The sequence below is a fragment of the Diplotaxodon limnothrissa genome, linkage group LG23 (assembly GCF_057381915.1).
Source record: "Diplotaxodon limnothrissa isolate DT_005_m linkage group LG23, D_limnothrissa_male_GT1.1, whole genome shotgun sequence".
NCBI lineage: Eukaryota > Metazoa > Chordata > Actinopteri > Cichliformes > Cichlidae > Diplotaxodon > Diplotaxodon limnothrissa.
The window spans coordinates 12,002,720-12,073,936 of NC_140617.1; the positions used below are offsets into that span (position 1 = coordinate 12,002,720).

A 71,217-nucleotide genomic window follows, 5' to 3' on the forward strand; every position below is an offset into this window, starting at 1 on the left:
CTCACAGTTACCCCATCTTATCTCCACCTTCGTTTGATCCATCTCCATTAGACTCTCCCCTATACGGCCCACCACCACCATCATTCTCACTCTTTCACTTCTTTTGTATCTCCCCCACCCAATCCTCTTCTTATCAGCACCTTGGCATTTCTGTCATTCCCACAAACACTATTTTCCTCATACAGCTCATATAATAACAGGCTAAAAATATGCCTTCTGTTTTTTCTTTCCAGTATTGATTTTGCCCGTAGCATTGTCTATGGAGAGAGAGAGCGAGAAAGGGAAAGAGAGAGAGGAGAAAGACAGAGGGCGGGGGAGAGAAATGAAGTAGAAACAACTGGGAAAAGAATTACTTTCTACGTATGTGGTAATGCTCTCACCTTTCCTATTTTACTTAAGTGGAAAACCATACTCTGCTTTACCACAGTGAAATATCTTTCAATTAAAAGGTAAACGCATTTACGGAGGTCCTTTCTCTGGCATTTTCACCACTCAACATCTCAGAGCACCAAAGCACTCATACGCTGTATGCATTTAATAATAAACCGCTGGAATTAGAGAAACCTTACCATTGCAAATGTGGCCCAGTTCAGCTTTTCAGGGAAAATGGTTGGCTCTTTTGGCACTGGTGTGTAATGGGAATGGAGAGAGTTGATCAATAGGCTATTGATCGTAGCTGGCCAGAGTCTGGGGAATTGAGAGTGAGAATAGAGGGGAGTTAGGGTGGGGGTTGGCTCCAGGTTGAATTTTTAAAATGCTCTATTTCAGAGATGACAAATAGTCTATTTGAAAAGGGAGAGACAAAGGCATAGAGAGAGAGAGATAGCGTCATAAAGAGCCGGAGAAAGAGTTTCTGCTTGTGTAGCTCTCTGTGCAGAGAACTGAGACCTCCCTGTTTCCCAGAAGTTACAGTATTTTGGACGGGAGATGCTGAACTACAAAGACAAAGGGAGCAAGGACTTCTCAGGCTACAGCAGCTTGTGTGTATTCTGGCGGCTAGAAGAAGAGGAGGAGGGGGCTTATTATAAAAAAAATCCTTCAGATCTAGAGACGGCGCTTTAAAAAGAGCATGCAGACAAATATTTCACACCAGAATCCTGCATCTGAAATCACGCTTAATCTCATGTTTCATTTACACAACTATGTACTTTGATTGCAGGAATTTTATTTGCCAGTATCTCGTTTGTAGGTCATCGCATAAATTTAGCTTTTAAAGCAAGTCACTTACGTAAAGCTCAGAATGCAATTGTTCATGTTTGCCTCCGTAATGACACAGTATACTACACTTGGTTTGTGCTACATGATTTCAAACATTGAGCATCAGGTCACCAGGTCATCAGCCCCCCCCCCCCCCCCCCCCCCCCCCCCCCACCCAAAAAAAAAGTTTAACATAGTCCAAAACTATACAACGATTCATCCTGAACCCCTCAACAGTCAGCCACCTGGATATATATATTTCCAAAACATTTTAAAAACATTTCACTTTCAGAAGCTCGATTAACACATTAATCTTAACTAAATGAGAAACTAAATCTACACTTTGATAGTAAACCCAAAGAATTATTATTCTAAAGAGGCTAGTTTTTGTTTAAATTTGCCTTTTGCTTGTTCGAGGCTTATTAATTTATATCTGGCACCAAAAAAAGTTGAGATTTTATCCCTCTCTTCCAAATTTTCTTCAGCTCGGGATCTACATTGGAATCACGTATGCATGTTACAAATACACACGCAGGCTTGTAAACACGGAGATACAAGCATTACTCGTAAACATTACCCAACTCAACTGCAGGCAATGGAGAGCAGTTAGAGCACCGGTCAGTAAACACCCTTGAGAGGAACCTATACCTCCGTAAAAATTCAGCTGTAAATAATGTATTGAATGCAAACTTAAGGTCCATGGGGAGATATGGATAGGCTCATTACTCTTTTAGTTTGCTGGCCTTTTACATGGTCCGCACAGCTCTCAACAATCGACTCCAGATGCTCCCTCTCTCTGTTTTGATTTAAAGATGCTTTTACCTGCGGATATTGTTGTGGATATAGGTATTGTTTTTTATTTCCTACACATCGCCCTGAGGTTTGAAGGCTGTTAACTCGTGGACCCACCCACAAGCTCTGTGCCCTGTTAAGGTGTGTGTGTGTTATCTGTAGTAGTTGAGGTGAATATGCGTCCTATGTCTGTGTGCCCTGTCCGGGATGCATTGATCTCGAAGCAGGATGTCAAACATTTTAACGCCGATCTTGTCCTTGTTATTGCCTCGCACATCACGGTTGTTAATGCATTAAAAATCGTTTGTCCCTATCTTTCCAAACTTATCTCACCCTACTGCCCTGAGCAACACAAGAATACCCCTCCGGTGTAACATGCTCACCACTCTCACCCCCCTCCCTCCACCCTTTGTTTCCAACCATGTCCCTCCATCCTTTGTCTCAATCAATCTTTACGACACCCGGTTGCATCTCTCTAATGTTTCCGGACTTGACCGTATCCCCGTTCAAAAATTCTTAATTAAGCCCGTTCTGTATGTTTACCGTCGGGTAAATTACAATCTGACAGGGCTAATAAAACAACATTGGCGAGAGAAGGCCAAGAGGAGCATGTGCTATGACCCTTACCTCTTTCACCTGTCTCTATCTCCGCCTCAGCTTATCTCCCTCCATCCCCACCTCTTCATATCTCCATATTTTCTACCTCACAGGGTTTGAGGCAGGAAGGGAGGGGATGGGAAGAGACACAGGGTTTTGTCAGCAGTTGGTCCATCGCTGTCAGCGTGACTATTTGTTTTAAATACTCACATGTCATTACGCTGACATATCTTGGTAATGCCATTCAAGCTGCTTGATTCTCGTCTTTGATTATTAAGATTCATGAACCTGCCTGCATGTCAACTCTTACAGATATGAGTCATATATCTGCAGTCACATCAGCATCTTTCTTCATTTAGGTATTGACGCATGCAGTGTTCTCACATTCTGCGATCTATAGCATTCACAAGTGTGTGTGTTATATCTCTATTTCTCTGCAGTTTTCTCTGATCACTCGAGAACTGCCATTTGCTTTCATGTTTAAGAGTGATGGAGCGAGGGCACGTCACGAGAACTGCTTGAACACTAAGGAGGACAAAAACAGCAGGGCTGAGCCCAGCAGCACCGAATACGCTGACCTTGTAACGTACACACAAATAATATGTACGACAACTCGCCTGATGAATGAAAATCAAATGGGACTTTTTATAGATTTGTTTAAAGCGTCTATGTCCTAAATAACTGCTACGCTTTATTTGCATGCAGGTTTTCAGTATGTGGTGTGACTGAAACAAGTGCTGTATACTCAGTAAAATAGGTGTCATTGTTATTATTGCTATCTTTTAATAATTTTTTAGTCATCATTTTTGTAATAATCATTTAATAATATTTTTTATCACTACATTGTTATTCTGGTCATCATTCTGGGTGACACACAATGTCTTTTAAATGTGCTATGCAAATAAATTTGACTTGACTATTTTTCTGTTGGTAGAAAAAAGGTTACGAGTGAGACTGAGCCTGTTTCTCAGAATGCAAAAACAAAAAACTGACTTCATGAACAGCAGAGAACGCTAACAGTGAGTAATTAATCTGTAGTAAATGCAATGCATGTACTAAAATAAATATTTTTACTCATCTTCAGAAGCACCAGCTGTGCATCGTGACGCACATTGTTTCACTGTGCAACGTGCATGGGTTATTTTATTTGTGTTATCACATTATGTTAGGTCTTGTGTAAAATTATGAATCCAAATCCAACCAATGTAAGCTGCTCTTTATAGAGAAATCTAGATATCTGATGGCGGCCTGGACCGGCATTTTTTCAGAATACATGTCAATGCTCACAAAGATCTGGTGGAAGAATTTAAATCTGGTGACTTCAAAAGCCATTGCAATATGATTCTTATAATTTTCATACTCATCAGCCGTGCAGCGACCCCTTGTGCCCTTTGAAATGTTTAATCATAGAAAAAAGCAATGACTCTGTATAGATTATCAGTGACCTCTGCCTCTAACTCAGGCAAACAAAATGCCCATCAGATCCTTTTACTTTAGGAGAGTTTAATCTTTGTATAAAAAGGTCTAATTTCTTTCGACTCGTCTCCCTTCACTGAGGCACTACACACTTGGATTTGATCTGCTCGTCAGAGAGATGTTCAAATACCAAGCTGCAGCAGTAGCCTAATTGTTTATAATGCATGCCTAAAGTTTCCAGCATAGCATTGTTTAACAAGGGCGTCATGATTGTGGAAAACATCAGAAGAAAGTTTCAGTCCTGTTATTCTCTGCAGTGGCAGTCCTTTTCAGCTTCCAGTGGTGACTCTCAAACTCCTTCTAGCATTCCTCAAGAAAGTCACTCTCCAGTCATTAGCAATAATAAAGAAATCAAGCTAAAATTTATTGGATCAAAGATGAGTATAAGAGCATCAACAAACTGTTGTTTATTTATTATCCTTTAAAAAAAATCATATTAATTAGATCAGATTTCAGTTTAAAGTTGTCCACACCGAGCATGCTGAAAATCGCTGCCTCGGTACCATAAAATAAATATATCAAGCACCGTCCACGAAGAAATCAAAAATAACTTAATCAAATTTACAGAATTTGCTAAATAAACAGATTTTGTGGTGGTCACTGAATAACTTCTCAGGAGGAGAAACAAAGCCAAAAAGATCTGGGTTTGCTAAAATATGATATGAGATAAGCAGAAGTGAGAATGACTTAAACAAAGACTAAAAAATGGTGGTGGGAATATTCAAGTCGGGGAATTCTTTTTTACCACAGAGTTGGACATGTTTTATTGGAAAATTGACTGCACTCAGTTCTTCCGAGACATGCTCCATCTTCAAAATATATGCGTCTCAGTGGAAAAGGATTAATACTGTAAAAAATGTCTCTCCTTTTCTGGGATTCAACTTTTCACTCAAATTGTTAAGCAGATATTATCAATTGCAATAAGATGCCGCCCCTCTCCGAGCCTGTTTCTGCCGGAGGTTTCTTCCTGTTAAAAGGGAGTTTTGCCTTCCCACTGTCGCCAAAGCACTTTTCTCATAGGGGGTCATATGATTGTTGGGTATTTCTCTGTATGTATTATTGCAAGGTCTACCTTACAATATAAAGCGTCTTGAGGCAACTGTTGTTGTGATTTGAATTGATCTGAATAGAACTGAATTGAATTGAATTGAATAAAGCTTTTTTTCATACAATTTAAAACAAAAACTGACGTATCTTCGTTAGCGCTCTCAGACTTTTGAACTCCACTGTGTGCATATTAAACAACTGGGTTATTCTGGAGAAGCAGCCCTGCAATGCTCCCAAACCAAACCCTCCTTTTAAACTCAGAACAACTAGCAGGACAGAGCTATAGTTTACTTTACTTCATCAAAATCTACATGAACACCAAACTGTATTCTTATAATATGGAGCCAAGTTCAGGAGATGAACCGATTTAAAATCTTCTAATAAAGTTCCCAAGAAACGGGTACTTAACAAAATGAAGATTATGTATTTTGTGCTTTCCGTTTTCTCGAGATGAGATGAGTGTAGCGCTTTTAAGGACAACACACTTGATCACGGGAGCTTTGTGACAATGTCACACAAACAGTCCGACTGAAGTGGGTGGTTCAGTGGACTCATATGTGATGGCAATGTATGCAACCGTGTGTGTGTTCTTGCAGTTTGTATATCGCACTAGACCACCTGACAGCTACCAAGCCCTGTGGGATGGCACTGTTGTGTCTTACACTTGGCTGAACATATACAGCACATCAGAGGTGTAACAAATCCATTCCTGGCTGCCAGAACCTTTCAGAGTTTCTGTGCCTGTGAACAACACATCTTCAGGTTTCCACACCTCAGAGCTGATGTGTGTCTGACACAGAGACACGGATGAGATTTAGCCTCACAGAGAAGTGTGTGACTTTGAGGAAAGACATTGGGGCTTGGAAAGTGTGTTTTCAAGAACTAGCACGATGTGTGTGTGTGTGTGTGTGTGTGTGTGTGTGTGTGTGTGTGTGTGTGTGTGTGTGTGTGTGTGTGTGTGTGTGTGTGTGTCTAAATGCTGTCTTTAGAGTGGGTTAATCAGAGTGGAGGTTGAGGAGAGTGTCAGTGTCTCCGGTGAAGAGTCCTTGAGCCCTCTCTCTTTCTGTGTTGACACCTCTTAACCTCAGTCTATCATCTCTCGCATTCGCACACTTCACTTCTATTGACACTTGCTACTGCAGCTCTCCAAAGAGCCGAGGAGAATCCACTACAGTGACTGTCCGTGTGAGGGACGCCTCGGAGAGAAGGAAGGATTATACGCTACATACGGAACCAGAACCGATGGGATTTGCTGCTTGTTTGGTTTCTTTACAAAGGAAAAAAAAATGACTGGGTTAGCCGTAGATCAGGAATTAGAAGCTGTCTCTCAGCCTCGGTCTAAAAGTGCTGAATCCTCATATGCATCCATGCATCCATTTGTGGATTAATCGCCCCCTCTTTGTTTTCCTAATGTTGGGTAGTGTATGTGTTCTTTGGTGTCACTGGCTAGTGTAAGTGGGGTCAGGAGCTCGAGGTCAACTAAGAAGAGGTCAAATGTCATAGAGCAGAGGGTCTTGTTAAAATACCTTTTAGCCTCCTTCAGGGATATTATTTAATGGCTCTGGGAATAGGTTAGGTTGCAGGTTTTGACGCTTTTGTTGTGGATGATATACAGTATGTGTTTACGCCAGATGTAAATTCAGGACCCTTTTTAAAAAATCAAAATGCAAAGGAAGTGCTGTGAGGTCAGCAGGCGTTATAAGAGGTCAAGTTTCTGTGTTTTTGTGCAGTATTTTGGCCTGGAGGTTGCATCTTAGGGGGAAACAATTACTCTGTGTAACACCTTCGAGGGTTGTCAGCTAGCTTACTGATGCAAAATGATTTTCTTCATGTTAAAAATTAAAATCTTCAAAAGCTCTTCTTGCAAAATCTTTTTTTTCTTCTATGACAGAAACACTGGCTCTTCCAAAGAGGTTAGAGTAAAACTGGGTTGTTCTGATCAATATATTGGAGGCATTTGAATATCAATACAATAAACTCGCTGTCTTCAATCTTAATTTTTAATATGGTGATAATAAGTGTATTAATTTTCATAACTTTAGCTCAATAACTTTGGAATATGAGTGATGGTGGCCCATTTTTGCACAGCAAATATGCACGGCTCCGCTCTGTGCTGCCATTGATCACTCCTGTGCCTTTTTCTCTGCCTCTTGCTTTGTCCTCCAGTCTCTCCCTCTTTCCTTCCCCTCACACCATTGCACTGTAAAATTCATCCTTATTCTCCGCTTCAGCAAGCTAACTGTGCGCACTACCTTTTATCAGTCCAGAACTGTTAAATTAATAAATTGATATTGACGAGCTATCAGCCGGAGGGATAAATTATTTGGGAGCAGAAGGCTAGGGTCACATGACTTTTAGTACACACGATTCTGTAATTATTCCCCACGAGAAGAACCGTGGTGTGGTGCATTGCCCTTCTCCCCCCAGAAATGAAGCACCATGCACACACACACGTGAGGACCTATAAATATCCTGACACACAGCAGATTGTGGAGGCTGTGGGAATACTGATGATCATTACTGCTATCATAACCATCATGATACAGGATGCCAGCCTACTGCAGATTATATGTTATCATTAAAATTTACACAAAATTGAGGTGTAAAATTAGAATGTGGGGCTCACACATGAATGCAAGATATACTATACCGTACCTTACATTGCTGGCGGCTGAAGTGCAATGTAAAACAAGGAATGAAGCACCTGCAGCTGACCGTCTTCATTCGGTAAGAAATGCAAATGAGAGGTGCAAACTGCGAGGGAGGTGAGCGCTGCAGATGAAGCCAGCAGCGCACATGTCAAGGGTGCCAATCATGGTAGTGCTCTTGTTGCCCTCCGGCCATCGCTGACCTTTTGACCCTGGCCGTGGCCTAAATGTCAGGGGTCACGCATCAGGGTCAAAGGGGACCACTGCAAGACCCTGGCCAGGGATGGATCACTATGGCAACGGTACTCACTATAGGAGGAGAGATGGGGGTGGCATGCATTCTGTTTGCTATGATCATGCAAAGGGAAACACACACAAGGATAAGCATCACATCTGTGCTTTCTTTTCCTAAAAGTCAAGTTAACCCCAAAAAGTTTCCAGTGTGCACCCACCCACCTACCTACCCCCCCCCCACACACACACACACACACATTCACAGCTGGACAAAACTCATGAAATCCTATGTGAACAAGAGGAAATCATGCTACTTAGCCACACCTACATTATGGTTTTGGCCAGCACACCAGGGCCTGGTTTTACTTTGTTTTTGTGTTTTTATGACTCATTGGGGATGCATGGCTAAATAATCGCATTGGGAATTAATTTCCATAATAAAAAATGAAAAAATGGCAATAAAAAGCAAACCTTTAGCCCAGTTAAATGTGCCTAAATATTATCTGCTACAAACATATCATGCATCACGTCTTCTTAACAGGAAAATCCGAAAAGGTTGGCGGGTTGAATAAATTCAAACTTTGCAACATCGACTTACATTAAATGGTCGAAAAGCTGCGGGAAATATTCGCTTGCACCTTGCGTCATCTAGTGGTCGGATCCGACCTCTCCCTCTGTCCTGCTGCTCGGCACCTCAGCACGGGGGAAAGAAGGGGGGAAAACCCCACTAGTCTGCTTTTGTCTCCGGGGAGCTCCGGTCGATGCCTCGTCCCACCATATGTCTGATCGCAGCTGCCAATCAACAGGTCAACGCGACCCCGGGGAGACAGACACTGGTGGGGAGAGATCAAACAGTGGACCTCGGGGATGGCAGATGCAGATGAAAAAAAAGGCAATAAAACATTGCTTCAAAGATGGCAACGGTGCACTGGGAGGCAAATTATTGTTAACAGTAATCTGCAGAATAGCGCCTCGCATTTTGATCGATTGACTATTATGGAGTCTTTGAAGCCGAAGTAACGCCGGGCTATTGTTCATAGTGGGACACAACCAGAGAAAAGTAGCTGGTTTTGGTTCAACTATAGCGCTTCCCAAGACTTAAATACTACTTACTTCTATGCAATCATGCTTTCTAATAGAGCTGCAATTTAGGCTCTCCAGCCTTTAGAGCCTATTGAGAGCTATTCAGCTGCAGTCCCACAGCCACAACTTACAGAGACAAATAATTAAGTGAATGAAGACAAAAAGCGAATACTAAATAAGCTGTTCTTAATATTGCAAGTTTGACATTTAATTGCATTTACTTGCATTTTTTTTAAATATACATTCATTTTCAGCCTTCACTGGATGAAACAGTATCATTATTTCTTGATTTACAACCTGCTGAACACCAGCTTTTATATATATATATGTGTGTGTGTGTGTGTGTGTGTGTGTGTGTGTGTGTGTGTGTGTGTGTGTGTGTGTGTGTGTGTGTGTGTGTGTGTGTGTGTGTGTGTGTGTGTGTCAGAGCTGTACGTGAGCCAAGGACCCCTGCTTAAATAAAAATACATAATCTTTAGGATTTAAAGTGTTAAGAAAGGGAACTTTTTATATCAACACATATTGAAATTTATAGATTTTTAATACACTGAATTAAGGCTGTTAAATCTATTTATGACTATTTATGATTATCAGTGTCCATCTGAATTTCTTTTGACATTTCGCTGAGCATTATCATTTCAAATAAGAGAAAGGCAGGGAGGACATGTCCTAGAGTGACACATTCCCTTAAATCAGTCACAATCGGTGGGTTGAATAACTGAGCTACAAATGTAGTCAGAGAAATGTGTTCACAGGACAGACAACAACAGCTATAAGGTGAAAACTATAAAATCCTGCACATGAAAAATCATTTTTTTCTAGCTGGCTGTATAGCTTCAGCCTCCCTCCTGTGTTGTGTGAACAATGATACACTCTGCCTATAGTCAAATCAGCGCGATACATACAAACTAAAGGGAAGCAGCTTTGGAATGCTGCTGTAAATGTCGTGTATTAAAACACGGCCATAATGTTTCATCGCCATCTCAGCAGGACTGATCTTCTTACCTCACTCTCTGCTAATCAGCAACAAATCTTTGGGCCTTAATCTACGGCCCCCTGCACCCTTCCGCCCATCTCATTAGATTAACAAAACGACATACGCATATGAACACACACACACACTCACACACACAGAGCTCATGACCTCAATCTGATTCTCCTTAAAACGTTAATTATAATCTGGTATGATTATGTTGAACTAAGGTGACGTTACGCACAATATTTTATCTGGAAGAAAATGCAAAAGACCGCTCTGGTTGGCTCTTACGTCTTTAATATGTCAAATAGCTACAAAAAAGAACAAAAACACTGTCAATGAACTTCTCTTCATGTGACGTTTGAATGATTTTAAAACTGATTGTGTCTGTTTATTTAAACAGTTTGGGAATTCTATGTGTGTGCATCGTACACTAATGCATGTTTGTATGCCTCTGTTTGTGCGCGCGAGTGTGTGTGTGTGTGTGCGCACGCGAGTGTGTGTGTGTACAGCAAACATATGCAACCAAATTAAAGCCTTAAAGCTGTTGAATTGAAGAGGATTTTAAGCAGAGACCAAATCATGGGAATTAAGCAAATTAGGTCTCTAATTAGCTGCTGACATTGAATAGGAAGATTTGGCGAACAAAAAATAATTAGATGGTTTTGTCATTGTTCTAATGAACATCGTCAGAAAATAACTGCTCTGCATAGCTCCTGCTCCCTCTCTTGCTCTCTGAATTTATCCCTGTTTGTCCATTCAGATTCTAATCTAATGTCAAATACTGCTTTATTCAAATATTCAATAATTTGCAAATAAGAAGCCCCGTGAGCCGAGACAAACAAACTTCAGAAAAGTCAATGTATGATCTAATCCTCTTAGGCTGAGGCACTGTGGATGTAAATGCCAACCTTTGCAAGTCAGAGAGGAATTTCACTATTGATGTAAAGCCAGACAGGCAAAGACTGACTTGATTCTTAGTGTGGCAACATTTTGATGTCACAAAATAACAACACTGGATGAACTGTCCAGCTTTAAAGTTTCAATCATATGTGCCGTGTTGCACAAAAAGACACATCCACAGATGTTTACATCACCATTACGGCTTCTACACTCCCCTTATTTTGACAGGGACTCTGGCTTAGTGTGTTCAAAAAATGTTTGATACATAAGATAAATTTCAGTGTTTGAATAGCTTTAATATTCTACTTTATGACATTCATCCTCATGTAGGGTTCTTCTCCTGCAGCCTGAAGGTCAGTGGCAGCCCTTACACAGCCTGCCAGCTCAATAAAGAAAGCGCACTACTTTAAATTTATCAGTTATTTTTGTCATATAGCAGCACATAAAGAGAACCAGGGAGCTTTTATTGTTCAGTTTACTTGTCTGTTATAGATTTCACAAAAAGCGCTAATGTCAAGGAATGCTACGGCCACCACACTAGTAGTTTAAAAAGCTGTAACCAGCACCAAATGCCAAAAAACAGCATATAACACAATCCACTGAACAGATGCATTACAAACACTAACAGTGTTTGATGAGTGCAGTTTTCCTGTGCAGTCCTCAATCACACACTGCCTCTCTAAACTGGCATTCAGTTGTCAAACCCCTAAGACCCCCTGATCTGCATACACTCCCTTAAATACCCTCCCACTTCTCCCCAGTTAATCAGTGCCCCCTCCTCTCAATCTCTCACTGCCTCCTTCCCTTTCCTCCGCTTCCTTCATCCCTGACCTCCCGTGGTTCCCCTCTTTCTGCAGCCGAGGTTACGGATTACACTGTGTGATAAGCTTCCTATTTCTTGAAACTATTTAGGATTGCTGAGATTATCTGGCCTCATTTCCTTGGGAGTTGGCTTTGGAAAGCCTGATTTTAGTCTCTTAATGCAAAAGATTTTGCATCGCGACAGCTTTGACTAATTAGCATCTAACACCGGGTGGTATTTTAGCAAGGGCTCACTTTTAGCAACATCCGCACACACACACCCTCTGCACACACACATGCACGCAGAGCTGACAACACACTTTTTAATGAGCTGATTCCAAACACTTTATTTTTGTTATTCTAAAACATTCTGAATATAAACTCAAGAAGGGCCACAGCTTTAAGACATTCATTTTATTGAATCATCAAATGCCCTAAAATCACTTTGTTCTTACTCATTAACAAGCATATAAACATAATGTAATATTGCCAGAGGGCATTTCAGTTTTAACATCACCTAATGATATAATCATTAGATTAAAAAATTTCTCTTTTAAGTAATAGTGTTTCAGGGCCAAACTGTTAGTATAGTATACCTCAACAGTACAAACAATTCAATCTCAGGGTACAGAGGCATTTAGGCCCAGGTGGAGCCCAATTTGTGGCTGCATGCTGGACCAAGGCCAGTAGAGTCTGGGTGCCAAGCATTGAAGAGGAAGTGCAGAGGCCTGAGGACAGCACCAGCAGGTTGTTCTGTGGGGACGGACAATGGCGGGGTGGTAGGGCGAGCTCAGGGAGGAAAGTGGGAGCTGTCCTGGCACCCTGCGTACCCTCCGTCTTGCCCTTCGGCAGTGGTAGTCTCCATTGGAAAAGTCCTGATAGTTCGATGGGTGGATCGCCCAGAAGTGGCCTTTACCGTTGTCGCTCCGGCCCGCTTTAATGAAACAGTCGTTTAGGGACAAATTGTGACGCACGCTGTTCCTCCAGTTTTTGTCCTGCGAACAAGAAAACAAATATGTCAGGTCAAAATTAAAGCAGGGGTCAAACAATGTGTCCCCATTGGAAAATTAACATAAGGGGCTGCTAAGTATCACTGATCCGCTTCAGGATGTCACCTTGTCCTGTTGTTGGCAGCATGAGCTGTGGCGTGTCAAGACCGTATATGATCTGAGTAAGTCACAACACCCTGAGTTACCTTTTTAGCACGTCAAACCAGTGATCAACTTTAATCCACTAGGCTTCACCCAATCTGTTGTAGCACCTGGTAAAGGCAGAGGCAGTTTGCAACCTAGCAACAGGATTACTTTATTTGTGATTTCGCCAACAACAAGATCATCTAGTGTCCCTGTGAGCACCTAATTGCCTAACCACTCGGACAGATTACCAGCGCCAAGTAGGTCGCTTTATTTGCGAAAATGGCAGCCACTTTAGTTTTCAGAGACTGAATTAAACACATTTGGGGAACGATGTTTTTCTGTTTTAACAACATCAGCAAACATCTGCTTGGAAATTCTGCTTCGAATTATCGCCCAGTTTCACTTTGAGTTCCTGTACGGTATATCTATCGCTATGTGCTACATACATAGAAAACCACTAGACATGAACATACCTTACTCTTGAAGTATGGGTAATGGTCCATGATCCACTGGTAGATGTCACACAGAAGCAGTTTCTTCTGCTCAGACGCCAGGATCGCTTTGGAGATGAGTGCAATGTATGACTGGTTGGGTTTGTCCGCAGACTTCTCTGTACCGCAGCTCGCAGACGTGGTGGTAGTGGTGGTGGTCACTTCCTCCTCCCCCTCCTCTTTTTGGTCTTCATCCCCCTCATCTTCTTTGGCTTTCCTTTTTTCAGCATCTACCTCTGACCTCTGTAGACCCTTGTCTTGGATCTCACAGCGAATCCCCACCTCTTCGAGTTTAGGATTCTGACGACCTGGCATGTCGTTCGTTATCTGCTCTGCAGCACGACTTGCTGTTGCATCGTCTTTAGAAGCTTTGGCTCCTTTATTAAAGAGCAGGTAGTCAATTGTGAAGCTCAGTCCCAGTCTGTCTCTGCTTCCGTTGCGGCTGCTTCTTTCCTCCATTGTCATTTCTGAATTAAAATATCTCAAGCTCATGGCAGAGGTTTTATTGATTTCAAGCTGACTATTGAACAGGTGTCAGGTCATGAATAAAAAATATCGCTCCCAAACGTCTTCTCAAAACTGTGTATCTAAGTTGCACAGCATGTCTATTGTTCTTTAAAATTAGGAGCCTTCATAAAGCCAGCGTCTCGCTGCCACTAAATTCTTTCACCGAAGACTTACTGTTGACAAGATCACAGATAAAGATGAGCCTCTCAACTGTTGTTAACCTTGATGCGCTCACGAGTGACCCAGTCTCAACCTGTGGAAATGACGTCAGTCGCCAAGACTAAATGCGGACGCTTCGTTTGCCAAGAAATATTCGGTAAATCTTTTCGATTCTTTGATAACCCTGTCAATCCAAACCTATCACTTGGTATCCGTCAGCCTTTTGCTCCCGAATCAAAGAGTTGTGCTTCAAAGATGTGAAGGTGACTCTATTTATATGACTGTGATTTTATCCCTCACAGAAAGGGGCAAAGGAGGCACAGGGGAGGTCCAAGTGGGGGGTCTCAATTGAGGCGGATTATTTTTATTAACCTAAGCAAATCTTTGTAATTACGGGAGATTAAACACTCAAGATTTAGTAAGACATGGTGTGCAAAGGATGGATGTTAGGTGGATGTAGAATCAAAGGCCTTTTAGATGCCAGAGTTATCCTGTTAAAGTCGTTTTGTCCAGGATACTGTCCAAAGAATTACTTCAATTACCATCGAGGAGTAATTAATGGGTCAACTTCAGCACGTTGGAGATAAGTCACGTCTTTATTTGCAAAGACCATTAATGTCTCTTGCAGCCATCGACGGCGACGAGGTTACAGAAAAGTGAAGCGTATGAATGACAAATTAGAAAGGTTCACTTCCCGTTCTTGATATAAACTCTTTTAATATTGGATCGTTCAACATCTTTATTTAATTTGTTACCAAATACCTTTTATTACTTCAATTATTAGATAGTGGAAAAAAAATTTTTTAACATGTAACAATAAATTACTGCATATATACATGATTATTTTTAGTTCAGCTAACATAATTATATATTTTGTTTAAAATCTGTCTTAAAGATAAAAACTGTCTGTGGTTACTATTAAACCGTATTATATTGTGTTCTGTAACTGTGCAGGATATTTTACTGGCTAATATAGTTTATTTTTTCTGTATGCAAATAATTATTTCCTTTGACTTGAAAATTTGTTATTTCATTAAGTCGTTCATTTCTACATTTGATTAAGATTTATCTTTTAATGAAGGTTTTGTTTCAGATCCTTATGGAATAAAAATCTCCTTTAAATCAATTTTGACATGTTGTTTGAACATTTCTAAACCTTTCTCTGTAAGTATGTTGTAATGTCAACAAAAAGGAGATTTGGCTGAATCAGATTCAGCCAAATAAATATCAGATTTATTTATGTTACAATGTACATCATGCTTCAAACTGCTGAAATTAACATTTTTGGCAATGTTAATTGATTTCATAGTTACAGAAAGGTATTGTTTGTGTGTTTTTGATCAGTGGAAAATTTCTTCAAGCAACACCACATTATGTGCATACTCTCTGCCTGCTTCTTCTAGTGCTTAACTGAAACTGTATCAGACTTACAGTCTATGGTAGGCTATACAGTCACCAGCCACTCTGTTAGGCACACCAGTAATGTGACATGATTGCATGACACAGTGCTACAGATTTGCCAGTAAAACTTTATGGGTGTATTTCCCCTCTAATAAACATATATTTCAACATAGTTTATTTTAAATTACAATATAATTATATTTACATACAAATACTTAAAGGTAGGTGCACTAGAATAAGGGGGTTTGGATGGAGAAACATTTTTCGTTTTTCCACAAAATTAACATGAAATTCCACCCTACTTAAAATGCAGTACCCCTAATTCTTTTACTTGTTGATAAATTTAAATAAAATGTTGTCATTTTAAATAAAACACATTGAAATTCCTTTTAATTACAGGGGAGTTACACCTTTAGTTGCAGATAGTATTATAAAGTGTTACCGATTTTCAGCTGCACATCCATTATGTGAATCTTCATTTTACCATATCCCAAAAATGCTCTGCTGGACTGAGATCTGGTGACTGTGGGCGCTGTTTGAATACTCCCGTGTTCAACAAAGTCATCTGAGATCATTTGAACTTTGTGATGTCATGCATTGTCCTGCTGGAAGACATTGCAGTACACTGTGGTCATAAAAAGGATGGACGTGGTCAGCAAGAAACACTCACAAAACCTGTGGTGTTTAAACAATACTCAGTTGCTACTAAGGACCCCAAAATGTGCCAAGTAAATAGCCCCCATACCATGACACCAATAACAGCAGTCTGAACCAATGATACAAAGCAGGGTGGATCCATGCTTTCATTGTTCACCCCAGTTCTGACACTTGCATCCAAACATAGCAGAAATCGAGACTGTCATTTTGTCCAGTTTTTCTGAGATCACTCAAACTTTAGTCTCATTTTCTTAGCTGACAGAAGGGTCAACATGTGTGTTCAGAGATGCTCTTCTGCCTCGGTTGTAACGAGTGGTTAACTGAGTTTCTTTAGCTTGCTTGTAAGTTCCAAACAGTCTGGCCAGAACCCCTTCTCACTGGATATTTTCTCCTTTTCAAGGAAAATAACAGTAGATCAACAGTTTCTGAAATACTCAATCCAACACATCAGATACTGAAACCCATATCGTGGAGATAGTCATCTAAATTACCTTTCTACACCATTCTGGTGCTCAGAATTTCAACAGCTCATCTTTACCACGTCTATGTGATATTTGCATTAACAGGCATTTGAACAAGAGTACCTAAAAAAGTTTATTTGAATCAGTGTGTGACAGTTATTCAACCTAAATGTTTTTTTATTCTGAATATCTCTGGGATCTTACACAAATAAAAGTGTATTTTCAGCAGAGAATGGATAACGATGTAACTGTTTTAACATTAAGTATAATTAACCCACCCTGTTCTCGTAGCATTTACAGCTTTAGCCTGTAGGCATCAGCAGTATGGTGATCTGCTTTGTTCTTTCAGTTTAACAGAGGGGATGCACTTAATCACAGTCAGGTCAAATCATGGACCATATTGCCCTCTTCTGTTTAAGTAATGGAACAAGACACGCATGCACAACATTAAAACACCACTCTATGCAACCTTTCAAGCTATCATTGTAATTAGTTTTATTAAATTATTTTCAGCCTCATACTACGTTTTTGTAGTCACTGCAGTGACTACAAAAACGTGAAGAGTTAGAATTCTAAAAATAACAGCCTTTACTGTGTAAAACATGAAGCTGAGATTATGGGTTTTGTTTTGAGGGGGAGGTGCACTAAACAGAGAATGAATGCATGAATGACTGAAGTAAGGGAATCTCAGATTTCCCATTTAGGTTTTATTTGTAATTTAAATTAATATAATCTTTTTTTTGTAAGTCAGCACAGAAGCAGAGCAATCTGTTCTTTTTGAAATACAGCACTGCCTTATTGACGTTTCCCATCCAAAACGGAGCCACAACAAAACACGCCATGTTATTACATGATACTGCAATTCCCTCAATTGATTTTGGTTTTTCCATGAGGCTATTCTTTGCCCACATGTGAAGAGTTTTGGAAAAGCAGGGCTGGATCATCAATCGGAGCAGATATTTCCCTCAGCAAACATATTTCCATTTTGCTGATGTCTCAACACAACCTGGCATTTGTGATTCAGAGTAGGTATTGCAGGACTATACCTACAGTCTAAGTGTGTTTTTATTAATAAGTCGTTTTAATTTAATTATGAACATGCCTCAGACAAAGCATTAACGCCACATCTCACGGCTGGTCGACTAACCTGAAATGGAATTTTTTGCTCGGACGGGAATTGAAGGGACCATGCGACCCAATCCGTTTGACAGCCCATGCTTTCCCGTCACGCTGAATTTAAACTATCTTTAAGACACGAGTTCAGAATATCGCAAAACTATAAAATTGAAACAGCCTCAATATTAAAATACTTTGACACGTGGTGTTATTAATCGACACAGAGGCCTATTTTGGAAGGGAGACCTGCCTCTTAGTGTTTTTTAAAAGTTGTGCTGTAACTTTAAAACAACGTGGTCCCGCCTATTTTCAGTGAATCGCTTCGGATGCTGGCAAAAGTCGCGCTGTGATTGGCTGGAGATGACTGTCTATCGAAGCAGGGTCATTGTTCCATTGGTGCAAGACTGGCCGTCGTCTCTGACTCTCGCGGTACTGCTGCACGAAGATGGCGGCCGAACTGGTGGAAGCGATGGCAAGTAGAGCTTGGTTGGCTTTGATTTGATAGGAGACGTGCGCGGGATTGTGGGCTGAAAGTCACCCCAGTTGTGGGGAAACTGTGGGTTTTGTGCGAATATTATTAAAGGGTATTTACTCTTACAAATGTGGTGTATTTCAAGCACGACGAAACGAACTAGCCTATGGTGCTAAGGTAGCTAGCCTGCCTGGAAATGTTAACCAGGCAAGTGCGTTGGTTCACCTAGCATCACGCTGGCTCTGGAGGAAGACACCGAAAATGAATGATGAGACCATATAAGCGTGTGGTTGTTTTTGGTCTAGCCTGCTTTCTGGCATGTTACCGTTTGACGTTATTTGGCTTACAGGAATATCTGTTTGTAGTTCACCGGTTAGTTTATTGAACTGTGCACCTGTCAAAATATCTAGCAGTCGTGATCGAATGCCGAGTGTGAGAAGCTAGCCCGGCGATAGCGCAGGCTACACTAGCAACGTTCAAGTGAGGTTGAGCAGTCTGTAACGCAGCTGTATTTGAAGCTCAGCGGTTCAGTCGGATCCATCCATAAAGTCCTGTTTTGTTTTGTTTTTAAATATAGACATGAATTAGTTCTCCACTTATGTCTATTTCGGCCATGTCAGACAAAGCTGAGGCTTGTCTGGCGGCTAAACAACAACATCCCGTGTTTTGCCCCTAGAGCCCAGTTCGTGTGCTCTCTGCTTCATCATAAGTAAATAATAATTTTCTTTAAAAAAAAAAAACGACCTCACATAGGATGATACGACCACATACGGTATTCATATAATCGATTCCATATGCTATGCAAGTATTGTATATAGGCTGCAGAAAATTGGCGCATATTATCTCGAGAATGAGAGATTTTGCGTTTACTTTGCAGTTCAATGTGCGTCTGCACCTCTTATGTTTTTACTAAATAAACATCCTCGCCTGCTACGGTGTGTCTTCAGCTTACATTTTTCGGATTGGTGTACAAATGAGGTTGTTAAGCCATAAACAACAAATTAAAATTATATTAAACAGTTAATGGAGCCATAAACATGCAGAATTTGCAAAGCTGTATTTGTCTTACATTTGTTGTGGACTGTAAGAACTATTGCACTATTTTCACATTTCTAGGCCACTAACAAGAAATAGTGGTTTTTAGGCACCTATTTCATTGTAACTGAACCTGCCAGACTATTCCTTTAGCTTTCTGTGTGTTAAATGACAGATAGTGTGGATGGAATTAGTGCGTTTCCAAGTTCTATTCATACTTTTAAGCCACCTTTGGAAGTTTATGGTTCTAAAGCCTAATTAACACTACCACAATTAGTGTGATCACTTGAATCATGGCCAAGCCATTGTTCTTAGAGTTGGAAGTGAACTTCTTAATATAGCCAGCTAATTACAACACACTTTAAATCCTCTATAGGATTAAAGTGACCAAGGACAGATGCTAATTTTAGCAAGTACCAAGCAGTTTGGTGAACAACTCTGTTCTGCATATAAGTTACCTGTAATTAACTCTGTGCATCTTCCAAGTGTTAAAAAGAAGTGTGTAGGTGTGTTTACGCAGGACTTTGGACACGATATTAAATTATTTCATTCATTTACTTAATAGATTTACTTGAGTAAAATGAAAGAATATAAACAACATGTATCTTCCTCTCTTGGACAAATGTGAAAATGGTAATTGGCATTGTATAAACTCCTTCATTTGAGATGTGGCTCTTGAAAAAAAGTCTGAACTTGGAAATTAACTTTGTCACTTCAGCCTTTCCAGAAATCTAATTGTTTTTGTGATCCTGTTATATTTTTTTATTTTTTTGGTCTTGTTTTCTCACTAGAATATGGTCAAAAGTTTCCGGGTCTCAGACCTGCAGACGCTGCTGGCCTCAATGGGTCGCAGTAAAAGTGGGCTGAAGCAAGACCTGGTGGGGCGTGCGTTGAGGCTAGTGCAGACCGAATACAGCCCAGAGCTGCTGAAGAACGTCCGGCAGCTCTACGAGTCACGTTTCCCTAAAACATCTGGATGGCTGGCTGCACGACGTCCGGAAAGTGTCCCAGTTAACTACTCATCCCTCAGCTCTTCCCCTACTGCCACCTCTCAGGGCGCAGACTACCTCAACGGCATTTCCAAACCGATCACCACACCTGCAGCAGAGGTGAAGCTAGTGCCACTGCCCTTCTACCAAACTTTAGAGACACTGCTACTACCAACAGAGCTAAGTGAGTGTGGACTATTTGTTAGGCTTTTTGTGTTTTTGGAAATTGTTGCATTTTTACTCGACGTTGAGAATTTGCACTGTTCTCTTTTTACAATGGATTTTGTCTCCATCTGCTTACAGTTGCCCAGAACAGTGAGAAACTCCAGGACAGTCAGTGCATCTTTGAGTTAACACCCAGCCAAGCAGACCAGATTCGAAATGCAAGGTAAAAAAGTCACACTGTCTGTTAAAACTGCACTTTAGGTTAACCCCAGGTTAATATAAAAATATCTCTGTGAAGCTCATTTTAATTCGTGACCTATTATTTTCTTAGTGAACTTCGTCCAGGAATCCGATCAATCCAAGTGGTTCTTAGGTAAGTTCCCAGTAAAAACATTCGGGGGGGGGGGTTGATTTTTTGGTAGTGACTGTGTCATAAAAATATCATAATTCAAACCAACGAGGACAAATTGCTTCTTTGTATATACAGTGTTTGTGTTTAGTCTCTTACAATAGAAGACCTCACTCATTTATTCCTCTGTTACTGCTCTCTGTTGCAGAATCTGTTACACAGACTCCATTGGTGTTCAGGAGGACCAGTATCCTCCCAACATAGCTGTCAAAGTTAATCAGTCCTACTGTCATGTGCCGGTGAGTTGATTAACTCTGAAATGTCCCACACCTTCATAATATAGACATGACTAAAGCTGGGCTTGTTTTCCTGTTTTGAAGTGTGTTCTCAATTATAGCTCATAGCATCGTTTTCAGATACACTCAGGGTGTCAGTCACAGATGTTTTACCAGGTCAGTGATAAAATGTCATAATATGACAATGATGGATAATATAACCTAATGTAAGTGTGTCTTGAACAACATAAAGGGGAAAAATAAGATTTGGGTAAAGATGATGTTGGCTTATCTGAAGACCTCAGGAAACAAAACTTTAGGAGGAAGCTCTCCAGCTGGCCGATACTATGTGGCTTAAGGTGTGCCACAAGAAATCAAACTGGCAGGGTAGCACCTAGATGACAGGTTAGGAGGGTGTGACTATGACCTCCCGAGGATTCAAATTTGGCCATAAATGTCTAAATTTGGGCTCCTGGCCTAATCCTGCCATTCTGTCTAGTACACAGATATTTTAATCTCTGACTGTTTGTACATACTGTGAATTGTTGAAAAGCTCCATTGTGCTTTAGATAACGTGAGTTCTAAATGTCTCAAGAAATTTTAAGACGTTTAAATTCCCTTGCCTCGTAATCACACTTTTAACCTTTAATTTGAACCTTCTTTTTTTTTCTTTTTTTAAGCTGCTAGCCTGATAATTCTGATAATTAAGTCATTTTCAAGCGGAATTGACATCTGTTACAAATTTCAGTCTCTTAAATATCAGATTTCATTTTTGATATTGTAAATTAGCGTTGGGTTAAAGTCTGAAAAATTTAACACAGTATTTCATTGCCATTTCCAATAATGATATTTATGATCGATGTAGAAAACTATAGTGAATGATGTTTTATGATCGTACCTTGCAAGCAGCAGCATTTATTTAAATGGGCTTTTCTACTCTACTGGAGCACTCAAAGTGCTTTATATAACATGCCTCTTTCAACCATCCACACACATGTCTATACGTACATGCATAATTTATAATATATATATTACCCTATTATAGGCCTGAATGAAAAGCACTTTGTATTCATACATGCTCACATTTGGGTGGATGCATTTGAGCACTTTGGGGTTCGGTATCTTGCCCAACAATATTTTGGCATTTGCAGAGATCAAACCACCAACCTTCCACTTAGTAGATGACCTGCTCTACCTCCTGAGCCACAGACACCCAGTGCAAACAAAATAAAGGGAAAATTCCATCCTTTTCCAAAGATCTGCGGTCATTCATGAAAGCACCTAATACATGATTGATTGCTACAAGATGCCAGCATCATTGTAGTGCAATAATAATGTTGGATGTACAGTAATAATAATATAATAATAATAATGAAAGTAAGTACAGAAGAGAAAAAGTATGCATAAAGATTGTTTAAGTTACTCCCTTTTTATTGAATTGTAATCACAGGCTGTCATGTGGCTCTCACTCAAGGCATGTCGGGGCTTGTCTTGTTGTGCTAGCAGTAGAAGTGAACACGTGGCTTTGATATCATGATTTAACTTGTTTGTTTTGTTTTTTATTTGTACTGGTATTATCTCAAATGATATATGTCACAGCCCTATTGTAAACTGAATATTTTGATTGAAGGTAAATCAACAATTAAAAATATGACCTTCAGCTCATATTTGCAGGTTGGCTGTGCATGGTAAAGGAAACAATCCTCATTTGTGCTAAAAGTAGCGAGAACAAGGTGTCTGTTTTGAAATTATGAAAAGATATTTGAGATGAAGTATTACATAATTAACTGTTGCAGTCTTATTTATTTTCAAATTGTGTGTGTTTTACAGGGATATTATCCTTCCAATAAGCCTGGTGTTGAACCTCGTCGTCCTTGTCGTCCTATAAACATCACTCCGTGGTTGCACCTCTCCAATGTCACCAACAGAGTCACCATCACCTGGGGAAACTTTGGAAAGGTCAGTTGAATCCTGTCTTTTGCAGCCGTAGCTCTCAGGGTTGTCATTAGCACAGATATTTTTTATTTATGTTTTTTTTTATTCTGATAATCTGTCCAGCTCCTCTTGGAAGGTTCTGTAATTCATCGAGGCATGCTGATACTTGTAGATCTTTGAGTGTTTGGCCTCACTCGACTGCATGTGTAATACACCTTTGTAATCACGGTTGCCACCACACTGAGTATTTTGAGAGAGTATGTGTGTAGACAGAAGGACTTTTGGTTAGGTTTGTTATCACATTTTGTACAAACAAGAAGGTTTGTGCAAATCTTGAGCAACTTCATTTTAGTCACAGCTTGATCACACGTGATGAAACGGCTCAATTTAAAAGTGTCGTGTACTTGAGGTAATGCACATTCCACACATTTTGTCTGCAGTTGCCATGTATAAATAATAAATTCACTGCTCAGCATGTAGAGTCTGTAAAAGTCTAAAATTTGCTTGGCCTAACAAGTTTCAGAAGAGGTCTGTGTGATATAATCCATAACTGGTAGGCGATATAGCCTCAAAATATCACTGTATTTAAAGAAAACTAATAATGATATTAGTGGCATTACACACACACACACACACACACACACACACACACACACACACACAGTTTTATTGGCCGGAACATTTCTAAGTGTAAGTACAAAAATGGCATTTCCCATCCTGCTTTTGTAGTGAACTTTTGTCACTGATGACACTTCTTCTAATTAAAGTTTGATACAGTGATATAACATTAGTCAAATGTAAGCGCAAGAATAGCGTAGGGACTGTTTTCTCTAATCCCCTATTTAAAAATGTAAACACTATATTTGAAAAAAGCTTCACACTTTAATTTAACAATAACTGTAATAATTAACTATATAACTCGTCAGTGCTGCCCAGTATTGTCACATAATAAAACCGAAAATAATAATGGATTGTTATTATTTTCTCTCTCTAGCGAGTCTCATATATATATTTTTACGTGGATTAAATGGTGAATATTTCATCACTCGCCTGTGAATTGTAACCACAATCAAACATGGGGAACATTCTTTATACAAAATAATTTTATGTGCTGCTTGTCCAAGTTGCAGATTCACTGATGTCTCATAATCGTTAGAGAGGTTACCTTGTACTAGTTTGATGGTTCTGTTTCAAAATTTTGAGTGAATTCTTACAATAACATCGTGTTTAAATTCCACTGTCAGTTCCCGATTCTCTGTGGATAAATTCTTGTTACATTTTATTAAAAATCTGTTGATCTGTGTTTGCAGCGTTACTCTGTGGCGGTGTATTTAGTGAGGGTCTTCACCGCAGCAGACCTCTTCAGCCAGCTTAAACTCTGCTCAGTTGAGAGTGCAGAACGCTGCCGTGAGCGCAGTAAGTGATGCTTTTACACTCACCAAAATATTTTTGCTTGCAGCTTTCACATTCAGAGTAAGATGAAAGGTACACGAAGTCACTTCAGTGCAGAATGTAGGAGTCAATAACTGAACATTTTGTTTCTGGTATGACTGGATTTTGCACAGATGTGTGTCAAGGATCAGTTCGAGGTTGTTCTTCCAGTGTACACATTTTCTTTTTTAGTCCTGCCACATGTCTTTGATATTTGCACATTGTAAAGTAATGACATCAGACTAATAATAGCAAGCACTTGGAGTTTCAACACTAAATTTTGAGTTTTAACATAATAAAATAATTGTTGATGGCTAAAACCTGTGTAGGTCTAAGTTTTTGGAACATTGATTAGGATTCAGTAGAAACTGTAATCTTTAAGTGGAATCGTTATCAGTAAAAACGGTTTATATCCATTCTCGCTGTGTAGTTAATTTTAAATAATGTAGAATAATGTCTGGTACAGAATGTAATAACCGTGTACTTACATTTATCTACAGTACAAGACAAACTACGCTTCGACCCAGAGAGCGAGATTGCGACCACAGGACTCAGAGTGTCTCTCATCTGTCCAGTGAGTACATCCTGAACACAAATGGGGGGGCTTTAAAACACAAAGCAACTCAAATATGCATTATGATTTCTGCTCAGTCGGAGCAGAAAAGCAGGACAATCTACAGCGTAGAGGGAATATCTTCACTACATTAATCAAATATTCAGTTTAAACATTACATCCATTCAACCTTGGAGTGAAATCAAAGCTATGTTTATACTGCTGTTCTACAGTGAATATCCGTTTGTAGAAAGCTCATTGTGTCCATGCACATTTATTTAATACATTATTCAATCATAAGGTTTTGGGGTGTAAATGGCTTTGTGACAAATAATTGAGCAGTGTTATAGGCTGACTCTCTAGCGAGTCTCATCCTGTGGCCATACTCTGACTCCACCATCTTGGATTGCAGCTCTCAACGGCAGCCTTTGTGCTGCTCAGCAGCTTCTGTGAGCTTGACAGAGCAGCACATGAACCAGTTTTCCAGTTGTTATAGTGTCTGTTCGCAGTCCAGAAACTTGCAGCACACCTCCAGGATAGGATTGCCATTACCAGCTGCAGTCCAGCACAGTGTAGTGGGAATCCTGTCTGTGAGACAAGATCCTCTCTGAGGAAGCAGCTGACTCATAATAAGTAATGTCACACTGATGACCTGGCCAGCCTGAAAACACTACAGGAAGAACAAGGCCAAGCTGGATATCAGCGACAAACTTTTGACTATAAGAGCAAGGTCTTTGTCAAATAGTAAAGTGATTTCAGATTGCTCCTTAAACTCATAAAACACTGCCAAAGTTATTCACCACATATATCTGTGGGAGTGTGTAATAGATGGGGCCAGCTCGCCCACTAATGTCTGTGGGTGGGGAAACTCTGTGACCATTTGGAAGGAAACTTGTTTCCAGGACATCGATTGGCAAATACAGAGAGAAATGTTGTTTTAGTGCAGTGCGTGCTGTCGGAAAATATTGTTTCACAGTCCCGTGGCTCTGTTGTCATGCTGTGTCTAAAAGCCCCTCAATTTATTTAGCTATTAGAAAACTCCCAAAATGTTTTAAAAAGCATGATATCAACCGATATCACATCTGTTCCTTTTTTCTCGCTTCCAGCTGGTGAAGATGCGGCTTGGGGTACCATGTCGAGTGTTAACTTGTGCCCACCTTCAGTGTTTCGATGCAGTCTTTTTCCTTCAGATGAATGAAAAGAAGCCCACATGGACTTGCCCAGTCTGTGACAAGCCCGCTCCATTTGAGCTCCTCACTATTGATGGGTAAGGAGATGAGAGCATGCTTTGACTTGTCCCGCCCCTGCAGCTTTGTCAGTAAATTCTTAAAGTTTGTATTGTGTAATTTTGAGTACCTGTATGTGATGCCAGTTTGAGGAACATCATTGAAGCTGCAGAGATGTTTTAGGGATTCTTGATACAAGCTCAACCATGCACCAACATGTACTGCTTTCTTTTTTTTCTTTTTATTTGGTCTGGTATGAAAACTCATTGTGTTTCAAAATTTGTCATTCTCCACCTGCTGTTCATTTATGTTACAGAAGCGACACTTGTGCGTTTCATTTACCAGCACAACAGATAATTCTTAATACGAAAAGTATGTTTAAAAAAAAAAGCAATTTACAGTTTTGTTTTTGGAAGTTGTCAGCAGCTCTCACAAACACATCTTATTGTAGCAAAGACTGAAAGCTTTGTGCAACATATATTTACATTCCTTAAACTAAGTTTGCTTGAAAGACCCTTTTTTACCTGACCCAGGTTTGATATTTGAAAGTGTAATCATGAAGTATTGTTTTCCTAAATGGCCTTTCATTCATGAAAGAGATTAAAGTATATGTTGTGTTTTTCTTCATCGGAACTTCAGTATCTTGACATATATATGTTGTAATGGCATTAATGGTATAATATAATAATGGTATTATTATTTCATTTCTAATTGTGCGTTTGAGTGAGAACTGAGCTATTAGTTTGATTTTCCCGTGTATAAACTTATTTTGTGACGTCTCTCTAATGGCCGGTGTGCATTTCAGGCTGTTATCTGAGATTCTAAAAGAAACGAGTGAGGACATTGAGGAGATAGAGTACTTAACAGACGGCTCCTGGCGACCCATCAGAGATGAGAAGGAGAGGGAGCGGGAAAGAGAACGCAGTAACACACCTGACTACCCAGTTGTTGATATATGTAAGTTTTCAGCCCTGTCACATCCCCTTGTCTGTAGTTGTTTTGGGGGGGTTTTGCACTGTGTGTGTGTTTGTGTGTGCTGAAGGTAATGAGAGTAAAATCTTCTTCCTTACCTTAAAATTGTATTCCTCTCTGTAGGCATTCCCGAAGCAAATGGCCATTCACCAGCCCACAGCAGCACTAGTCTGACGGCCAAGTCTGGAAGCAGTTCTGTGGGGATGCCAGGAGTCACGGGAGCACCTGCTGTGGCACCGGGTGGAGGTGCGGTGGTAGATCTGACTCTTGACTCTTCCTCTGAGGAGGAGGGGGGTGGGGCTGGAGGAGACAGCGAGGACACTGAGGACAGCGCCGACAGTCCTGCCCCAAAGAGGGGCCGATACAACTACGACAAGGACCTGGTCACTGCCTACTGACCCCACCACTCTGTCCCCTCTTAGACTGACACACAGAGACAGAGAGGCAGGGGCCTTAAAACGTGAGGACAGGAACACAGTAATCCACTAGATGCAACAACCCGCCCTTTTGCCCCAGCGTCAGAGCCTTTTAGCAGCTCTGGTTTATATCCAGGCAGGCAGACAAACACGTACTCAAACATGCACTGTCCATGGTTCTTCAGTCTACAGTGATAAGGATTCCTCTTTGTACTGTACACCACTGGAAGCTACTCTTACACTTCTTGATCAATTGTCACCCTACATTGAACATCTGTACTGTCCTGCCTCTGCTGAAGAGACTGAATGGATTGAGCACCCCACCACAGTCACAACCCTTGCTTCTCTCTTTCCAGACTATTCCCACTCCGACCTCGTCTCTCTTTGTATATGACTTGGAATTCCTGGCTCTTTTAGCCATGGGCGTTCAATGTTTGCGTCTCTGATTTTTGTCACAGTTGTGATGCACAGGCAAGTTGAAAATGGAAGCTCCTCAGTAGTTTTTGGTAGAAGGTGGAAAACAAGTGAAAACATTTGTGGGAGGACACAGCAGAGATATCTGAAGTGTGATGCAAATTTAAACCTTTCCTATTTTGTTCTTTGTTGACAGAATGAATTCAAAGCTTGAAAGGGTTTTTTCAGGAATTTATCATTTTTATTATGAAATGGCAGGACACAATACTGGCTTCAGTGTGTGATTTCCATTTTTATTTTGTCCTTAGATAAAAAGAACCTACCTCAGTCATAAAAACTTGGCAGACTGACCAGAGAGTAGCTTTGAAAGAAGACGGAAGAATTGACGAGTTTTTCTGAATCCAATTTTACACTGGATATAGTGTTTTCCTGCATTTTGTTGTTGTTTGTTTTGGGTTTTTTTTTATTTTTATTCCATTGTTTCATTCAGCTCTGATCCCTCTGTAACAAAAAAAAAATCTTGGTTGAAGGAGAGTTCGAGTATGAATAACCAGGCTAACTGTAGGAGTGAGAGACATTCAAAAACTGGTCAGCAACTGTTTCACTCTGTAAAACATTTCTGCAGTTGTGTCTGTAACAGGATTTCTTAGGATTGGTATCTCAGAATTCCACATGGATCTAGCTCATCAAAATTACTGCGTGGCAGCTATGCCAAAGCAGACATCTTTTAAGAGTTCACTGAGGGGAAATGGTTATGAGGTGCCTTTTTTGTTGAAGTAGTAAAGAGTGAAGCCTATTGTTTTAAGCGCAGCTGAGCTAGCCATTAGATGAGAACCCCAGTCCACGACCACATGTTTAAATCAATATTTTCCAGTCAAGTGGACAGAACAGGATTTCAGAGTCATCATTTTATCCCACAGTTGTGACCTGCTTTGAAACTATCATATTTATTTAAGACCATGACATTCTCTTAATAGTTTGTGGTAAATCTACATAATACTTGGCATAGTTCTGTATAGACTGGAGCTCTTCATTGCTGGTATTTGGTGTGGAGATGTACATTGATCTGTGCTCACTGCTCTGCTGTTGAACGCTGCTTTCTTTGCCACTGAATGAATCCGACCTGGGTCAAAGTGCCATTCGGAGTATTTTGCTGCAGTGGGTTCAACATGTCTGACACAACAAAACTTAATGAAGTGTCATCGAGTGCAACCCCAACAAGTTGAAAGTCATTGATTAGGTTACAGATGGTCGTGTCTGGAACAAGTAGCGCGCTTCGACCAGCAGCCCTTCTCTGCCTACTTTCAATGTAGATAAGGTCATATCTATTTGATGCAATAGAATTGGACTTTAATTGCTACATGCTGTAGGCTTACAACTTCCTCTGCACCTGCACTAATATTGTCTATATGTGATGGCTGCTCCTCACACAGGGATCAGTGTTTTCTCTGCATTTACTGCTTGGGATTGGTGGCAGTGTTAACCACAGCTACAACTTCGATTTTTTTTTCCCCCCGTTTTCTTATTCTAGATTTTGATTGTAGATTTTTACCCAATTCTGTGTTGTTAAGCATTTTTATTGAAGCTTGTAGCTAATCTTGCAGATACCCGTCTTGTAGGCCCAGAGGAACACTGGCTCGGATCCTATCCTCCTGTTCTTGGTCAGTGCTGTAACATTATCGGCAGAAGGAGTGGCTTCTTGGAGTAACATTAGAGTTGTTGTATTTACTTCACCTGTCTGCTCCGCTCTGTGCCACCCCCACTGGGGAAGCAGTAAGAGAGACTCTGGGCATGCATTTGGGTTTATCTGCAGGGGGATCATCAGTGTTGGTTTCAGAAGAAGAAGAAAAAAACTTGCTAGAGCTGTTTGCACTTTCATGTGATGCATTCATCGACTTAATAATGCTTTATTTATTTTAAAAGCTCCCATGTAGTGCGTATTAAGGGACCCCCGCCCATTGTGAACATTTGTCATCATTCGTCTTGTCCATACGAATCAGAAAATGTGAAAGTGGACGCGGTCCTATTCCACCGTGACAGGGTTGGAAAGGCGTTCTGCATGTTTTGCTTCCCTTTACTGTCAGCACAGGATTTCTTTTGACTTGCTCAAGTGCACAGAAATGACATATACACATCAATCTGAGGCCTCACTGTTCCAAGTGCATCCTCTGACGTCGTTGATGATTGAAAAAGTAGATGGAGTCAAATGTGGTCTTCCATTTTTCTTCTTTTGACGGCTCACAAAATCAATATACAGAGAAAAATATTTTGGGAATCCGCACAAGACTGATTGATGGCATTTGGCCTCTATCGCATCAGTGTGTCCCTGAAAAGATATTTAAGGTGCTTTGAAGCAAAATATTGTAAAGAACTCTAATAGCCGCCTTTAAGGCATTCTGCATTTGTAATTAACTGCTATACATATGAAAATCACGTTTTTCATTTGTTGCTATGTTAGAGAAGGTCATTATTTGTTTGGCTCTCCTAAACTTCTCATTGCCTTGTGGTTAAAGATGAGAGATGGTGCAGGTAGTTGCTGTGGAACTGAGCCAGGTAATTTTGCAGATTGGGAGCTAGAGAGCGAGCTGAGGGTCTGGTGTTTTTGTAGTGGCATCTCTTCTTGTAATAATGCATAAGGTAGCATGGGCAGAGGCTTACAATCCATGATGTAAATGTTTTGTTTTTGTTTTGTTTTTTGTTTTTTTTATATATGTTCATATTAAAGACAATAAAATTTAAATAATATTTTATTAAGCCTTGAATTGCCTCCAGTTCCTATAGGCAAGTGGAAAATAAGAAGTTGTAGAGGGCAGCAGCACTGGAAGCTGATGCCACTCACTACTGGGAGGACTGGTTAACATGTGGATTGTCATGTTCTGTACCAAAAGCTCAGATCTGGGGACTCATTTGATGCCTGTTGAGGATAAAACTGTAAAATTTAAAAAAGGAAAAAAAATGATCGTATTCTAACAGCTGTTATTGACGTGTGGAATTAATTAAAAATCAGTTCTTAAAAACAGCAGTCTGCATTTTTTTTTTTTTTTTATCTTAGATTTTCTGAATTTATTGAGCTGGGCAGCCTTGTGATGGATTGCAAACTTTGAACTGTTCGGCGTGCCTCATTTTCTTAAAAAAGGTACGCTTCAACTCCAGAAGAAGAAAATGTGTTTTGAATAAAATCCATCCCGCCTGAGTATCAGGGAGGATTGTGGGGGTTTTACTGTTTTAAAAATAAAAGATTACCACTGGTAACATCACTGGGATGTCATAGTTACATGAAATATTTTGTAAACTATTTTTGCCATTATTAGGCCGTTGAGTGCTGACAGGAAATGAGAACGATAGCGATCAGTAGCGTACTGGAACAATGTCACACTGCAGTCTAAGTGGGGATTCAGGTTTAGCACAACTGAAACCTTTATATTCATCACAGACAAAAGCAACACGTATTTATCTGTAGTTGTTTCCCATTCTGTCACAAAAACAGTTCCCGGAGTTGTCAGAGGTTTTTTTTGTTTGTTTGTTTTTTTTTAATGTAGAAAAAAACAACATTCATTTTTCACATCTGAAGAAAAGACTACACAAATACTTGGTCCTCTTTCTGTATGGCGTCCACAGATTAGAGACAGAAACTTCAACATGAAAACAGCCTCATTTAGTCATTTCTGCTACAAAGGCTTTGATATAATATATGGGGTTTTTTAAGTGAGCGCACCTTTATTCTTAGAAACTTGCACCCCCTTTAGCAGAAATTATGCCAGCATTGCATTTGTCCCCATTCTGACTAAAGCTTTGACGCCTCTTTCAGTTGCAGGATTATTGAAGGTTTTATTGCTTTTCCTTCCCATTTCAAATCCCTCCATTATATCACCGTGATCTTCAAAACTGCATAGCAGGCCATTCTTTTTTTCCCCCCCCCTTCCATTTGAGCCATTCCCTGGATTTGTCTGTACGCAGGGGATCATTACTCTGAAAGCTCCACTTCCAATCCAACTTCAGTTTTGGGTCTACTGGCCTCACATGTACTTGAACCATATTTTGAAATGTTGAGGAAATCACAGCTGAAAGAATTCATGAAAGGAATTCATTCCCTAAGGCAGCAACAATGCTCTAAACCAGGGGTGCCCAATCCCGGTCCTCGAGAGCTACCGTCCTGCAGCTTTTAGATGCATCCCTACTCCAACACAGCTGAATCAAATGGTTTGATCTCTTCAGCATGCCATCATGTTTGGCAAAGGCCTGATAACAAGCCATTCATTTGATTCAGGTGTGTGGGAACAAGGATGCATCTAAAAGCTGCAGGACGGTAGCTCTCGAGGACCGGGATTGGGCACCCCTGCTCTAAACCAACCCAGCACTGTGCTTTATAACAGCTGCAAGCTTCTTCTCCTGAGGTCACGTGTCTGCCCTCATGTTTCCGTTGCCAACCAGTGCGTTGATTCCTCTGTGGGGAGAACATTACCCCAAAAGACCTGGGCTCGCCTCATGTTTTTAATGTCAAACACTAGTTTAATAATCTAAAAATCTCTTTATTATAGTGGGTTTTAAGGCAAACTGCTGGAAGAGTTATTTAAAGATGCTGTGATGAAATTCTGGTGCTCTGGGCCTCTACTCTGATGGACCAGCCAGTTCTGGACACATTATTGGTCAACTGAAAAAACTTTTAAAAACCTGAATCAAACACAGTCATCCACACCTTTAGACATCTTTAGAGTTTGGCAGGTTTGGTGATTCATGTGGAACTCTGAAATCTATTTGTTAATTGCTGGGCAGCACTTATTTAGTGTAATGGATGTGTCTGTTTTTTCAGGTTGCTTAACAAACCATCTGTTTTATGTTTTATTTATCTGATCAAGTGACCTTTAATAATACGAACATGTCTGCTTGTTCACACTGGAAGGAAGATCCATCCAACTACAACAATATTTTGTAAATATTTTAATATTACAAATTTCATTGATGAGTTTCTTTTTATCATAGTGATGTTGAACTTGACTAAGATATATTAAAGAGTCACAGCAGATCACAAGACTGTCAGGATTTTTTCCCCACAAAAGAAGCACATGATAAGTGCGCCTCTTCTTTCTTCTGCTGTCTTTAGAGGTCACTACAGTAGATCATCTCTATTCCTACCCTAACCCAGCATCCTCCTCTGTCACCCCAGTCCTCTGTGTGTCCTCCTTCACTTCATCCATGAACCTCCTCCTCTTCTTCTACTGACTCCATATTTAGCACCTTTTGTCCAGTGTATCATTATCTCTGTACATGTCCAGATCATCTCTCTAACTTTATCTGCAAAGCGATCGACCTGAGCTGTACCTCTAATGTACTCATTTCCTGTCCATAACCAGATGATAGTGTGATACTTATTATATACAGTGTTCTGTCTCACAGTTCAGGATGTTACTGAAAACTGAGCCATCTAAAAATGGTATCTGCTTGGTTGTTATACCATATATTTTATTAATGAGTACGAGTACATGAATACATCTCACTGGCATCGAAAACCTTTTTTGCACAGGAAATCTGGGGAAACTTGTGGTATTTACTGTTTGTAAAAGACAATAACAGAGAATGATTCATTCATTTGATATATTAACATTAGGCCATAGATGACCGTGGTTTGTTTTTCCACACAGGTACATGTTATATGAAACATAATTATTTTAATAGAAAGCTCATGCCAAAATAGAAATCTTTTTGATTTTTTGACAAGATGACTCTAAAGCCACTCAATCGAATTTTACCGGTAGAGCATGGACAAAAAAGACCCCATAAAATATTAGTGCATATATGGACATTTTTCTAAAAAGAAATCATTTTTTTAAACTGTACAACACTCCGCCCCCCCTAAAAAATACAGTTTTTTACGATGTACAATTAAGAAGAAGAAAATCGCTCCCAGGTGGGGTCTTTTATATTTTTAGTTTCATATCACGATCGTTTCTGATTTAAGATTAAGTGAAACTATCTTCACTTGAGCCTGTTATTGCCAACCACCGCCAGCAGATGGCAGCAAACACTGCCCCCCTCTTCTGTTCTTGTGTGTTTACTTATTACTAATAAATACAAAAAGCTGCACAGGGCAGATGACATATGGTTAAAATGAGCTTGTTCCTCGTTAAAAACAATGTACTGGAGGTGTTACCACAAACTGCATATGTCATCCACCCACCCATGAGATTTTTTCTTTTTCTTTTTGCATATCTCGTATCAACTTGCCAAAGCCAATCTCGCGCTATTTATCACGGGCTCTCCCTGTTGGTGTCAGGTCTGATGCTGCAGGCAGCTGCTTGCTTCCTGTATTAGCCACAGTCCTTTTCGCTGCTTGATAACCCCACACCCCGGACTGTATCGCGGACGGATTTACTTTTCGTACCCCGCCCTCTCGCTTAGGGAAACAAGCCGAGTCGGTGTCCCGGTGTAGCTGCCGGTAAAAGCGTGGCAGGCGGCCCCGTGTGCTGTGAGAGGCGGCTGCAGGTTCGGACTGAGAGGCGCAAGGCACGAGTTTGCAGGAGGTAGCGCTAGTTAGCAGGAGCAGCTAGGTGGCTAATGGCTAGCAGCAGCAGGTAGAAAACCAAGAAGAAGCTGAGTGACAGAAATGTCTAAACCTCGAATTCTATAAGTCAGTTAAACCGAAGAAGCTGTCTGACTTTTAAAGAGCACATCGTGGTGATAGGTTTTACCAGATTAACTAAGTGACATGCTTCCGAAAGTGTACTAACTTAGCCTAACGTTAGCTAGCCAAGTTATACTAGAGCTGATCCTGTTGCTTTTTAATACTGACTTTCACACGAGGGAAAGGTTAGGCTAGCAGCAGCCCACTTCACTGCAGTTTTGTGCTTCTTTTTTAATTTTTTGCCTTTTTCGTTAATTTTATTTTTAAATTTTGGACAAAGTCGATTCGGGTTGTTATTGAAATGGGCCCCAAAAGAAAACCCGGTCCCCTTAATATTACGCCCATTGGAGAGGGACAGGCCACCTCCAACACCATTGATGCTGCATCTGAGTAAGTGCTGTGCCTTATGATTAATTGTGTTAAACCACTGAATCGTGAATTGCTTTGTCCTTATACCGAGGTAATTGGCTGTTACTGGAGTTGCACAAGATTTCGTTCTGCACCACCGTACAAGGAGGTGCATATGTTAATTCTCACTCCTTTTAAGGAACTCTGCTAAACCAAATGCCACCTCCTTACAGAGCCAACCTCGAGGCCTTACAGAAGAAGCTGGGGGAGCTGGACCTGGATGAACAGCAGAGGAAACGGCTGGAAGCCTTTCTCACCCAGAAAGCCCAGGTTGGGGAGCTGAAGGATGAAGATTTCGAACCCATATGTGAGCTGGGTGCAGGAAACGGAGGGGTGGTCAACAAAGTCCGCCACAAACCCTCGGGCTTGGTCATGGCTCGGAAGGTGAAGAATGATTGTTTAACAGCTGTTCTCCAAGTGAAAGTAAAAAAAACTGCATTCCACTTCAAGTCTAAGATGTTATCAGTGCACCATGTCTGGAAACGCCTCTTTCTGGAGAAAGACAAGGGAACTGAAAATAATAAAACGGTTACAACAAAACGGTTAGTTTTGAAGTTCAGAAACAAAAATGTTTCAGGTAAATGTCAAAGATATGCCTGAGGTATTTTATTGGCAGCGCCTGAGCTGCATAGCTCAGCTTATCAAAGAGCGCCAACACATTTTTTTCCATTGTGAAATGTTTTGTTTATATTACCTTCACTTTTTTTTTTTTTAACGACAAACCCTAATGGCATCCTTATCACAAGTATTATCTTATCTTGTGTGCTTTTACGAAAGATATTTGCCATTATGTTACACTTTTTTAAATTTCCTTTCACACTATCAAAGTGTAGTTTCATACACTAAATACTTATCTCTTAGTATCTATCTCTTTGTGGGTATATAAGAATGAATGTAGTAAGTTATCTAGACTTTATACAGATGTGGCAGCAGCAGTCTAAGCGAGCTCAGGCTTGAGGCCTGTGGATGTCAGTTGAACCTTTGTTGAAAGTTCTTCTAAACTGGAGACATTTCTCAGAGATTATGGTCCATGCGGACATAATGGTATTATGAAGCTGCTGCAGATCCATGATGTGAATCTCTGGTTTCACAACATTTCAAAGGTTCTTGACATCTGGTGGCTGTGGAGGCCATTTGACTGCAGTGAACTTACTGTTGTGTTCAAAAAAATAGTTTGATGTGATCGTTGTGACATTGCATTATCCTGCTAGAAGCAGCCATCAGAGGATGGTACACTGTGGCCATAGGATAGACAAGGTCAGCAGTTATAGTCATGTAGGCTGTGGTGTTTGAACAATGTTTATTTGGTACCAAGGGACTCAAAGTGTGTGAGGAAACTGTCCCCCACACCAGCAGCCTGGACCATTGATACAAGGCAGGATGGATCCGTGCTTTCATGTTGTTTACACCAAATGCAGAAATCAAGACTTATCAGATCAAGCCTTCTACTGTTCACATTTAGTGAGATGTGCAAGTTGTAGCCTCAGTTTCCTGTTCTTTGCTGACAGGAATGGTACCCGCTGTGGGTTTTTGTTGCTGTAGCCAATCTGCTTGAAGGTTCAAAGCAATGTGCAGTCAGAGATGTTCTTCTGCATACCTTGGTTGCAATGAGTGACTATTTGAGTTACTGTTGCCTTCCCATTGACTCAAAGCTCTACGGCCATTGCATCAGCAAGTATTTTTGCTCAGAACTGCTGCTGCTCACTGGATATTTTCTCTTTTTTTGGACCCTGGAGATGGTTGTGTGGGAGAATCCCATTAGATCAGCAGTTTCTAAAATACTCAGACCAGCCTGCCTGGCACCAACAACCATGTTCAGTCACTTTAATCACCTTTCATCCCCATTCTTATCGTCTGAACTTCAGCAGCTCGTTTTGACCACGAGTACATGCCTAAATGCACAGAGTTGCTGCCGTTTGTTGCTGATTAGCTATTTGTGTTTTAATGAGCAGTCGAGCAGGTGTGCCTAACAAAGTGCCACAAGTGTAAAAAGGGGACTTCAGGCGGTGTAACTGCATCGTCTGCATGCAACTTAAATTAAAACAGTATTTCGTTTCTGTGTTTTGTTTTTGTTTTGTTTTTTGTTTTTTTTCTCGTCAGTTGATCCACCTGGAAATCAAACCTGCCATCAGAAACCAGATTATCAGAGAACTGCAGGTCCTGCATGAATGCAACTCGCCCTATATTGTGGGCTTCTATGGCGCCTTCTACAGCGATGGAGAGATCAGCATCTGTATGGAGCACATGGTGAGAGACAAAGATTGTTAGCTGCAATTTCTTTGTGAGACTGGAATCGATTTTGCGAATCGCATCACCTGAGAATTCTTATGTTGTGCAACACACACGTTCCCACAGCTACAGGCAGTTTTGTCTGTCTTAACATGGGCTGTTTTGGTCTCTGCAGGATGGCGGATCCTTGGACCAGGTTCTTAAAGAAGCCAGAAGAATCCCAGAAGAAATCCTTGGAAAAGTTAGCATAGCTGTGCGTACACCGTTGATGTTTTACTTTGTTTGTTTGTTTTTGTTTTGTGGCTTTAGGTGTTTATTTACAGGCTGTAAAATATGATTCGCTTCACAAGTCTTCTCACATGAACTGTGGACGATGTCAGGAGAGTCGGGCCTGATAAGTTTCTGAAATTGATAACGTGACACAGCAGGTCAACATCAGACACATTTTCACTCTGGTTTAGACGAGTTCGCTTCCTGATGTTTTGAGGCAGGAGGCTCTGCAGAATAATTTCTGCTTTCTTTTCTTAATCTCCAAAAATCAGAGCAGTCAGACTCTTTGGCAGCTGGTGGTTAAAGTGTACTTAATGTCGACTTTGTCGGTCATTCACGTTCTCACATCCCATCAGGTAATGTTTAGAAAGGTTTACGGCTGGAGGTGATGTGTGAAAATAATTCTGGACTCGAGGATTTTAAGGCGTTTCTGACCACAAAGCAGATTTTCTGAGAAGGTCATATCCTATTTATTACACAATTTTAAACATGTCCACTAGGGTAAAATGAAGAAATTCAAATATTTTATATCCAGAAGATCAAAGGAAAACTTTTACAGTTAACACTGAACTGTGATGTGAGATGCTCTGCACAGCACTTAAGGTTAAGAGATATTGACCGTAGTCACATATTGAGCTAAATGAATCCTGTGTCCACCTGTAATTGTGGACAGCATATGGATGTATGCTGGATGCTTAAATTTTGACCACAGAGCGACTTAATCCAACACCTTTTTCTTTTGAAATATAGTTGCTGTTCGAATTTGGCAGCAATATAAACAAAAGGGTTGTGCCTATTTTTGCATGTGTGCTGTTCTTTGTGGTTTCGCTTGTGGTTGTGATGTTGCTCAACTAGCTGTGTGTTGTCCAATAATGCATAAGTTGCATGCACAGTACAGTCCCGTGTGTGTGGACTCCTAGATTGTATGTCTGTAAACTGAATGTTTTGGGGGGGTTTTTTCTCCTTTACAGGTGTTGAGGGGATTGGCATATCTGCGAGAGAAGCACCAGATCATGCACAGAGGTAATGCTGTTCTTGAGTCCTGATAAATTACAGTTGTGCTCAAAATCTCATTTGGAACACTTTCAAATCTCTGCAGTATATTAAAGCCCAAATATGGAGTTTGTTTGTAACACAGTGATTTCATAGAGTTATTTGGGTTTGGATAAAATATAAAATATGTGGCACGTCAGCCTCATTTGATAATAGGTTATCAGTGTTTTTGTAGACACTTCTTAGAGACATCCGGTTGAGATTCAGATCATGGATTATAGTTTCTTAAACTATAAGATAAAGCTTTTTGGACATTAGGTCTGATCGGTATTTCCAGACGTCTGAACTTCGGTTAGTGTAACCACTTGAAATGCACCACATCCAGTCAACGGGCGCCAGTAGTATCTGTACTTCTTCATTTGAATTTGTATTAATTGTCTTCATTGCTCTCCCTTCACATGCATCAGCATCTTAAGAGCTTTAGCACACGTATGCACATACGGGACCAGCTATTTTTTGGGGGGGGAAATAACAAGTTTCTCATCAAGGGAATTTGTAGAATAAACATTGTCCTCATGAAAACATTATTTGTATTCATTGAAATGACAGGTCACAGCATCTCAGGCAGGTTTTTCTCTGCACACAAGTGAGGACACATGGGTGTGCTGTTGTGAAAATTACTGAGAAAGGGAGCAGCAAGAAGTGCATCGTGCAGTGAAGTTTCAGTGCTACAGGGTCGGTGGTACTCCAGGACAGAGTTGTCTGTGAGCTCAGGCGGTAATTACAGCCTCTCAGATGTGATTATAGAGCAACCGCACCCTGTTGACCCCTCCCTCCACGTCTCCCTCCATCTTTCTCCCGCTCTTTCATGCCATTTCTTTCTCAGCTTCTCCTCACGTGTCCTTGGTCGGTGGGAGGGGGTCATACACCGCAGAGGACAGATTGCAGGGCTCAGTCCTACACCATTATTTTGCAGGATGTTTTTCAGCTATGAATTGGATATGTGGAGGACTGGGCTTGTTTACAACAGGGACTCAGCAAGAGCTGGGAGCTCTGTACATGCCACCCGTGGCCTGCACGGAAGACTGTAGTCCTGTTTTCAATATTTCTATGAAGCATGAACGATCTGTATTTGTGAGAAAGCGTTTTCTATCCATCGTGGAAAGCATAGGTTCATGGTATTGTCTCACATAAAAACTGGGATACAAACAATAGATGAACGTAAATGTTTTCCCTACATATATCACAGTATTCTTATAGGAGGGACTCGCCAGAGAATCGCTTTAGTTGTTTTTATTGCTGCAAAGTGAAATTGTGAAGCGGACAGGCTGATCGGACAGCCTAGGTCAACTTGTATGGACGAGCATGTATGGACTACAGTGCTATTGCACACATTTTGAATGAGAGACCTGAGTCACCAGTCTTCTGTGAGATAACGAGCTGTTATAGACTCATATGAATCTGAAAATCAGAATCCAGGAAAGGTTGTGATGGGGTAAAATGTGATGCCGTCATGCTTCTGAGTTCCAGAAGCTCGAGCATGTAAGAGAAATCCACAAGATTGTGGTCGCAAGTAGGGGGATGGATTGTGTTGCTTTCTTGGCTCATTCTGAATTGGAAGATACCAGGATGCCAACCTAAGTATGTCAAGTGTTGGTTGGCTTCTTTGGTTGAACCGATTTAACTTTGCCGTGGTCAGCTAACGTTATCTCAGGATGGCCGAACGTGAGATGAGCATTTGTGTTTGTAGTTTTCTCAGATTATTTTTAACGTTCGTAGGAAACTTTTTTTTTCTTCTTTGTCCCATTCTACCACTAAAAGATTAAATTTCTATTTAGAGGTTACATCATAAACTATTGATATTTGGTGTCCCTCTTTTAATTATCACGCAAAATATCGAAATGCTGTGCTCTCACTTCACACATGTATAAGCACATAATGCTAGTTTCAGCGACATTAAAAGTCATGTCATTTTGTCAGTCAAACTTGGGTCAGATTTATGTTCCTTACAGCTTCAATTCTCCCCATGATGGAGAGAAAGAAACAGGCAAAACAAAATAAAAGCAGACATGATAGATGTGCCTTTTTGGGCATGTGCAGTTTTCACGAGAGCAAAGCAGAGAAAGGTGACCTGGGGCCCATTCAGACATCAAGCAAGGGGGGTTTACAAACACGTTCGCAAAGCTCTATAGAGTTCAGTGCAAAAAGTTTTAGGAAATTAAGATGTTTAAATGTGCAGCAGCTGCTGTAGCCGCCACATCTTAGAGACACAGAAATGCACAGGAAAAACATGTTATCACCATGTCTGCAACAGCCTGCAACAAACACACTGAAAAACTGTGCGTGTGTGTCAAGGAGTAATTATTCTATTTTTAAAGGTACAAGGTGGTCACACCAAGTATTCATTTGTTTTCCTTGTTCTCTGTACTTTGTATTTGAAGAAAAAAATGTTAATGGTATTATTTCTGAAAATGACAATTCCTAAATGTTTTGCACAGAAGCGTGCAAATCAGAACACCAGTATAGCAGTGTCTGCTGTTTCTTTAGGTATAATTTAGTAATAAATCTGTGCTTTCTCTTGCATACAGAAACTTGTAAGCCAAAGGAATGACAGATGAAACACAGTATGAAGAAGAGCCTCTTCTTTTAAATGTAATGCGCATTTGTTTTTGTCCATGTCCCCTCTGCCATGTAGACGTCAAGCCCTCCAACATACTGGTCAACTCTCGTGGGGAGATCAAGCTGTGCGACTTCGGTGTTAGCGGCCAGCTCATAGATTCCATGGCCAACTCCTTTGTTGGAACGCGCTCCTACATGTCGGTGAGTCAGCTCTGCCCGCCTGCGCCCCCACCCCTTTTCCTCTGGCCCTATCCCCACTTTCCTTCTCCACTCTTCTCACATGGCTCTTGTTCTCTGGTTCCACCCTCTGCCTTCCTTTCCTCTGGCCCTCCCTCACTCCCCTGCCAAGAACCACGGGCTGTACCCAGGAAGGGCTCTTTGGCAATGAGGGAGGCAACTGTGCTTGAGCTTTCTCGTCCTTTCCCCTCACTCTTAGATACCTGGTGGGTGCAGTGCCAAAAGCTGCTTGTGTGTCTAATCCTACTCCCAAAAAAGCACCTCTGGTGCAGAGAAGCTTGCCCTTTGATTGCAATTCCTAAAACACGCACACACCTGTCCTTGCTCACCCCTAAAACAGTCCAAAGTTGCTGTCCACTTCCTGCCAAACCCTCTTCTCTGTCCTCTTGCCCTAACCACACCCCACCTCTGCTTGCCATAACACCCCCCTCCTCTTCTCTTCCCACTTCTCTCCTCCACTTCCTGTGCCTTCGCCGCCCAGCCCTCTCTCCTGCTTGGCGTCTTGGCTTCACCGGCTCTGTGACGTAGTTATGTGTTTCTCAACAGCCGGAGAGACTGCAGGGCACTCATTACTCGGTTCAGTCTGACGTGTGGAGCATGGGTCTGTCTCTGGTAGAGCTGGCGATTGGCCGCTACCCCATCCCCCCACCAGACGCCAGAGAACTGGAGGCCATCTTTGGACGGGCCGTTGTGGATGGGGCTGAGGGAGAGCCTCACGTCAACATGCAGAGGCCTAGACCACCCGGAAGGCCTATAAGTGGTATGAAGGGCAATAGCACACACACGTGCCTATAAACTTATGCAGATTACTTGAATATTTGTGCTCATATTATGCTTTGTGGGTTTTCTCCTCCCTTTAGTGTCTTGTTTACGGTTTTGTGTATGCAAAAGATTTGTGAAGTCTGCAACGAAGGGAGTTATACTCTCCCAAAAGCAAACATTGCTCCTAACCTTACCGAGGCCAGTGTGTAACACTTTTCCATAATGCTTGACTAGCAGCTACTCTGGCGTGGCCTCGTGCAGTGTATGAGTGGATGCCTCACAGCGAACTCTGAAATATCTCAACCAAATTTTCTGTTGTTGGCTTTAAGAACAAACATTAGTCTTTATGCACTCCTAGCATCTGAGGAACTGGAAGCCTAGCGGGTAAGGGTTTGTTTGTTTTTTGTTGTTGTTGTTTGACAATCCTGTCCTCACAGCAGTGGAAAAGTTGGCATGTTAATTGGCAGTTTTGGCTGCCAATTAACATGCCAACTTTGACTCTACTTTGACTGTATGCTCAGAGCTGACTCACAGGTCACAGCTATGTCAAAATCATAATGCAATGGACAATCAGAAAATGTGGAAATTTGAAGATGTGACTTTTGACAGGGTGAGGGTTAGCCTTTTGTGCAACTGGGCTGTCTATGTTCACACTTCCAATGGTATACATGTTTTTAACAAAACCCCCACGGTACATTCATAATTCAGCAACAGTAATGCATGAAATCGTTTTCATGCATTAACCTGTCTGGCATCCACAGGAGAATAGAGCAATCACATTCTGGTTGTGTGGTCCAACTTTGTAATTTTGAATAAAGCCAAAAAAATCTTTATTGATCCTCATGGGGAAACATAATCTCTGCACTTAACTAGTCTCTAGCCTTGCTGAAGAGCTTTACATGACAGTTGAGTCGTCCAGTAGAGATGACTGGGCTCACAGTACCTAAATTTAATTTTTTTAAAAATAAAAGAGAAATGGTTATGTGCAAACTTGAACTTTACATCACAATTCCCCAAATACACATGCAGACTTCAGGAATGATTACTCAGCCCTGGTGTCAGCTGTTGGTGTCTGCAACAGACTATAATGGCTGCCTTAAAGAGACAAGAGCTCATACAGAGCTTTTGGCAGCACGAGAGCTGCTGTGTTGTTGTACAGTTTGAGAAAATGCACAGTAAAATTAAAACTAAAGCATTTAAATGTATTCTAAAGAAGACTAACCAGAGATTGTGTCTGTTTCTTTTCCCACAGGATCTGGGATGGACAGCAGACCTGCCATGGCCATCTTTGAACTTTTGGACTACATTGTCAATGAGGTCTGAGCAATGTCTGTTTTTTCCACAGTATGAACAAACACTCACATCTTTCCTCAGTCAGTGTATAATCTTTAACTCTTGCTTCCTCCTCAGCCACCCCCCAAACTGCCGCTTGGTGTCTTCACCAGTGACTTCCAGGACTTTGTGACAAAATGGTGAGCACCGAATGTGACGTTTGTCTTTCTTTTCTCAGCTCATGAAGAATTATGAAAGGAAGCTATTCAGAAAACTTTGACATTTCCAAATTGCTTCACACACCTGTTGCAAGAGTTGTTTGTAATTAAATGCATGCATGTAGTTTTTGTGCTTGTGCAGGTTTGAGGTGGTTAGGAAACAAGTCAGCACCACACTCTGATAAAGATCCCGTCTGGACTAGTGATAAAAATAACGTTTTTGCCATAATAGTTCAGAATAGTATCTACTGTTCTTTACCTTTTTAAAAAGTCTATGAATACAGAGATATTGTTTCAGATACTTGTTGCACATGTTTCTACATCAGTCTTGTCTAAAGTCTATACTGCACTGCGGCTGATGTCAAAACTACTAAAGAACATGCGTGCATACATGGTAAACTCGTGTTTTAAGGTGAACTCTGAAACAGAACAAGGCCTTCTAGCATCTAACCCTCTGCATATACATGGTGAACGACATGCATGCAAAGGATATTTTACTTATGTTTAACATATTTATCTCATTTTTGTCTGCAGTTTGATTAAAAACCCAGCCGAGAGAGCGGATCTGAAGATGCTCATGGTGGGCACCCTAATATTTATTATAATTTTATTATTTTTAATTTGATACTTAACCCATCTGTTTTTTTTAGTTTTTCTGATAACAATAAAAACTGAAGTTTCATTTTTCCTTAGAGTCACACATTCATCAAGCGATCAGAAGTGGAGGAAGTGGACTTTGCCGGCTGGTTGTGCAAAACCATGGGCCTCAACCAGCCCAGCACTCCCACCCGCGGCGCCGAGTGACCGGGCTCCCACGCTGCCCTGCCACGTCTCGGGACCTCTGTGCGTACACGTGCATATCCTGTACGTGTACACACAGAAGCTCTCACAAATATTGGCACTTTTTTCTTGTTGCTATAGCTTCAAACAGTTTTTGTTCCCCCTCCCCAGTTATTTCTTCACCAGCAGCAGGGCCCATTGAGTCATTGTACTGTAAGACCACAGCTTCACCTTGACAGTGTCGAGAGCAGCCACAGCTCATTTTTCCACACTGCTACAGAGGATGTAAAGCACTGAAGGGCTGCCAGTGTGTCAGCTAAATTTGCTTTGACAAACTTATTTTGTATTGTCAGATATTCTGTATTAACCTTTTCTATGGCAATGGGTGATGGCACATGGGACTGTATTTTATTAAATAACCTGCTGTAGAGATTTGGTGGAAATCGTAGGGAAATCAAAGCATATTATCTACTTGCAAACTCGCGATTGCTTTTATTGAAGGTAAATGCAGCTACTTTAATTAGAATCATAAATGCTAAAAGGTTCTGTTGCAATTACCTGCAATATAATAATCGAGTTTGAGAGTAGAATCCAGGGCAAATGAGCGTGTAAGGAGTCATTTTCACTTTTTTGGCAAATGAACAATGTCACAAACCAAAGAGGGTACTCACAACTACTACTTTTTTTTTTTCCTGATGGCTGATCTTTTTCTTGTGTGCAGATTCATGAACAGTATGAAACTGTAATTTGAATGTTCTCATTTTCTTAGTCAGTGATCTAAGTGTTGATTGACATCATTTCTTCAGCATTTATTTCAATTTGCATCCCACACTCGGTCTCACATGGGAGGACACACATGCCGTTATATGCCAAAATGTGTTTGACATTGAGGAAACAAAAATGTATTCATGGGACAATATAGCATGGTTTATTATCTTCTAATACTGTTTGTGTATTTGGTTTCCCAACTCATGATGGGGATGATTAGGTGGTGTTTTTATCAGAATCCTGAATCTGCAATGTTTAAGAGATTTCAATCATGTTGGCTTTATTTGACATTTTCTTTCTATGTTGTCTGTCTGTACTTTCCCCCTGAGGTGTATATATTTTCACCGTACCGCTACATGTGGCGCTCTGAGCTTTCTCCTTGGATGCAGCCAACCCGGAGGCTCGCTCTTGAAAGATTTCGGTTGAATTATTGCTAAAATGCTTTTCCTTGTGATTAAACCCAGTTAATTTTGTTAAAAGTACAACCTGACTTCAAGTGGGACATCAGACTTCTCAAGTCGTACAAAGGGTCTGACCGAGCATTGTAACCCAGGTCAGTATTGGTGGTGGTTTTACTTACTATCCTGCTGTCTTGCTAGAGCTCTTGTATCCTCTGCTTATGGCTGCCCTTTCTTATCCCCTCCCCCACCCCCCAAAAAATGTGCATTTGTAAAGAGCAAAATGGATGCATTGTCACCTGTATGTGTACAAAGCTATATACAAAAATTACAGTACTATTTTGCAGTCTTAATACACAAATCCTTGATTTATGTAAATGACAAGAGTCATTTTATTATAATATAAAATGTGTTGGGTATGGATATAATGTATTAAAAAAAAAGTTTAAAATAAAACCTATTTGTGAATGTACTGCAACATTTCCTTGTCATTTATAGCAGACATTAAAGTCCGCATTATGCATCCACACTAGCTGGCCACTTTTTTAGGTACACATTGCTAATCCTGAGTTGGACCTTTTTTAAATTTCACACATGCCTTAAATAAAGAAATGACAAATTCTCATCATGGGTTAGATTATGGGATATATTTACATGATGGTGTCATTCAGTTCCTGTAGTCGTGTTCTACTGATTCCCAAAAGTGCTTTAATGACTTGGTACCTTGTGACCCAACTGTGTTGGGATTTTTAACATGGTGTGTTATCCTGCTGGAAGCAGCCAAGATGAATATACTGAACATGGATGGCAACAACAGTCAGTCAGGCTGTAGCGTTTCAGCGTGGCTCAAAGTGTGCCAGGTCATGACCCCCGCCTCCCCCACACACACATTTACACCAGCAGCAGCAGCCTAAACTGTAAACGGCAGGATTCTGACTTTACCATCCAAATGTTGCAGCAGAAATCCACACTTATCACAACAGGCAATATTTTCCACTCTTTTGTTGCCTAATTTTTGTCAGTTGTATCCTCAGTTTCCTGTTCTCAGCTGACAAGAGTGGCACCCAGTGTGGTCTTCTGCTGCTCTAGCACTGCTAAGTTTTGTGTTCACAGATTGCTCTTCTGCACACCTTGGAAATTAGTTACTTTTATTTTCTTATAAGCTTAAGTAGTCAGGCCTATCTCCTCTGACGTCAAAAAAGGTGTTTTCACCCAGATAACCACTGCTCACTGGATATTTTCTCTTTTTCAGACAGTTCTCTGCAAATGGTGGTTGTGTGGGAAAACGCAGTAAATCAACAATTTCTACAGAACTCAGACCAGGCTGTCTGGAAAAATCACCTTGCCACATTCAGTCAGTTAAATCGTCTTTCTTCTCCAACCTGGTGCTCGGTTTGAGCTTCAGCAGGTTGTCCTAACTATGACTTCTTTTCTAAATGCACTGAGCTGCTGCCATGTGATTGGCTGTTTAGATAAAGAGGAAATTAACAGGTGTGTCTAATAAAACTGCCTGAGAGTGTAGCCCCTTTAATTTGAATAGTTAAGATATGCAAACTGCAGCTAGCTTTTTCTTCAGCTTTTAATCATTAATTTTAAAGAAATTAGTAACTAAGGATTAAAAAAAGATGAAATAAAAATACAATTTGGCTACATGTTTACAAAATCTTACTTTTAGTGCATAGTCTGAATTTTGAGTGGCAGGTAGTAAGTGGGATTAGCTTGATGGCTTTAGTATTTCTTAATTATTGCCTGTGGAGCTGTTCTGATTGGCTGACAGAATTCCGTACATCAGTGCTGGTAACCCTAGCAACAGTGCCCTGAGTAGGGATAGCCTAGTTAGCTAACTTTGATGGTTAACACCTAAATGGCGACTGGAATCCAGGCTGCTGAATGCTGACTTCAGCGCGGTAAGTTTTATTCTTTATATTTTTTAATGTAATTTTTAAAAACTTTTGGGGCAGTGTTACTTTAGCATTGAGTGGCAGATCGAAACTACGCTAAAAAAAAATAAATAAAACAAACGGAGGCAGAAGTAACTTAGAGGCCGAGCACCGCCGCTTGGCTGCTCTAGTTCTGTTCAGTTCAGTTTCTATTTATATAACCATTATATAACCATTAGACGACCCCCTGTGAGCAAGCACTTGGCGTCAGTGGGAAGGAAAAACACTCTTTTAACAGGAAGAATCTTCGGCAGATCCAGGCTCCAGACTCTATTACTTCTGTTCCACTGTATTTGGTATGCAAATAATGTGCATTTTATTCTATATTATTGAATTTAAAGCTTTATTTACTTATTTTAGAGATTTTAATGTATTATGCGTTTTTTATTAGATAAACATACTCAGTATTACATGAGTAATAAAAATTTTTTAAAAAGGTGTCCACATTGTTAATGAACATGCATAATTTTGAAAAGGCCCATTCCCCGTAATGAGTAAATTTACTTTAGATATTTTACTATAGATATTTACTACATGTGTATGATTAAACAGTTATTTTATATGAAGCACTTTTCTGGCTCTGCCAATTTTCACGTTATAGGCACATAGCTGCACATGAGCCTAAAAAAACACAAACAATGATTTCTGTCCTGGTTTTCTGTACTGTGTTTGTTTCTGATCTAATATTCTGATTTCCTCTGGGTCACCCACATTGGAAAAAATTTTGGTAACACCCGCTGCGTGTTTCTAATGCAGTGTGGCCGTACTGGGCTGGAACAGAATAAACGAGTTAGAGACCTTATTAAATTTTACCAAAGATCATGAACACATGCCCGGTGAATGTTGGTAGAGAAGTGTTTGGTCCGTAACTAAGTAACCATTCTTTTAAAGACAGAAGTGAATGCTATTAACTGGACAGATCCCCTGACATTAATCCAGTTGTATATTCTTTGCTATATTTGCGATGGAGCACTCTCTGCTTTACCTCTCTTGTGTTGGCTGACCCCAGGTATTTAAACTCATCTGCTCCTTGCAGCTTGACTGTTACATCTGTCTCCCTGTCATTCAGGTATTCTGTCTTCCTTTTCCTGACTGTCATTCCTCTTCTCTAAGAGCATACCTCCACCTCTGAAGGCTCTCGTCCACATGCTACCTACTCTCACTACAGATCACAGTCTCATTTGAAGAGTCCTGTCTGACCTCATCTCTCAACCTGTCCACACTGCAAACAAGAAGAGGCTCAGAGCAGATCCCAATGTAATCCCACCCCCACCTTAACGCCATCTGTCACTCTTACCTCACGCCTCACCGCTGCCTCTGTCCTCATACATGTCCTGCACTACCCTCACATACTGCTCTGCCATTCCTGACTTCCTCGTGCAGTGCCACAGTTCCTCTCTCAGCAGCCAATTATCTGCTTTTTCTGATCCGCAAAGACACAGTGTAGCTCCATCTGACTTTCTCTGTACTTCTCCATTGACACTCTCAAAATAAAGATCACATCTGTAGGGCTCTTTCTCAGCATGAAGCCATACTGCTGATCACTGATCGTCACCTCTCATCTTAACCTAGATTCAACAAATCTTTCCTACAGCTTTACGGTGTGTCTCATCAGCTTTATCCCTGTGTATTTACTACAGCTCTGCACATCAGTCTTGTTCTTGAAAATCAGTCCAGTGCACTTCTTCTCCAGTCCTCAGGCTCAAACTCTCTAAGATTGAGTTAAACAGTGTCAAAAGGTCCACTGCCCTCTTCTAGACATCCACAGGTATGTCATCTGAACCAAGTGCCTTTCCACTCTTCATGCCTTAGCTGCCCTCACTTCCTTACTAATCCTCTGCACTTCCTGATTCACTAACTTTCCTCCATCTGTTGTCCACCCTCTCTCATTTTCTTTATTCATGCACTCCTCAAAGTGCTCCTTCCATCCTCTCAACACACTCTCTCCACTCATTAGTACATTAGAAATCCTTTTGAACGATAGCTATAATAACATGCAACTCACAGTTACAAGTTACACTGATAGTGTACTTTGGGGCCTGCATATACAGGAAGAAAAAATGTTTACAGACACAATAGCCTGTGCCAGTTTCATTAAACTAAGCATTATTACCTGCATGTGAAATGTGCTAAAGACTAAACTGGAGATTATACAAAAAAGTCTATGCCTGTGGTCACAGAAATCTTTTACCAAATATATATCGACCTTTTGTAAGAAGGTCATGGCAGTCTGTGGACAGGAATTCTTGTTAACTGCCTTCTTTTTTTGCTGAGATATAATCAAAACCATCATTCAGACAGTAATGACAAATCCAGATCTGATGTGGGGTGTCTGGCACTGGGGAGGACCAGTTTATATTGGACCGAAAAGCGACATTGCTATAAAAATGTCTGACATCATCTCAGACTGCTGTGGACTGAGAACAACTCATTTTCATTGTGGGTAATTAGGGCAAAACTGAATAGAAGGCATCTTGTGAAAATTTTATGTATTTATGTGAATGTGTATATCCTGGTTTGGTTTTTGTTTGTTTGTTTGTTTGTTTTTTCATTTCGCTTTGGCCACAGCCGGTCAACCTGCATTCTCTTGTCTTAGCTTTGGAAATTATAGCAAGTGGTAACATCAAAGGTTCACATACTGCAATTCACATGTTTTTCTGAACTTTGTGAGCTATAACTCCCACGTGCTAATGTGGAGATTGGCTGAACAGTGCCCTCTAGACAGACAGTGTATCACTGCCTCACCCTGCCAAATAGCCCTTAATTCCCCTGCATGTGTGCAGTGCCAAGTCAGTGTCAGGCTCTGCTACACTGTGGGACTCCTGTGTGGCTCAAAGACTGTTCACAAACAGCAACATTGTGTAAAGTGTGTCTTGTATGTGCGTGCTTAAAACATCTTGCTTAAAAGTGCATTCAGAGGTGTGCTGGGTTGGTTCATGGTGCAACACGATTATCAAATACATCTTATGCTCCATCCCACTCAGTGGTACAATGGCTGGCTTGCTCTCACTGAGGGGGTGTGCCAGTGGGTGGTTGGAAGTGGCGCAACATCAGATACACGGACTGTAAATTTACACACGGGAACTCGCTGTTCTCCACAGTGGGTAAGACACGTTTTCACTTAGAAATGTCTTCTCTAATACCTCACCTGTTGGAGCCTGGCAGGTATTATGCACAAACACTGTGCAGAGCCAGAGTGTATGTGTATAGAGGGGGGTTGCTGGCAGCCCCCAGTGTATGTGCTGGAATGTGCCAAGACTTGCTTTTGGGGTGGGACACCATGACCTCAGGCAATAGGATGGGTGGGTGCGACTCAACTGACAGAGAAAAGGAAAGGAGCAGCAAGAGATGAGGCGGGTGAGAACAGACACGGACTACAACACTGTTTAGCATTCCCCCCCCCCCCAAAAAAAAAGAAAGAAAGAAAGAAAGAAAGAAAGAAAGAAAGAAAGAAAACACGATTGTCTGTGGAGGGGAACACTGGAAGACATTCACTGTGAAACTGCTGAGTGGGAAGCTGTGGGTTAATGATTGGTGTTACATGTGAGTGACTTTATTACTTTGATAACTGTCAACTGTTTTAGCGCAAAATGATTTTCACTTTACTTTTATTCCACGGAGGGAGGAGGGAGAAGAGAGCGAGGGGGGGGGATGCTGTTTCTTTAAGAGAGAGAGAGAGGGAGAGAGAGAAAGGGAGGGACCTCTTTGCCCTCCAGAAACCAGGAAGGGAATTGAGTTGATCTGCTGCTGCTTGGTTAGCGCATACGGGGCTTTAAGCTGCACAACAGTGAGAGGGAGAGAGAGCTCCGGAGAGGAGGAGAGGAGAGGGCTGAGCTAACCCACAACAAGCACCACCACGGCCATCGCAGGTGAGCTAAAGACACCCTGTCATCCCCCCCTTCTGTCTGCCCTGGGCCTGTCGAACAGAGGAGAGCAGGGCAGAAGAGGAGAGGAATGAGGGAGGGGGCCAGAGAGGAGAGCAGGGTGGGGGGGTTGGCCAGAGAGGAGAGGAGAGGTGGGTCGCAGCAGTAGTCTCCAGTTAAGGTTCCTCTTTTTGTTTTAATCCTAAAGTACTTCCTCTGTGCTGCTCTTTACCTCTGGGGAATCTTGAGATAAAGTTTATAGGATGTGTTCAAGGCATTAACTTTTCAGGCAGGTGGAAGCACTTAGAGGAGGTGGAGGTGGTGGAGGAGGGAGAGTAGGGGAGGGGGGGTTCTCGAGATAGAGAGCGAGAGAAAGAGATGGGGGGGGGGGGGGGGGGGCAGTGAACAAGGAGGAGGAACCAAAAATAATTCAATCGGACATGATAAAAGCAATGGCAACAACTTTTGGGGATGGCAGCGATTGAAAGGCTCCGTGTGGTGTGAGTTGTGTGTGGAGGGCATGTTGGAGTGGCACTGGTACACTGCTCACCATATGAATAAGTCACAAATTAGGGCAGGAGTTTCAGGGGTCTGCCATGTCACTGTAGCGTGAGCTGATGAAAGACTTCAGTACTGCTCTGACAGTTGAGGCTGAAATGTTGTTGCTTTTTTTTCCCCCTGCGAAGCTCTGCCCTGCTACATGGCTGCTCTGTACTTTAATACCTGGCAGCCTGCTAGCAACATACTGTAGTGTATAATTCAGCTCCGAGTGCTTACGTTAGAGGAGGCTTGGAGATAGTGGGGGTGGTGAGGGCAGAGGGAGCTGGGACTCGTAGTGTACAGCAGGGACCGTAAACCAGGTCAGATGGAGTTGCAGAACTCTATATCCCAGAGTGCCTTGCCCTCGGCCATCCAGGAAAGGGAACAGCCGCCAGCCTATCCCAACAAGGAGGTGTGGTGAGTGAGCTGCTGTCAAGCCAATGAGGGTGGGGGATGCAAAGCTGAGTTGTGGGCTGAAAATAGAGGGGGGGTGGTGTTGGTGGTTGGGGGGTGGGGGGTAGGTGTCTGTTTGTGTGGGATCAGGCAAGGGCTTGCCTGTATGACTAGGGCCACTCGTAAGTTTCCTGTCTGGTGGAGTTCTAGCCCTGCCCAGAGACGGAGGCAGCAGTGCTGGCCGGCAGGCAGGGGAGGCAGATAGGGCTCGGGAAACATTTTCAGCCTATTTGGTAAGCACCACAAAGGCATCCACACACACACACACCCGCGCGCGTACACAAACTGGGTCTTTAGGCTGTCACTGAAAGGAGACGAGAGGCAAGCAGAGGAAATAAATGCCATAGCATGTTGTGGGTGAGAGCAAAGGGGCTTGACAGAGTTCAGAGTTCTTGACCCACTTGCAGATAAAGGAGAGAATGGCAAATAGGTCACTGTTGAGTGCAAGTTTGTGCACAGAGAAATAGCTGCTTGTTTAAACAAAGTTTTTCCTTTCCACCACGCTAACTTTTTAAACTCTGGCCATTTAAGCTCATTGTGCACGGGGGTTATTTTTATGCTGTTAAGATGCACTTTTCTTTGAATGTTTTTTTACCTACTGCTGTGATTAAATTGCTCTGCTGCTATTATTAGTAGAGTGAAAAGATGAAGACAGTCGCACATCCTGTACTGCTGCTTCTTTAGGGCTGTTAAACCAACTCCACAAAAACCACCATATCAGATGTTTTCTAGACTGTAGCAGCGCGACCACGCTGATCGCTGACAGGGTACAGGTGAGCAGTTGAGCAACAGCTTATTTGAGAATCATCAGTAAGTGGCATCTCTTCTTGCTGACAAAGAGAATATGTGACACATCTCGTGACAGCTGATTTTCGCTTGTAGGGGAAGCTGTCACAGCGAAGTCCATGCAATATTAAAATAGCACATAATCTCTGGAAACCTTCTCCTGGAGAACTTATGTTCTTGTGGCTTGATTTCAGGTTTTCTCAGCCAGCTGCACCACGGTCAATCTCATGACATGTTTTCTGCGCAGTCCATTCACCCACTTCATCACCAGTATCTTGTTAAAAGCAGATTCTAATCTTGTCTGCCGTGTAATGCTTTCTTGCGGCTCGTGGTTTAAAGACTTCATAGCAACCCTCGGCTGCTTTGCCCGATAACCAGATGCATATTTTTTGGCTTTGCATACTTGCTGAACTCGTTTTTTAAGTGTGTGGGCACGGAGAGGGTACAAGCAGAGCGCAGTACACGAAGACGCCCAAGTGCTGGGAAAGTGTTTGGAATGTTTCTCCGAAGGTGACAGGCGATATTTTCTATTTAGCCCAGTGTTACAAACAAATGCATGTATGTATTAGTTACAGTAAATGTTGTGTTGATGTTGTGCTGTGTTATTTCTTAGGTACTACTGTGTCAGAAAAGTATAGTTATTTCAAGAGAATTCCAGCAAGAGGTTAAACTAGGACGCCATATGTGTTTGTATGGGTGTGTGCACGCATGTGTGTGCGTCTGTGTTACCAACAATAGACTCCAGGGGAATTGCAGGGGACTTCAGTGGCTGTGGGCAGGTCCAAGACACCACCCATCAATTTGGCGGTGAGGCTGAATACAGTTTGATATTCCTGTATGTTTGTGCCTACACCACTATGGCCCAAAACTAGCAGGTTCAGACAGACTGAGAAGACAGGTTGCGTGATGTCGCCGTGGCAGTTTGAGGGTTCGTTTCGGAGTGAAATGTTGGCTGTGTACTGTACATCGCATGTAACAGTCATTGTGTTTGTTGAGTTTTACTTTTTTTTTCTTCATGTGGGCACATAATCTCTAGTATCTAGTGTCACTCGTGTTGATATTTTCTTGTCGTGCTGTGTGCTAAACTGTTTCTCTGCCCCGTCTCTATACATGCTCTTTTATATGCGTTTGCACATTTATCTCCAGTTCATATTGTTTGGTTAGCCTCCTCCATGGTGAATGCAGCTTCACTTCCCCCTAATGTTTGGTTCCCCTGGTCAGCTGCTTAGTATACCACAGCTTCCAGCCTGGCTAGACAGACAGACCCCTCTCTGTTGTTTTTCTGTTGTTGTGCTGAAGTCTAGGGGGAGTAAAGGGGCTTCTTCTGTTCTCTTCTGGGACATTTATTATGGAGAGGCCAACACAACCTGATCAAATTAGAGTGGGAGAGTAAAAGGCTGAGATGTTTTTCAGAGTTGGGGGGGGGTGAAGCTAGACTTGAATTTCCACACTTGGGGAGTTAAATGTTTTGTTAAGCGAGGGTTTTTCAATATCAAGTAAAAACCATGGAATAGTCGAAGGCGGCAGGCTTCTGTCAACACTTTAATTTATTGTGAAGTTGATATTAAGAACTGTAGGACAGAGTCCAAAGGCTCATTTTTAATTAAGCAGAAAGGCCAAGTGATCAGGAAGGAGGATATGAGACCAAACTGACGCTGTCCGCACGTTGATTTAGAGAATCGGTTTGCAATGAAACAAGAGAGACGATGGGTGGGATGCATTAGGGGATGGTGAGACTCGGGAGGGTGGGTTGGTCTGCGCTGCTTTGCCTCCTCAGCAGTGGAAAGGGGAAGTGGGTGATGTGGTGGATACATGCAGTGCAGACTCTGAGACAGAGATGGAGCAATGATGAGATGAGAGCGACAGATGAGAGGAAGGGGGAGGCGGTGGTGTGTGCGTGGAGGGGGGGTCAGACAGTAGGGACAGAGAGATCGAGCAAGCAGAGAGCTGGTCATCTGATAACAGAGCGGGTTCTGTTACACGCCTGCAACAGACTCACAGGAAGTCCTCTTTCCCCGTTGGACTGCGCATGCACAGAGCGATGCAGCCGGGGCATGTTGGGCCTGCGGACCGACCGATTGGCCAGCTCAAGTTGTGCCGGACGACGCAGTGTAGGGGTGTAGTGCGGTTTCTGAAGGCACGTCTTAGATTTTCATACACTTCCTGGTTGGCAGCATGGCAGTGTCAAACTATGTTACTCACACTAAAAGGAACTCAGACTGTGGATGTGGTTTTATTATGCTGCAGCCTGAGAGAAGTTAGTCTCCCTACCATGTTTTATAATTCTGATCAGCGGCACAAAATTGTCATCAAAACCACAAAACTGTAACTGGCTTTAAAGAATTGTTGAAGTTAAAGCTTTACTTGTAAAAAACAAAATCTGAAAGATTTGATTATCTACCAGCGTGGTATTTTCTTTTCTACATTTAGTGACCACAAAACAAGATTTGTAGTGCTTGCAACAGTGTTTTATTTAAGAAGGTCCCTTTTTATTTAGACTGCTACTTCAGGAGTTTAAACTACATCAGAACATCATTTACATATGCTTTAAGTAAAATGCTGTCTAATAAGAGAAGATGTCCAGGTGCAAAAAGAAAGATACTTCTGTTATTGTGTGCATTGCGAGAGCAGTCATTTCGATGTGTCATGCTAAAGTGAATCACAGTTTTGTTTTTATTTGTTTGTGTGTTTAGTAGGCTGTGGGTCTGAGGTACTACAGTGCAAACGGTCAGGAAAATAAAACCATGCAAATTCAGAACAGTTTGAGGGCTTCTGCACTTCATTGACAGCAGCTACATGTCTCTCTTCTGGAGCTGTACGGCAGCACGAACACTCTTTAAGGAAATCATAAATCCCCCTGCTGGCTTCCTCAAATTAAACTTTGCCCCACTTGTGGGTGGTTACCCTTTCCACTTATTGTAACAGGTTATACCAGGTAACCGAATGAGATCTCTTGAGTTTATCATTGACATCTGAGCCGGATTCCTGGGCCTCCATGTGCTCATGAGTTATGAGCGAGCTTGTAAGTTTAACGCCCTGCCTCACCCACCACCTTTTCACTGGCTTTGTGTCTATGTTTTGGCAGTGCTTCCATGGTTAGTTTCTAGTGAAAGCTGCCAGGCCTAGGCCAGCCCTCGCAGCTTCAGTTTTATCAGTTGCTTACTCTCTTCCTGCTTCGCTCCCAATATGACCAATCAGGTTTCCTTCCACTGCTGGCAGCAATGAGTCACTTAGCTGTGGCACTTGATCAAAATCCACTTTTCCTAGGAACTGCCACCCCCCTCCTCATTCCAGTTATCTTGCGATGTTCTCTTTGTCCCACCTTGAACTTTATTGACCTGAGTAAAGTGATTCCCTTGGTTGTTGCCATAGAGGCAAAAACAGTTGAGTTAGTTTGTGAAATAAGGGCAAGGGAGAAAGAGATATGATTTTTTTTTTTTTTTTTATTAAAGTGTTATGGAAGAATAGATGGGGCCATAGGGCCAACCAGATGCAAAGATTTTTCACGTTTTCATTTCTGGAGCCGCAGTTTCCTCGAGTCTTTATACAAACACTTGAGGTCCTAATAAATGAGTTACTTGGATAGCGAATGAGATGGTGAATGCATAAAGTCTTCACCCGAGTAAAATTGAGAAATAATTGTTCTCTTGTAAAAAGTCTAGGACTACAAACAGATAAAATTAATAATTTTCCTGCATTTCACTTTTAAAACATGGCTGCTACATGCTCCATTAGCATTTATAGTTTAAGGGCTCTTTAATTCACTCATGTTTGTTCTGCTTGTTCTCTTTTAAAGGCAGATTTCTCAGCACTTTTGAGTTGTGTAATATTTTTATGAGCCAATTACAAATTTTCATGTTTTTCAAGTTTAAGAAAGAGGTAACTGAAAGTTTTGAATAACAGACAGATACTGATGTGGTATTCGCTGTGAAATTTGGTTGACGGTTGTTTTTCGGTTGCTTTTTTGTTGTTGTGTGCATTAGGCAATATATTTTCTCATCTAAAAACCACCTGAGGTTGCGCAGACTGTTTCTTTGTATTTTGGAATGAGTGGTATGTTTCACAGATGATGTGTTTCGGCCAAAATACTACTGCTTTTACTAAATACCCGCGCTTCCCGTCATAACGTGTTTGTCTGCGAGTGAGACTAAAATCGGGTACAACTGTCTTGGCAAAGATATTTAATGCATAGGTCACTGCACAGTAAATCGAAACAACAGCAAAACAGAAAGTCAAAAACGACCGTTGTGTGCAGATATATGGGAAGGGGCAGATTACAGATGAAATGAAGGTGATGAGGGCGGGGAAGGGATGGGTAGGTCCTATTTTAAAGGACTTGTTTGACTTGCAAAGCAGGCCTGGGTGCTCATGGACTGAGCTTTGAGAGGAGGCCCTACCCTGGATGGGGAGCACCAGGGACACAGACAGCTGCTGCGCTGCTTTGTGCCGGGCTGTGGGCCTTGTCACCCACAGGCATGAATTAGTGATAAGGAATGTTTCAAGCCATGAGGAGGTGTCAGGATCAGGTTTGTTGCACTGTGTTTCCTCTTTCGTAGTGCTCTTTGTAGGTTTATTTGAGGACAGGTGGCTTTTGCATGCGGAGTTGTGCCTCCGCGCTTCATTGGCGCTGGATCAAGTTTGCGCATGTATGCGTGTGTGTTTTGTTTTTTTTCTTTATCTCCTCTCAGCTCAACGTCTTTACCCCAAAAAGCCGTGACCTAGGGTCAGCTTTGTATGTGCGGGGGATAGCGTGCTATACAAGCTTGTCTGGTCTAGTGCAGGTGCTGTAGATCTGTATTAGAGAAAAGCAGGTTGGCTCGGGTCTGGATGGGCTCACAGAGATCTATTTCCACCTGCGAAGGACGTGACCGGTAGCCATGTGGTTGCCCTTTCTCTTGCTCTTTCTTCCATCTCATACCGCTCGTGCTCGCTCTCTCCCTCCCGTGTCATCTCTCTTTGTCTTTGCTCTCATCTCCCTCCCCTCCCTCAACATATTCAGATGAGGGGTTGGATAATAAAATTTGCTCTTGCCATGTCTGACAGTCCGCTTCTATCAGAGCTTTGCGAAAGACGTTGGCAGTGTTTGCAGAGGCTTTCTGGTCAGCTGCCTATCAAAACTGAATTGAGTTAAGAGAGAATTACAGCAAATAATAAAAAAAATGGTGGAGCCATTACATATTTAACACTAATCAAACACAGCACAATGATGTAAACACGTAAATCAGTCTTGTGTGTGATCTCTGGATGTAGAAGCTTTTAGATTTTTGGGTAATTAATGCAAAAAAAAAAAAAAAATCATTGACCTATTTAGTTGCTCATAATAAGCTTAAACATGCATCTGCTTATTTGTACAAAGGTGACATGTTGCCAAATCTCAGGTGTGTCATCAGATTTTTCCAGAGGAGAGAGAAGGAGAGGTTAGCATGGGCGAACTGGGACAAAAGAGGAGAGGCAGCCAGGTTTGGCAGGTTTGTTAGTGGGGTGTAGTGTACAAACACACCAGAAGGTCTGATCTGAAGGAATGTCATTTCAATGCCTTGCTCTCGTAGAGAGCAGCACATGCAACACATCCCTGCTTCCCACCACCACCCGCTGCCCCCTGCTGGGTCTCCCTGGCAGATGGAGAAGGGGGGAAAGGGTTGGAGTCTGTATGTGTGTGTTTGATATGTTATTGATGTTACAGTATTTTGTGTGCCCGTGCGTTCATAGAGAAATCAAGGATGGCCTGTTCTGCCGAAACCCCCCTCCCACTGCGCAGGCTTCAGTCGATCATTTTAATCTCCCCCCACATGTGAGCGAGGGGACAGGCCTTTTCTGAAACTTGGCACACAGTACAGGGTGGGGTAACCAGCTCAGACCGGATTGACAACCTCCCTTTTTAATACCGTTCCCTTGCAGCTTGTTGCGTGTCCTCTTCCTCCTCCTGTGGAGTTTTTTCCACAGGGTCTGCTCTGGCAGCCCCCCTCCCCCCCCCCCTCTCCCCTCCACCTCTTTTCCTCCACCTCTCTCACTTCCCTCTCTGGCTCTCCACCGACACAGAGAGCATAGCCTGCACAGCCCAGCTCCCAGCATGCACTCTGATCCCCACAGCCCTCTGCCTATCTGTCCTCCACGACCTCTTACTTGATTCCTTGCACAAGTGCATGCACACTCCCATAGATGTGGGCGTATATACAAGGAAATGGGCTCCTAGCCACCTGCATGGATGCAGTCCAAACATCTTCACCCAATTGTTGACCCAAATGTAAATTGTTGCAGGCTACTGTTTATTCAGCACCATTAGAATCTAATTCTTTGCACCAAATATATGTAACAGACCTGTTTTGCACAGAGTTTGTAACCAATCTGCTTGAACAAAGTAAATTGTTTACAGCGTTCAGCAAATTTGGCAAGTGTGAAATGCTCATGGTGAAGTTTGGTTTCAGTCAGGTTTATAGCAGGCTCTTTTTATTTTGAGCAGCATGTCATGAAGATTTTGATGTATGTGGTTCTGGGAAGGTTTGATGTATTTTCACAGAAACTGTCGACATGTTGGTGTGAAAAAGCAGCAGAGAAGTTTTTGAACTGCCAAGAAATTAATGAATAAAGATGAGTGAGTCATTAGAAATTTTTATTGACCGGCTGGAAAAGTCAGTACAGTTTATTTGGTTGAAGATCATAGCCTAGAAAAAAGTCTGTATTCAAATGGTATCATATTAGGCTACAGACTGGTTATGACAATTTTTAAGAAATGAAATTCTTTTGACTGTATTCACATGTTGCTTCAAAGCTCAAATGGAGGCACCCTAATTGTACATTCAGTTTTATATTTGACAATATTGTCAATTTTTGGGCTACCAGATATGGCCCAAGTTCGTAGATGTTTTTGCAGTTTTTCCAAAGATATTTAAAAATCTTTATGCGTGTATTTTTACCAGCTGCGTACTGTGAACTGAGAGCTCTCCGTTCTTGTGCTTGATATTTAAATAATTTTCAAATAAGGCCTCCGCAAACTTTTGATTCAGATAATACATGTTTGTTTCTCTTTCTGCGTCCATGTAATACCTGTCTGCTAATTTCCTCTTTTTCTTTTCCACCTGTTTCTACTCTCCTTCAGATAGGCAGACGGACAGACGGCAGGACGGATACACGGGTGGGGGCTGTGCTAGGCGGCTCGGCGGCAGGCTGGTGGAAGATGTCGTTAGGAGCCGGCGGGAGGGGCGGAAGGCGGCTCAGGGGGATAGCAAGCAGTGGGGGTGGAGGAGGGAGAGGTGGAGCGGGAGAGGCGGAGGAAGGTCCTGTGGGGATCCCTTTCCCTGAACACAGCGCAGACATACTGGGCAGCCTGAACAAGCAGCGGCTCAGCGGGCTGCTGTGTGACGTGCTCCTGGTTTCCCAAGATCGGGAGTTCCCAGCTCACCGCTCCGTCCTGGCGTCCTGCAGCACCTACTTCCATAAGCTCTTCACGTCAGGGGTAGCCGCCGACCAACAGAACATCTACAACATCGACTTTGTGACAGCGGAGGCTCTGGGAGCTTTGCTGGACTTTGCCTACACGGCCACGCTGACAGTCAGTCACAGCAGTGTGGCTGAGATCCTTGCTGCTGCACGTCTCCTGGAAATCCCACCTGTCCAGGATGTCTGTACACACCTGCTGGACACCAAAGTGCTCTCCCCGCCGGTATGAGACTTTTAATGCTAAAGTAACTTGTGTCACAATTCAAATTTAGGCATGAACTGTACTTTATCCAAGTAACTGATTCATTCACATGGTCAAAGGGCCACCCTGTCATTAAGCCATCAACTTCAATTAATGCTCAGCATAGTGAAGCTTATATCACGGCCTTTATCAGTTTCTCTCACTATGCCAAACACACTCCCACAGCCGTGGGGTTAGTTCAGCGCTTACTCATTCTGAGCCAACAGCATTCATGGAGCGACAGCATGCTCTTTAACAGAGTACAGACACAGCACATTGCAACTACACTTCAATGTGATCAAGTGTAGCTGTGACATGCTGCACTGCATGGATAATGCTTTACATCATGAGATAAGATGATGTGATGTCAAATCATTATCGGAAGCTTTCTAGCATCTGTTGTTACATTTTATCAAAAGTTGAAGCCTCTTGACAACCTTTTTCAAGACTGGTGTTTTTAAGAGTTACAGAGTACGGCAGCGAAGACATACACAGGATCGTGTGCTGCGTTATTGTTCGTTTTATACATAGACCGGGCATGAATGTTCTTTGCCAATTAGTTTTCATTTTCTCATTGCGCATACTAATACCCATGAGCGTACTGAGCGCCTCGGTTTGCATCCAGGATACCGAGTCAGTGCTGAAAAGCATCAGACCCTACAGGTCTGCACGCATCATCCTTTTGTATCTGATAAACATTTTAAAACATTTTATTTTAAACATGCATTTCCTCCTCTACCTTTAGTCCGTCTTCTCTTTATGTTTTTATTTGTGTTTTTTTTCACAGGCTTATAACACTTCGTTTGTTCTTATTTTTAGGCGGGCAGTGAGCAAAAAGGTGAGGGTGAAGATGAGGATGGGAAAGGCAAAGGAGGAAGGGAGCAGGGGAACCGGGTGCGGGCCCGGGAGTATCTGGAGTACTTCCAGAGAGGGGCGCATTGGAGCAGCAGCTGCAGCACGCCGGAGCTCAGGGACCTGCCCACCGCACACCTGCACTTTAATCACGGTAATGGGGGCACCCCCAGCAACGGGGCCCCTGTTGGCCCCAGCGAGTACTACTCCCCCTTGGCCCTCGCCTTGTCCCAGGTCCCTAAACAGGAACCAGAGGAAGAAGACGACGATGAGGATGAAGATGAGGATGGGGACGCGGTGCAGGGTAATGGAGGAACCCTGGGGTCCTCATACTACCCTCCGTCCCAAAACGGACACTTCTACCTCCCTCACAATTCTAGGCTGGGGCAGGAGCCCGAAACGGAGGACACTTGTAGGGAGGCGATGATAACGGAGAGGGGTTCAGCAAGTGCCCTCCTGCAGCAGATGATGGACTCCATCGAGAGGCAGAAGGAGCGTGCTACGACCGGTGAGGACCAGGGAGATGGCGATGACCCTGACATGGAATTTTACTTGAATTATTTTAGCAGTACACAGCACGAAGATACAGCGTCATCCGCTGTAACGCAGGGAGTGCCATCACTCTGGTTATCAAGAGGCAGTACAGCCCAAGACAGAGTAGGAGCAGAGAGGGGGGTCGGAGAGAGAGCCAGCGGGGGTGGAGGAGAACGGAAGATGCGCTCCAAGGCCTTCCAGAAGTGCCCCATATGCTCCAAGGTCATTCAAGGGGCAGGCAAGCTCCCGCGTCACATCAGAACGCACACGGGAGAGAAACCCTACGAATGCGCCATCTGCAAAGTGCGCTTTACCAGGTAAGCCCAATTAATGAAGAGACTTCCTCAAGTCACATGTGCTAATAGTCTTGGACACTGTTGACAAAATGGCCAGCAGCGGGGAAACACAAAGCCAAGAGCAGGAGTATTAGCGCTAACCAACTTAGCTTTGTATTAAGTAGACAGTGCAGCTTGTGAAGCTGTGTGTGTGCGTGTGTATTTACGTGAAGATGGAGTGATTAGGCCCTAACCAGGATTTTTCCCGACATAACATTGAAGCTGAATGTTAATAACAATGCCACGTAGAATCTTTCAGGTCAGAGAGAGGGGGCTGGAGGGTTGTAAAGGTCTGTTTTATTGTGACAGCCTTCATAGCAAAGTCCTGGAATTTTAACGTAGGGGTCCTATAAAAGAAGGCAGTGCCATGGTAGTGTTATCTAGTGGAAGGCTGCTATAAAGTGCTGTGCTCTGATACAGAGGGGGATTACAGGCGCTGGATGGTGCTCTATGTGCTCCAATGCAGTAATGTGAACTTTTGATCTCTGGTTATGTTGATTATTGCCCACAGCAGAGTAGTTACACCACCCCCTCCTCTCTCTTTCTGTCACTCCCTTACCTCTCTAATGAAATCTGCCATGTCCTGCTCAAATAAATGTGACTAGGCTACAGAAGGGTACTCGAGTGCACATGTTTTCCTCTTATTTAAGTCTTAACTTTTCCATGAAATCGTTCCTTTAATTAATTAATTAATCAGTGGACTTGTGCTGGAAATAGATACAGTTGGCTAGAAATAGCCAAAACCTCTGCTGGCAGGTAGGGAAGACCAATCTAAATTTACGTAAATTCAGATTGGCAGTGGGAAGGGGGCACTGTAATCTTAATCCTGTTTGAACAAGGTTAAGAGTGTGCATCGCACAGCAATAAATCACCCCTGTCCTTTAAATAATTCACCTCTGTCAGTGTGCCACTTTGTTCCAATGCTTCACCCTAACTATGCGTCTGCATCGTGTGTTTGTGTATGTGTGCACACACATGCGTTTCGTGGTTAACATTTCTATTTAGGGCACAGGTATACAGACCTCTGAGCGTTGCAGTGGGTTTATTTGTTTCCTTGTATGACAGCTAATCCACTTACCTGGCACTTGCATACACACACCTGTGGGTGGGTGTGTATGTGTTCAGATGCAGTTGTCTTAACTACGCTTGTTTGTTTAGAAGCCCTCTGCCCTCGGTACAGAAGGGTTAGGCGATTTAAGAGCTCGGAGCTGGAGAGATAGTAAGGGCTAAAGGGGGGAGGGAAGGACAAGAGTCAGATGAAGGCCAAAGAAGTCTGATAAAGTTTAGTAGGTGGTGTCATTGGAAAGTCAAATAGTTTTGTGTTATGAGATGCGTTTTGATATAGAGTCATGCTGTATGCTGTTTTGACTGCAGTGTTGTAGACCTCACAATTTGGAAAGCAAGTTTTCCACATGAGCTGTTTTATTCGCTCATGTGCGACACCTACAGAAGTCGGTCCCAGTACGACTCTTGTGGATAAATATAAGCTGCAAACTTGAGCTGCACTCAGTACTACAGTACTACTTCACAATAAATGTCAGCTCTTTCCAAATTATCCTGCAACCGTTGCGCTGCAGAGGAAATTCAGGTGTCCATTAAACATTTTTGCAATCTGTCAATTGTTGTTGTATTGTCGTCAAATACATGTTAACAAAAGGCGTAAAACGCTGATATAAAACTGATATTGTTATCATTTAGCAATAGTGCTCTTGCGTGCATTTACACAAATTAAAAGGTTAAGTTTATGGCTTCTCGTCAGTTAGACAGGGTACCTTCACAGAACTGGAGGAGATCCAGGAGATGGCTCTTAAATGGGAAATAAATCCATCCAAAGCATATTAGGCTGGCCACTGTATGTGTGAGAATTAATAATATAGTTTGAGTTAATTATGTATTTGTACGTGATATTGCACGAGTGATTAGAACCTGAAGTTGGCTGTGTGCACTAAGTGCATTCAAATGGGTGTGAACCGATCTTCTAGTGCAGCAGAGTTTTTGCCTTTGTATTCTTACTCGACCGTGTTTATTTTTCTCCCTCTCAGGCAGGACAAGCTCAAGGTTCATATGCGGAAGCATACAGGAGAGAAGCCTTACCTGTGTACACAATGTGGAGCTGCCTTTGCTCACAACTACGACCTGAAGAACCACATGCGTGTACACACCGGCCTGCGCCCCTATCAGTGCTCGAGCTGCTTTAAGACTTTTGTGCGCTCGGATCACCTGCACCGCCACCTCAAGAAGGACGGCTGCAACGGCATCCCCTCCCGTCGAGGCCGGAAACCTCGCGTGAGAGAGCCAGGGCTCCTCGAGGCCCCCGTGGGCCTGCTTAGCCCCGGATCCGACACCGGCCCCGGGTCTCATACCATCAGGGGAAGGCGGCGATCGGAGTCGACCTCGGCAGCGGAGGTGGAGGTTGCTGCTGGAGCACATGCACACAGTCCTCAGCTGCAGGAGCTAGCAGGGGAGGCAGGGCCCTGAGACTGCAGGGAAGACAAGGACACTGCTGGACACCATAGTCACTCTGCACCGCCTGTGAGACAGGCCAATGAACAGAGAGGAGTAAAAGATGCAAAGGCAATTTAAAAAAAATACAAAAAAAAAACTACAACAAACAACTAACTATTCCTCTATAAACCAAATCAGGGTGTCACAAAAATCTAATCTTTATATTTCTTTCTCCTATTACTTAGGACACGGCGTAGAATTGCAAGCACTTAAGTTGGTTTATTTGTTAAAGAGCAAAGAACGCTTCAAATCATGCACCCATTACGTCCACTTTCTGGGTCATTTCTTTCTTTGTAATAATAGGGTTTTTATACATATGTGGCATATGTGCTTAGGCAAATGTATGATAGATACAAAGGAACTCTGAGCAACTATGCAGTTGATTTAGATTTTTATTGGTTTTGTCCTCACAGCCTTCAAGCTCTAAGAAAGGTGTCTGTCAAGCACCTTCTGGCTGCTGTACGGGTGAAGCGAGGACAAATCCTCCCAATGAAAACAACTCTTTTTCTATTCTTTGCAGGTCTGAAATGTACAGTTACCATAGAAACACCATTGCCACAATATGGCATATGCAAGGAAAACTCGCCACAGTTTTGATGCAACAGTTTTTCTTCTCTAAATGTTCCAGAAAGAATGAGGCAGGGGTTTGATTGAAGTGTTACTTACTCTCTAAAATGCATTTTAAGAATCTATGGCTTGTCTTACTGAAAAGCAAATTCACTTTGAGTCAAATCCACTTTAATGGGGGCTCGCCAATTGCAGGACTCGGGAATACGAGGGGTGGAGGGTTTGTGTTTCTGAAGCACTACCATTGTCAATGTACATGTTGGCTTTACTACGTGGCCTCTTATCCCTCACAGCCCTGCAGTGTCAATATGTTTGTTCGCCCTTTTGATTTTGTCTTAATTTTTGTTTCTCAACATTTTATTTTTTTGACTGCTTTGGGTACTTGACACTTTATTATTGTATACATGTATATACAGCAGGTGGTGATATGACATTGGCCCCTCTTAATGCTGAGTTGTAGTTACCAATCACATTTTTTTTTTCCTCGTAGGCTTGATGTCATATTTCTCAGAGAGTGAAGCTTGTGGGTGAACAAAACAAACTGTATGAATGTTCGATGAGAGAGGAAAAAAAAAAAAAAAGCATTGATTCACCCATTTGTCCTAAACTTAACACTTGATATGTAAAGTTCCTGCCCAAAGGACGAGGGGGTCGATTGAATGAATGTGCTTAACTTTTTGCAGTTTTTCGGATTCTGTCCTTGTGTGACAAGGCGCGGGTAGCACTTAACCAACCGCAGGTTAAAGGAGCCTGAGTGAGAGAGTGACAAAGAGTACGAAGAGATAGACGAGCACCTTTTTTTTTTCTATGTTTGCACAGCTTTACTAAAGATATCCAACTGAGGGAGAGGTAATATTTAAAGGAAGCGGGCTGATGTGCGAGGAGGTTTATGCTTATTCCAATCTTTTTGCCCTGGGGACCACACAACCGTAAGGCAACCTGTATGATGAAGAGAGCAATAAATACCTGTCCAAGTTGGGAGGCCAAATAGGAGCGCAGCTGCAGCTGGTTGATGGGGGAGGGGATCGAGGGAAGGGGAGGGGGATCTCGCAATGTCTGTTGCATTCCAAAAAATAATCTCCCCCAGCTCAGCCACGTTTCCAGGCAGGAGGGGATCAAATCAGGCCTTTTCTCTCGCTCCCTCTCCCTCTGTAGTCCTCTAATGCCCCCGAACCAGCCTGGAGGGGATATTATTATATTAGAGCCTGGTGTTACTGTGGGGAGGACGCCTGGTGCTGGCAGTTTAGTGTGCGACTGTGTTTGCGTGCGTGTGTGTGTGCGTGGCAGCCAGGGTCCCTCTGGCCACATCATCAGCGTGTGTGAGTCAGCCACAGCCTGTTCAAACATGCACCCTGAGCTGCCAGCCCCAATACACTTTGTCTCGCTAACACACACACATGCTCACTGGGTCCAGGTATCCTGTAGAGAAGGGGAAAACACCAGAGCTGACATATGTGTTTGAATATTGTCAGCGACTCCATACGTTTGGATTTGTTCGTCTTAAACAATAATAAACTCCAGAATCCAACTTTAGTTTCCATACGAGCACATTGAGCCTTTTGCGTTAAGAGAACATGCATGTGATGTAGAGTGCCCCCCCTCCCCCAGCCCACCCTGTAATTTCTGCAGTAGTGCTTTTTTTTTCAACTATCAGTCCTTTTGCACGTTGGATGGGAAGAGGCAGGTCATGATTGCACTTTGTTACTGAGGAGGGCACTTTGGTCAACGAAACGGGTACTTTGAAACAAACCAGTTGCAAATGAGATCAGCCTTTTCCTTCAGTGCGTGATGGTGAAGTCGAGCTCCTTCGCTGGTTTCGTTCAGGTTTTGACAACAAGCTGCCAAAAAAGAAAAGAGGAGACGAGTGTCGATCTCTACAAGAGAAGCCAGGCAGGTCCACACACACAAAAAAGAGTAAATCAATCCATGTAACTGAATGCACTTGAATTTAGTTGTAAAAAATCTAGTGATTGGTTTTTTTGTTTGTTTTTCTTTTGTTTTTTTTTTCGTCTTAATGTAAAGTAAGGGGATAGAAGGAGGAGGTAGACAAGTGGAAAGAGCGCTGTATGCGTGCATACATGCATTTTTATTGTTTTATTTTTTTTGCATGCATGTGCACAAGCATGCATTGCTGGCTGGCAGGCTGAAGGGTCTCAGGACAACGCTGGATAAACAAACTTGGTGTCTACCCCATCTGTTCACCAGCTACTCTAAAATCTACATGTGTTCTCGGAGGAACTGCAGTGATAATAGGTCCGCGGTACCACAGGAGCGAAAATACCATATTGTAGAACAACACATTGGACAGTTGCTTGTTTACTTCACGGCTCTCTTGTTGCAGATTTGCATAACTCTTTGTTTACCCTTGTTGGCCATTGTCAGGGTTTGGCCAGGTCTTGAGAGTTAGTTTCTATTTTTGTTGTTTCGTTATGATAAAGATGGGGTTAATTATTGCACAGTTTGACTCCTGCAGGCAGACCGATGTAAGCGGGGCAGTCTAATGTCTTGTGATCTTCATGTATCGTGGTACTTGGCTTGGACTGCCTAAACCCACTTATCTTGACGTGGCAGAAGTTTTACCTGTCAAGACCCGTGGGTCATCTTAAACACAATGTTTCATTGGACCTTAATGTTTCCCCAAATGTCTTATGTTGTTTGTTGATTAACCAAAGTTTTTTGCCCTCCATCTTAGTCTACTGTAAACAAGAGATATTGAAAGTATGTCTATAATTTTTCCAGGCTGGGCCTCCCTGACTAAGCCACACACAGATGCCCTTCTCTGGAATACATATGCAGAAATGTGTGTCTACTTACTTGAGTTTGCTTTCTCTCACTCTTTGTATCCTTGTGGAAAATAGAATTTGAGGTGTAAGGATGTATAGCCTTTTGTTTCTGTCTACACTCGTTTTTCTTAAAATAACGTGTTGTGCTACAGCTATTTTTTTTTTCTAATAATTATACGTGGGTGTGAGTGTGAGTGTGCGCGTGCGTGTGTTGTGTGTGTGGTCATGGTTTTGGGATGTTGTGCCAGGAAGGTGGGGCTAATGGGTGCTTGGGTGGGGTTATGGATAAAAGCCTGATAGCACTGGAAGTGGTGCTTTAGCTGAAAGAGCAAAAGTTTGCACTAATGTTAAATGTCCTTGTCCTGCTTATGGGAAAAGGACAGGGGACCTCAGAAAGGCCTGCGAGTTTCCATGAGCACAGAGCAGTGTGGTTAATACTCAGTGGTCTCATTAAGAGTCCATCCAACCCCTCCGTAGAAATAATCATGTATAGTATATTCAAAATATACAGACGTCCAGCAACAATAAACACCAAAGGAGAAAAAAACTGCTTTCATTTAAGTCACTGGGCATTTTAAGCTACCAATGTAATGTTTGATTATTACTTTTACTGTTTAATCTGAAGGCTCTTAAAAAGAGATTTGGGATTTTTTTTTTTTTTTTGTCTTTTTGATAGAAGTCAATCATACATGCTCTTTATACATGAAAATCTAAATATAGAAAATTTAGGCAAGCAGCAAATCTTCTCTGAAAAAACAAAAAAAACTACTCGTTCCTGATGATGGCTCAGATGCAATGTTTGACGATGCCACAGATACTCATTCCAGTTCTTTGTCATTCTGAGATTTTTGTCTTATGTTGAATCCACTGACGGATTATCGATCCTAAAATCTGATGTGTTTTTTAAATACTTTTGTTACTGCTGAATTGGATGATTTCCATTTACCTTCTGCTGTTTGAGCTGAGTTTAAATGTTCTCTGGTTGAGACAGACGGTGACTTTGTGGCCTTGACTGGGCAGTGCTGAGCTCATGGTGGTGTGTGTGTGTTTTCAGACGGTAATGTCATGCGGCGTGGGGCTGAGGCTCACTCCCACCAGGTGGATTGTGCAGACACAAGGGCCACAGTGTGCCTTATGTGGACAGGAATAAAAAATTTTAAAAAACTCTATTTTTTTTTACCATTTAAACACTTTTCTTGTAACATTGAAACCAAATTGTTAAAGCTGATTGGCTCGTACTAAAACGATAGTTAGTACTGAATGAACTGATATATTAGTGTCTCTCTCTGCCTCCGTGGCTCCACAGCTGGTGTGTCCCCAGCCTCAGCCCCAGGCCAAGGTTACTCTGACACAGGCTGCACCAAGACAGTCTCAGAACTTCATTGCAACTGTGTTTTGTTTTTTCCTTTTCTTTCAAATGGACCTTGAAATGTTATTTTTTTTTCTGTGCTATTATCAAAGACTTTTTGTAAATCTATCTGAGAAGGCCATAAAACAAAGACAATAACAAGCACGATAACTGCAAAAATCAAACAAAGCAGAATGGGGTGACTGTTAATATGGTGATATGGCGACTCGTGGCAGCAGAAAGGGGGCTGTTTGCTTTGCTTCGTCATTTTGCTGCACACCTGATTTATTTTTTTGCACGTTTTCCATCAGGCTGTCGAAGCAGGGCAAGCTGAGCGCAGCATATGCAGTACGGCAGTATGCACAGCGTGGCTCTGGCACTTACACAGACAGCCCTGGGTCCTTCAGAGAGGCAGGCTGCTGTCTGTTGGCTGCTCTCAGCCAAGCGGGGACAGTTTGCACTTGGAGTCTTTCTCTGTCTCTGGAGATACAAAGGTTGGCATACAGGGAGGAGCAAATCCAGGTGGTAGGAGAGGGCTGAATGTTGTTTTCAGGGATGAGAGCAGGAAGCCCAGGTAACTGTTCAGTGTTGGTCCTCTACGCTGATGGGAAATACGTGGCCTAAGAAACGTAACACAAAAGAGGTCACCGCAGAGTTCACATTGGGGAACTGCAACCATCAGAATGTTGCATATCTCTTTTGTCTCTATGTAAGTACTACTCAGGTGGAAAATTCACTGCTATGCATTGGGTTTCAGTGTCTGCTCAGTTGATCGTATGTCTAATCAAACTCTGTGTTCTTGTTCTGTCTTTTCTTTCTTCGTCATACAAATATTTACCGTAATAATTCCCAGAAAGGTACTGGCATGAACAGTTCCCTCTTTGTAAAGTGGATGCGACCAACCTGTTTCTCCATCTAATATTGATCCAGTGAATTGTTAGTTGGAGGGAAGGAAGCCACTTGGGATTCAGTCTTATTAGTCGGACTGTAGCGTGCTTGAAAAGACATGGGGTTGGAAAAGCACAGGGGAGGGGGGTTTGCGTGTTCTCTCACTTTCTTCTCCCATCGCTCTCCCTCTCTGTGGACTCGTAGTCAACATCTTTGCTGCCGACTGGCTTTTGATCAAAGATCACACACCCTCAGCAGGGGGATTGGCAAGGGAGGGAGGTGTGGATGAGGTATGGAAGAGGAGACATTTTCACTTGTTGGTAACGTAAACCAGTTTGGGATACATTCCATAACTTCATACTGTGATTCCCACTTTTTAGCAAGGTCGTGCGTCTGAGGAGGGACAAGGAAGTGTTAGACATTCTGCGGATGGCTGTTTCTGTCCGTCTGTCTAGCCTCTTTATCCCACTACTATGTGACAGACAGACATGTAGACAGATAGTTTAAAAGGCCCCGGTGTAGCACTATCAAGCTGCCTTTTATCAGCTTCTGCGATTGTAACAAAAGCACTTTGCGAAAGGCCATCCTGAAATTGTGTGCTTTTATTTCATCCTTATCAATATTGTTTTGGTTATTTTGTCCCTGTCTTTTTGTTTTC

At 42.1% G+C, this 71,217-nt stretch overlaps 4 protein-coding genes across 4 annotated transcripts; 3 read left to right on the forward strand and 1 right to left on the reverse strand.

The window, feature by feature from the left end:
* Window positions 1-12,374: 12,374 nt before the first annotated feature.
* On the reverse strand, window positions 12,375-13,924 carry foxq2 (forkhead box Q2). Its single transcript, XM_085348826.1, has 2 exons — window positions 13,364-13,924; window positions 12,375-12,749 (listed from the first exon to the last, which is right to left on the reverse strand). Exons 1-2 carry the CDS (start codon window positions 13,871-13,873, stop codon window positions 12,375-12,377), a joined length of 885 nt encoding a protein of 294 aa, XP_085204952.1. The 5' UTR covers window positions 13,874-13,924.
* A 6,059-nt stretch (window positions 13,925-19,983) lies between these two features.
* pias4a (protein inhibitor of activated STAT, 4a) lies at window positions 19,984-30,897 on the forward strand. The gene is made up of 10 exons (XM_085347930.1): window positions 19,984-20,362; window positions 20,482-20,566; window positions 20,675-20,716; window positions 20,901-20,991; window positions 22,798-22,926; window positions 24,213-24,318; window positions 24,834-24,907; window positions 25,993-26,153; window positions 26,918-27,069; window positions 27,208-30,897. The coding sequence occupies exons 1-10, from the start codon at window positions 19,984-19,986 to the stop codon at window positions 27,480-27,482; spliced, it is 1,494 nt and encodes a 497-aa protein (XP_085204056.1). The 3' UTR covers window positions 27,483-30,897.
* A 3,291-nt stretch (window positions 30,898-34,188) lies between these two features.
* map2k2a (mitogen-activated protein kinase kinase 2a) lies at window positions 34,189-45,948 on the forward strand. Its single transcript, XM_085348915.1, has 11 exons — window positions 34,189-34,923; window positions 35,115-35,325; window positions 37,042-37,188; window positions 37,346-37,423; window positions 38,412-38,463; window positions 41,129-41,253; window positions 41,836-42,049; window positions 43,304-43,368; window positions 43,462-43,523; window positions 44,076-44,121; window positions 44,235-45,948. Exons 1-11 carry the CDS (start codon window positions 34,835-34,837, stop codon window positions 44,343-44,345), a joined length of 1,200 nt encoding a protein of 399 aa, XP_085205041.1. The 5' UTR covers window positions 34,189-34,834; the 3' UTR covers window positions 44,346-45,948.
* Window positions 45,949-60,243: 14,295 nt separating this feature from the next.
* Window positions 60,244-66,537, forward strand: zbtb7a (zinc finger and BTB domain containing 7a). The gene is made up of 3 exons (XM_085347706.1): window positions 60,244-60,729; window positions 61,567-62,450; window positions 64,511-66,537. Exons 1-3 carry the CDS (start codon window positions 60,244-60,246, stop codon window positions 64,944-64,946), a joined length of 1,806 nt encoding a protein of 601 aa, XP_085203832.1. The 3' UTR covers window positions 64,947-66,537.
* Window positions 66,538-71,217: the final 4,680 nt, after the last annotated feature.

Coding starts and splice junctions, on each gene's coding strand:
- foxq2 (XM_085348826.1), bottom strand. CDS start 13,873: ATGAGCTTGAGATATTTTAATTCAGAAATGACAATGGAGGAAAGAAGC. Junction 12,750..13,363: donor ACCCATACTTCAAGAGTAAG/GTATGTTCATGT, acceptor TCTTGTTCGCAG/GACAAAAACTGGAGGAACAG.
- pias4a (XM_085347930.1), top strand. CDS start 19,984: ATGGTCAAAAGTTTCCGGGTCTCAGACCTGCAGACGCTGCTGGCCTCA. Junction 24,908..25,992: donor GAGTGTCTCTCATCTGTCCA/GTGAGTACATCC, acceptor TCTCGCTTCCAG/CTGGTGAAGATGCGGCTTGG. Junction 26,154..26,917: donor GAGCTCCTCACTATTGATGG/GTAAGGAGATGA, acceptor TGTGCATTTCAG/GCTGTTATCTGAGATTCTAA.
- map2k2a (XM_085348915.1), top strand. CDS start 34,835: ATGGGCCCCAAAAGAAAACCCGGTCCCCTTAATATTACGCCCATTGGA. Junction 38,464..41,128: donor GCACCAGATCATGCACAGAG/GTAATGCTGTTC, acceptor TCTGCCATGTAG/ACGTCAAGCCCTCCAACATA. Junction 43,369..43,461: donor TGGACTACATTGTCAATGAG/GTCTGAGCAATG, acceptor CTTCCTCCTCAG/CCACCCCCCAAACTGCCGCT.
- zbtb7a (XM_085347706.1), top strand. CDS start 60,244: ATGTCGTTAGGAGCCGGCGGGAGGGGCGGAAGGCGGCTCAGGGGGATA. Junction 60,730..61,566: donor CCAAAGTGCTCTCCCCGCCG/GTATGAGACTTT, acceptor TCTTATTTTTAG/GCGGGCAGTGAGCAAAAAGG. Junction 62,451..64,510: donor TGCAAAGTGCGCTTTACCAG/GTAAGCCCAATT, acceptor TCTCCCTCTCAG/GCAGGACAAGCTCAAGGTTC.